Source organism: Thalia democratica, chromosome 2 (genome assembly GCF_965202585.1).
Source record: "Thalia democratica chromosome 2, ktThaDemo2.hap1.1, whole genome shotgun sequence".
Classification (NCBI taxonomy): Eukaryota; Metazoa; Chordata; class Thaliacea; order Salpida; family Salpidae; genus Thalia; species Thalia democratica.
The window spans coordinates 51,694,078-51,766,166 of NC_139166.1; the positions used below are offsets into that span (position 1 = coordinate 51,694,078).

The window sequence follows — 72,089 nt, forward strand, 5'->3', positions numbered from 1 at the left end:
TAGACTGTATTAGAAACTTTGTTGCTTTAAATTTCAAAGGGAAGTACCAAATTATTAAGTTATTTTTTTAGCTTCATTAAATTTTTATGCAATTTTACTTATTTTAATACGTCTTTTTAACTAAAATTTTTTATTGAATATTGTATTTTAAACTTTTTAGTTGTAAGTTATAACCAGTGTATTTTCTAATTATCATTTGAAACTATTATTTAAATTGTTATCTAAACATATTCTCCACTATACTTCGTAAAAATGATTAAGTCGCCGAAGAAGAACTTAAGACTAGAAATTATGCGTCTCCTAAGCTAGAGTTAACGGGTCTTGCCGACAATGAGCCATCAGTGTCTGCTGATTTCAGTGTACACTGCTTACTCACTTATCCGGACGCTCACTTATCCGGACAGTTTCAGTCAGAAGAATACTTAAAAAATGTTCAATATTAAGCTCTAACATTTTGTATGATACAAATATTTAAGCTCTTATGCTGTAAGAAATTTTAAAGAGATTTTATAAATTCTCTACAATTTTGATATTATTATAATGTAGTTGTACTATAAAGATTACAATTTATCTTTGTTCAAAACTAGCTTAGTTATCATTAATCTGTAAGTATGTAAAGTAAGTTAGTTTAGAAATTTTTAATTTAATCAATTTTTTATTTTACTTTATATTATCTCTAAAACAAAAATTAATCTTTTTTCAAAATTGTTAGTTAGGGCAGTTGGAATTACAAATGATAAATTTTACTTGCTTGACCCTCAAAATACATATATCGTTGCAGAGGGTTAGTAAGTGTGATGATTTTCTACTTAAAAAAATGATTTAATTAATCTAAAATTTAGCTTTTATTATTTATCATTTTATTATATATTGCTCACAATTACTATGGATTTATTTTTATTATAACACTTTTATTATGCATTGCATTATATGTAGCAGTTATATTATTAAATGAAAAAATTGATTTTTTGTACTTATCCGGATTTTTGGTTATCCGGACATGTTTACAAAAAAATCTTGCCCAACGTGTCCGGATAAGTGAATAAGCACTGTACTAATATTATAAGGTTGTAATCTAGTCCGCTAATTGTGGTGATTTTAACCCACCAAAGTTTTAGAAATTAAAAAGCATACAGTTTTACAGATTATTTTTACTTAACTTCTCAGTACAATTTGTGTACTAAATGACCAACCAATCTGCGTCAGAAAAAAAACTTTTTGGGATAAATTTTAGCTAAAATAGTTTTTTTAAAGCATATTTAAGGTTATTTTTAAAACGTTGCCACCCCTAATTCAACACAGAGACTGAAAACCAACTTAAAACTGCGATGTCATTACAAGCACAAATGTTTTACCTGATAACAGTAGCAAAAGTGGTGATAAGACAGCGATGAATTTGTTCACTTTGTCACTAAGAGATGCCAGTTTATAACGAATAGTTAATTGATGAACAACCATAACAACTATGCCAACTCCAGCTAGAACTCCACTGACTATAGCGAAGTTTTGAAAGCGGCTGATTACCGGACCATTACCTTTACATAATTGAGTTATAATAAATAATCACAAGTCTATAATCACAATCAGAAGACTGGTTAAGTTAAACATTTCATTTTTTAAACTTTTACCAATTTAAAGCTTTTATAACTGACCGACTAATGTCTTTCAAAAACTTATATTTTTAACTTATAGTTGTTAAGTTGCTTTATATTGTAATATTTTTGTTTCATTTGTAATTTTAGTTCGAGCTATATTTTACAAACATTAAAAGTTTTGTGTTACAAATAATTATTTTGCACGTAAATTACTTGAAAGCGTATTCTTAATAAAAAAATCGTGTAAATTGTTTTTTTTCTTTTTTTAATTTAACTTTGTATAGAAAAGGAAACATTAGTCGAGATCAATAGTTTTTAACTTGTTTTAGAACTTCTTTTGAATACTATATAACTACAACATATTACTGCTAGAAATTATTATAAGGGTACAAATATTGAAACCGTTAACGCTTGTGTCACTATCTTATGCACTTTATTAAGTTTTTAGTTTTTCTTTAACATAAAAACGTTATATAAAATACGAGAACAATATTTTTCAAAAATCAAATATAAATAAAACAGTTTTTTAGTAAAAGTATTTTGTGTGTCTAATTGTTTATAACTAATTTATTAACATCTGAAATTGTAAAACTTTTTTTTTATTTGGGTTTTATAATTTGAACATAAAACTATATATTGGGGAAGCTGAACTTTTGCAGATATCTAAAATCAGATATTCGAACTTTTGGACTTTTACTTGCTATAAACACGTTTTCGTAAAAACATAATGGAGCTTACAATTCTTATTTAATTTAGACAAAAAAACATCTTAAACAATTCCTCTTGCTTTGTAGATAAGACATTTTTTGTTTAAAATACATGAAAACATCAATAAGTTATTATTTTTTCACTTAAAATTTCAACTATTTTTTTCTTGTTTCTTCTATTTAAAATAACAAAGTTTCATAAAAACATAATGGATCTTACAATTTTTATTTAATTTAGACAAAAACATCTTAAACGATTCGTATTGCTTTGTAGATATGATAATTTTGGTTTAGAATAGATAAAAACCTGAAAAAAAAATCCTTAATTTTATACGAAACTTAATTGTTTTAATTACGATGAACAAGAAAAAAATAGTTAACTTTGAGGTCAAAAAAAATTCCGATATTTTCAATTAATTTAATTCAAAATTGTCATATCTACAAAGCAAGACAAATCGTTTGAGGTTTTTTTGTTTAAATTGAATAAGAATTGCAAGCTCAATTATTTTTTAACGAAACTTAGTTAGTTTATATAGAACAAACAAGAAAAATAAGTTGAACTTTCAGGTGAAAAATAATAACTGTTTGATGTTTTTATTTAATCTATACCAATAATGTCATATCTAAAAAGCAAGACGAATCGTTTAAGATGTTTTTTTGTCTAAATTAAATAAGAATTGTAAGGTCAATTATTTTTTACGAAAACTTGTTTAAAGCGAACAAGTGTTCATAATGCGAATATCTGGTTTTGAATATCTGCGAAACTTTAGCTTAGTTATAGATTAATAAATACTAGTTTTATAAATACAATTACTCACCGTTCCAATTTTCTGGAACTCCAACACAGCTTGAAACATCAACAACATTAAGGTCTACTTTACCACAGAATGAGAAAATTCCAAAGCCAACCTTTAAATCACCTTTAAAAGCTCTTTGTATGTCATACGAAAATAGATAATTAGCATTTATTGTGACCATATACAAAACAAAAGCTACCAAATAGAAAAACAAAGAAGCAGCTGGTAGCTTTGGATTAGTGTTTGAAACCTTTTTAGAAAACATTTTAAGCTTTAACTTCAGTTCAGATAAGCTTCTCCAAAAACTATATTATCACAACTATCTTTGATAATCTTTATTTTTAGAAATGCCTTGTACGGTTTTCGTATGTAAGCTAATGTATTTCAAACTAAAGTGACGTAACTATAAAAAGTTTGCTACATTTAAATTTGGCTGATTCTAATATTGAGACAAAATTCCTAAAAATTTAAAATTAATAAAAGCTGTATTTTATAACTTCATTGTGTCTTTTGTTAGATAAAATATAATCAAAAGTAAATTCTAAAATATTATAAGTTCTGACTAAAAAACTCTGCGAAGTCTAACTTTTTCATATTTTCCAACACGTATTTAAACTTTACCTATTTTGTGACTGCATACCTTACTTTTGAATCAAAAGTAATAATTTTGAACTATTGTGTACAAGCAAAATAAAAACATAATCACTAGTAAATACAAATATTAGAAATAGCAAAATATCTTATAAAAAAGTAGTTAGAAATAAAATCTAACTCTAACTGTTTTCTTCATCATCATCCTTTGATTTTTTACTTACTTTGCAGCAGAGTTGCCAACATCTTATTAAAATATATGTCATAAGTTAATTGCTTTTTACCTTACGGCAATAAAACAAATTTAAACTTTTACAGTTGTGTTTTATTTTCAAATTGTCATGCTAAATTTATTACATTCAAAACATAAAAACTACACTTGTTAGAACCGATGTATTTGAAAAACCAAAACAAGTATTACTGAAGTTATTTTACTTACATTATACAGAAATAACTTCTTAAAATGTTACACCTAAAAAAAAAACAAAGTTTAAAAAAAAATCAAATATGATAAGATCATTTGTAAACGGAAAAATTTAGTTACTTGGAAAAAATAAAAAGGGTAAAGCAGTGTTTCTATATGTATGCTTTTCTTCACAGTAGCTGCAAATAAACTGTGCGAAACAAACATATTGGTAATAGCTTTATTTTACAACTACTTATATATTTCATGTTTATCTGTTTTTAAAGCTATATATAGTAGTTATTAGCAAGTTTCAGTACTATATACAACAACAAAAACAATGTGAATACTCAAAAATAGTTTTGTTTCTTGTAAAATATATACTAAATAGTTTAATGCTATTTTAAGTAGGGAGACTTTAGTTACCTTAACTTTTTACGGATCATGATTTAAAACTTTGCTTAAAACAGAAATAAGCTTATAGTTGTTCTTTAGAGTTATGATAAACACAATAAGAAAATTATTATTTTTTGTATAAAATTTATTTATCAAAACTAACTCATTGGTACACAAAAGCCGTTGGATGTTTAGATGTTGGTAAGGTATAGAGTTGCTAATAATAAAAAATCTATAGATTTAAACAGGTTATTTAATTATTCTTTTGTACTGTGACTTTTACTATTTTATAGTTATTGTACAGATCATAAAATAACAAATCTTCTCAATTTTATTTGAAAAAGTATAACATGTTTGTTTGACTAAAAGCAAAACTTACGAAATAATACGAATGAATCAGTAAAAGCATTCAACTAAACTTTCAAGATCTAACTTAACTATTTTTTCTTTGCTTTTATCACAAAAACTAAGTAATTGATACTTAAACAGCTTTTAATTTGCTATGTTTAAAATATGTGATTACTCTATTCTACTTTCAATCTACGGTATCTTTTACCTTTGAGTACGTTTACAAAAAGTATGAGGTAGAAAACTTGAAGGAAACAGGAATCTTAAGAATAAATAAAACATTCAGCAGATTTAGTTGTTACTAAATATGTATTGTTTATTGAACAACAAAAAAAGTGTTCAAAATGTTTGGTTATAGGACCTGGTGTACGAAAAAACCATTCAGTTATCGAGTTGCTCACCACTTGGATACCTTTTAACGTCTTGTCCAGGACTGCTAATGTAAATGATACAATTTTAATTTTGATATCAAAGAAAATAGAACTCTAATGTTAATCATATAAAGATTTTATATTGCGAGCGTTAACTTAGCTCGATTAGCATTTTTTTGCAATTTTAAAAAAATTCCAAACTTACATCCAATTATTTTCCTTATCTTTAAAGCCAACTTAGATCTTTTTTTATTCTAGAGAACGCTCCTATGCCTTTAACTTAAAAAAAATATTGGATTAGGGTTTGAATTGTTGAGTGGGACCCCTTAGAAAAAAATATTTTGGAATTTATACTTTAACCGATTTTTTAGCCAGATTTTTTTTTAATATTCTTACTTTGCTGTGTTCTCAAAGGTCGTTGTTTTTTTCCCGAACTTCTAATATTTTAAATAATATATACAAATATGCCCAGTTGTAAATTTCAAAGACCTTCAATTTTCTAACGGTCACTGTACCTAAAAAAAATAAAGTTTTTAAACTTATTTTAATACACTTAATTATGACTATTTTAAATAATCCACACTTTTTATGTAAGACATGACCCATGCACGTTTTACTAAAACTATCATTATTTGAACATGAAATCCCTCATATTTCTTTTATGAATCAAATTTGATTTACTCAATAAGTAAAAAAGTCATTTTCAATTAACTGATTAATTTTTATAAGTGAACTGCAGCTCAAATTTAAATATTATCTAGTTGTTAAAACTCAACAAATATAAATAAACAAGCAACATTTTTTATTTAAACAAACTTGAATGTTAAGCTAAGTTATTGACAAGACGAATAAACGAAAATGATGAAACTTGCTTTCTAGTTCGACTTTAAAAAGTTTTCTAAAATGAAGTAAGATATTCTAGAAACTTTACCTGAAATTTTTTGTCTACGAATTTTAAATCAATACTTAAAATATCTTATATTTTTGTAATGTTGAAAACTACAAATAACTATTTCGAAACTCGAATTATGTGTTTAGTAGACAGCTCAACAGATTATCGTGCTTAAATTACCATAAAGTTATTTTTTCTTTAAAAATAGCAAACATTAGAGAAAACTTTAAGCATACGAAAAAAATCAACTGAATGAAGTTTTTATTATTTCATAGTTCTTTTTACTGATATTGAAAATATTATGCACAAAAAAGTTATATTAATTAAACAGTTTTAGAACTAGTAACTATCAATTAAGTTTACAATTCATCTAAAAACATCAAAGCATTAAAAAGGTGTCTTTTTATTACTTCAAATCGTACTACGAAACTTTAAATTAACTATTAATAATCAGTTTTGAAAACATCAATTGACAAAACTTAAAATAGTTAATGTCGAAAATAATGATGATGTTGAAAAGATCTACATCTTGATCAAAATTCGTAGCTGTAAAATATTACTTATCAAAAATACTTTAAATAATAGCCGTAGAAATTGTTTTTTAAACTAAGATATCATGGTTCATAATATTGAACTTTAATAAAAATTTATATTCTAAGTAACATATTGTAAACAACTGAGTACAATAGATAAACGTTAGTTAACAAACTGTTTGTTAAAATCAAACAAAAGTGATAAACTTTTTTAAGATATTTTGATAAAATATATTGCTATTTTTTGTTTAAATTAAAAAAAAAATAATTATAAAGTAATGAACAAGACTTAATTTCTTTTTGTTAGCGTATATTAAAAATTGTTTTGTAACTCAGTCAAAATTTCTAAGAAGTTGTTAAACTTTAAATTCAATACAGAAGAAGAAAATAATGAATTAATCATTATTTGTAGTTTCAGGCTCCTCCTTGTTTTTCATTACGGTCTTAATTGACTCGGTAGTATTGTTAACAATTTTACTTCTTTTTTGGGCAGAACATTCATATTCAGTTTTAAAAGTTTTATTTCTTTTTTGAGTAGAATTTATGTACGCCGGTCTGTAGGTTTTAGGTAAAACTTGATGAGGAATTTTATCTTCAGATTTTTACTTCTTCTTTTTTGGGCAGAACATTTACCTCCAGGTTTATGAGTTTCGTTTGATTTTTTAGAGCAAGGATAATTTCCATTGCTTTACATTTGTCACTCATTGTTTCAAGTCGCTTCAAATTAAAATAACAGAACCTTTGTAAGTTAAAAATAATTTTTAGAGTTAAATGAAACAAGTTTTTACTGATTTGCTACAACATGAACTTTCCATAATAATATGATAATTCAAAAATTACTTTTGTTTGTAGAAAAATAATTTGCCAGCTTGAAAATAAAAATTTTCTTAGGTCTTTGTGACTGTAACTATTGTTTACATAGTTTAAGATAAGGTTATTATTACAGTAACCATTTTATGAAAAAATTTTAAAGGTTCAACCTGTTATGATTACTACAGTTTTTGTAAACTTTTATTTAAAACTTTTTTGTTTTATCTAAACATGTGAATAGAAGTTAACTAATGTCATTTTATACGATTACTATTAAATCTACTAATACTAGTTATAAAGAATCTCTGCACTTAAAAGTATGAAGCAAGTTTTATAAGCGATGGTAAATAGTTCTTTGCTTTAACATTAAAGTAATATGCAAAAAAATATATTTTGATATAAAACTGTAAACAACTTTTATTATTACTTTATGATTATACCATAAATTAAAACTTTAGAAAGTCCTAAAAACTTCTATTTTTATTAAATCGTACTTTTGACGTTACAGATTTTTTTTTTAATTGTTATTATCATATACTTTATTAGGTTATGGTCGGTTTTAAGGGCGCGTATTTTACTTAATAAATTCATCTTTTTAGAGGTACTTTTTGACATTAAATTCAAATAATATTTTATCTTAGCAGGGCGTAGCCCTGCTAATATTTACATTTATTATCAAAATTGCTACAGTACTAAACTATATCTACTTTGAGGACAGGTCAAAATTGCACGAAGACAAATTTGCACGAGATGACAAAATTTCACAATCAAAATTTTTCACAAAGGGTCAATTTTGAACGAAGATACTTTTGCTCACAGACAAAATTGCACGAGGGGACTAAATTTCACGATGACTAATTTGCACGAAAGGACAATTTTGCACAAAGACAATTTTGCATTAAGGGTCAACTTTGCACGAAGACAAATTTTCACCAAGGGACTAAATTGTACGAGGGGTTAATTTTGCATCAAGATTCAAATTTGCACGAAGACAAATTTGCACGATTGGACAAAATTTCAAAAAGACATTTTTGCACAAAGGGGCAATTTTGCTCGACAGTTAAAAAAAAACAGAAAAATGGTATAAATTAAAACAAAATAATAAATAAGTAACTAACTAAACAAAAAAAAGTAACTGACCGAGGGTAAGAGTTAAAGGTAACAGTTATAGTAAAATAAATAAATAATAATTTATAAGTACTTTTATAAAAAAAAAAGTAAATTAAAAAATTAAAATTAATTAATAAGAAAAAAAAGCTACCGACTGAGGGTAAGGGTTAGGGGTAGAAGTAAAAAAAAATTATAAAAAAAATTATTATAATCAACGAGATAAAAAAATAAGATAACTTACCGACCGAGGGTAAGGATTAGGGGTAAAAGTGATAGTAAAATAAACAAAAAAGTTAATAAATAAAAACAATTACACAAAAAAAAAATACAAGTTTTTAGTTTAAATGATAAGATTTTATTTCTAACATTTTCAGTAAGGCAAAATATTAGAGAATCAATTGTTTGTTTTAGTTTATATCTAACACAGTACCTATAACAATAACTTCTGTATTCTTAAAAAAAAATAGATGCTTGCTCATTGGAACAATTGAAAGTTTATTACTGTTTTCTAGTCTAATAAAGAGTTTAATTAAATATTTTAAAACGTTTTTTTTATATTTGCTAAAACGTTAACTTTTTTTAACAATGTAATGTTATAATCGTTGATAATCTAAAAATTATTTTTTTCTAAAACTGTAAACTTAAAAAAAAAGTATTATAAAGTAAACATTGTCAACAAGTCAAAAATAATAAAACTTTAAATACGATAATAAAAGTATGAAAGAAACTTAGATAAGTATAATTACAACTTTCATAATAATTGTAAACTTAACTGTCATGTAAAATAATTAAATAAAGCTTTTCGTATTAGCTTATATCTTAAAATTTGACATTTTTTAGTTTAAAAATATTCTTACTTCAAGTTATTTAACATGATGCAAGTAAAACACTATAAAATCTTTTTATCTCTTTATAAAGTACGACAAAAAAAGAACATTCGTTTCTATCAAGATAGCATAAAGTAGTGTTCATTGTATGACGAATATTAAAAAATGAAAAATTGACCCATGCCGTAGGTTTTGTACATCCTGTCAACTTATGGGTTTATACCCAAACGGTTGAAAGGATGTGGGGTGATTTGAAAGATTTTGTTAAAAAGATAGTTTTTTTTTTGTAAAAAATATGGAATCCCACGTGTACCGCTACAACTTTCTGCACCGCTTTAAAGAGATGACTCTTCATCATCTCTTGCTGCAGGCGGGAACTTTCCTCTTCACTTGCTGTATAAATGAGCCTTAATTGAATAAGTCATTTCGTTATAAATCATTCTTTATTACTATTGTTTTGATTAAATCAAAGATATTTTTGTTACATAAGTATCGATTAAATCGTGTCAATTAACAGCTTAGCAAGTTGTTTTAGAGTACATTAATTTACGTAAAATTTTAACAATGTGATTTAATCTTTTAATTCTATAAATGTTCTTTTTTTAGTTTTTACGATAAGATTTTATTATAATAATAAATTAGCAGTAAAAATTTAATTTTTTCACTTATTTTGTATTGTAAAAATAAAAAAAAAACAGATTTATCTTTAAAAAATAACTTTGTTTGAAGTTTAAATAGATTTTAGTGTAATTGTTTTTATTATAGTTGTCTTTTTATTGTGTAAAGGATCTTTTAGAGAAAATCACATAATTTTAATTATTAATCATTGTTAAAATAATAATTACAGTAACCTCTCGGATCTTTACGCACTCGTGACGTTACGCACTCTCGTTTAGTTACGCATTTCAGAATTCTATAAAGTTAAGAAAATAAAAATTTTATTTTTTTTAATATTGCACAAATTAGGTTTAATGTATATTTTTAAATTAAAATATGTTTTTGAATGCTAACACACCTCTCTATATCTTTAGACTTTGTAAATTTATGTTCCTTGACAAATTGATAAACATTTAGTTATACCTCAGTATATCAGAAATTTTGTTAACAATAAGAGATTAAATCAAAATTCTGAAATAAACATGACTGTGTTTAATAATGAAAGTATAATGAAATAATGAGAGTTTAAAACACAAATAAATAATACAGCAGTCTTGCCCTATATATTAATAAACACCATCTTATAATTGTAAAGAAATTCTTAATTACAAATTGAACTTGCTAAGTAGAATAGAATATAAATGTCACATATAAATAAAGATAAAGATAATTTCTACTTATTAACAAAATAGTAAAATTATTTCTACTCGTATTATTATTATTTTTTAGAAATTCAAATCCTTTTTTTAATATATGTATATTTTTATCTGTTGTTTTCATATTTATAAATGAAGTAAACAAATAGTTAAAAGTGGGAAAGCGCCCAGTCTGCTTTTAACTTAAAGCAATATTAAAAAACAGCGATTATAGTGAGTATATTTGGTACCTCTCGTTTCTTTACGATCTCTCATATCTTTACGCACTTTTTCTGTGGACACAATGTGCGTAAATAAGCGAGAGTTAACTGTAATAGATTTTTTTTTTCGAAATTAGAAACTAGCTTCGTGGTTAGATTTTTTATTTTGCTCTTTTTGTTTAAAGATAAGTTTTTGTTTAAGTTACTAATGCTTGCTAGTAAAATAAAGGCTAAAATATTAGTAATACTAGAAAGATTTTTTACAATTTTAATAATGTGTTTTTTGTTTCATTTACATTTCATTTCTTATAAAGTAAAACTTATCTCTGTAGTACAAATGTTTTTCTTTTGAAAGAACTTCGTTAATTTATTTCATTTTTTTTGAATATTAAAAAGAGAAGTGGATCTTTTGATCTAATAATGATGAAAAATTGTTTTTTTTTAATAAAAATATAACATTTTAAAAAACTAGCATAGTTAACGCAATTGCATTATGCAAGTTATTTGAAATAAAGTACTTTAAACTGTTTAAAAAAACTTTTTTTATTATTAGACTATATCTTTACTATAAAACATTGTAAGTTCTTTTGTTGTTTTTATTTTTAAAAGTATACACCAATGTAGTTGCTAGAAATATAAAATGAGTATTTTATATAAACTTACTTGTTTTATTTTTTTCTTGTTAATTTTTTTATAACTTTTTTTTACTATTACCCTTAACTCTTACCCTCGGTCGGTAGCTTTTTTTCTTTTTAATTAGTTTATGTTTATTTATTCATTTTCTTGTTTTTTTTGAACAATACTTATAAACAATTTTTGTTTTTACTATCACTTTTACCTCTTACCCTTACCATCGTCAGTATTTTTTTTTTGTTTTTATCAAGTTATCTTTTAGTTTTTGTTTTAACTCTCGTGCAAAATTGAATTTTGAAGTAAAATTGTCTTAGTGCAATCGTATCCCTTCGTGCAAATTTGTCTAGGTGCAAAAGTATCTTCGTTTTTTCGTTTAAATTGACCCTTTGTGCAAATTTGTCTTCGTGCAAAGTTGACCCTTAATGCAAAATTGTCTTTGTGCAAAATTGTCCTTTCGTGCAAATTTGTCTTCGTGAAATTTTGTCCTCTCGTGCAAATTTGTCTGTGAGCAAAAGTATCTTCGTTCAAAGTTGACCCTTTGTGAAAAATTTTGATTGTGAAATTTTGTCATCTCGTGCAAATTTGTCTTCGTGCTATTTTGTCGTAATGCAATTTTGACCTGTCCTCAAAGTAAATATAGTTTAGTACTGTAGCAACTTTATATAATAAATGTAAATATTAGCAGGGCTACGCCCTGCTAAGATCAAAAATTGAATATAATGTCAAAAACTACCTCTAAAAGAGATGAGTTTATTAAGTAAAATACGCGCCCTTAAAACCGACCATAAACCTTTATTAACTTATAGCACGAGACGAACAAACAAATAAACTTCTTAAAAAAAAGTATTTGTATTTAAAATTAAATATTCTATTTAGACTCATTTATGCTTTTTATTTTAAATAGAAGTAAAACTATTAAGTTTCTTCATTTAATACATAATTAAAGTTCCCGAGCAGTTTTTTGATTAGTTACAGTTGTTGATAAATTCAAAAAAAGTGCAATTAATCATTTTTAATTTAGCAAGAGTCAATTTATAAATTTTAGAGGCTAAAAAAAATAAATGCCATATTAAGAACTTTTCCTATAGTTCATTTTTAATTTGTAAATTACTTTTAATAAAACAATAACAGTCTCAACTTATGCATATATAATGAGATATATTAGATATTTTCTTAAACAAATAAACATATATATATATATATATATATATACTTAAAGGGTTTTTAAATAACTTATTGGAAAATTACAATTTTAAAAATACTAGTGCATATGTTTCATTAAGCTTTAGTCTTTCATAAGCTTTAATCATCAGCCAGTCCAGTTTAAAATAAAAAGCACTCTACTAAACATAGATGAAAAATTTAAACAAAAAAAAAAACAGTATGACGTTATATTGTGCATTACAAAAATCGATCTTTCATCTAACTAATCAAACAACTTAAATTCACAAAGACAACAGTTAAGTGACTATAAAACACTTCAAAATATATTGTATTTTAGGAGGATGTTTTTCATATGTCGACAAGACGATATGAACTCACTCCTCTTATTTAAACAATCTTCCTTTTTTAACGCATACATAACGGCTGTTGATTATTTTAAGCACAGTCTACAAACAGGGTTATTACCATCTGCTAAAGGCTGCGCTCTGTAGTACGAATAGAAGCTTTTATATTAGACCATGGTTGGAATTTTAGAACAATCTTATAGTAAAATATAGTGTAATATAAAATTGTTCGAAAACAGAATTTGTGGTGTATGACTCGATGATCAAAATGTGTTTTTGTACAATAGGCCTTATGACCTTTCTTTTTGGATCATACTAGTTTTGATGTTTATTAAACTTACTGTTAGTAAAGTAAAAGTCGTTATAAAAGGGACTTTAAGTTTTGAAACTTTTATTTTTTTACAGTGTTTACAGTGTAGACTCTATACTAACTCTACCTGGGTTCGTGTTTTGAATAGTTTCCTGTTTTCTTTGCGATCCCTGAAAAAAAACTAAAATAGTATCGAAAGTGTTTCATTCTAAAATACTTTACTAAAAATTCATATTCATTTGTTGAATATTTGATATCAAGTGAAGTTTAGTTCATAATGTTTAAAGAACTACGTATAAATTGAAGTTTTTTTTGAAGATTTTTGGAAAAATAAAGTATAAACTAAATAAAAATTTCATAATTACTAAAGTTGCACAACTTGAAAATAGAAACTTTTCATTCAAATTAAATAATCAAAATTGTTTAAAAAAAATGTTGTTGAATGACTTTAAAACTCAAAAACTTTCATTTTTAACTTTGGAAAGTTTTGACCGAATAACATAATGTTTTTATTTTTATAATATTAGAAAATCCTTAGTTTTACTTTTTTTTTTTCATTAAGTGTAAAATAACTGTTCATGTCTACTATTAGTATATTTTAAAATAGATTTACATAAATTAAACTTGTAATAATAATCAGTTAGAGTATAAGCTGTTTTTGTCTACAAAAAAAGAGCAATTGTTATACTGTCTAGTGTTTACTCAAGTTGTTATAATATAAGAACTTAATTAAGTTTATCATATTTTTTTGAATATTCATAAACTGTTATTTATTTTGCGAGTTAGATCATAAATTCGAAAAGAACTCTTAAAAAACGTTTTATATGCACTCAGTATAAATGTTTTAAAGTATAAATTTACTCAGTATATATTTACTCAGTATAAAAGTTTAGGTACAAGTTTCTTAAAACAAGTGCTAACGAAACTAGTTCTTTATAATATTCAGTAACAAAACAAATTGAACAGTACTTTTATATATTTATTTTAATTTAATTAAAGAAACGTATATCAGTTTAATAAAAAAACGTACAATAAAAATCGTTCTTATAGTTGTACAATGTACACATAGTGCAATTAATATTTCTAAAGACTTACTTTTAAAAATGTACAAGTTGTTATAAAGTTACAAAATCAAGCACCTAGGTATATAACATTGTAATAAAATAATAAAACCTTGAGAGACAACTTAAAAAAAAATGTACAAACTTAAAAAAATTTAAATTAACAGTTCTTACTACTAAAGGTCTTATTTGTTTTTTAAAGTTGCAAACTGAAAACAGGTTACTTTACTAACGTTATTTTATCACCAATTTCTTTATCGTTCTAATATTATTGATTTATTTGATTTAAAGTATTTACATATACTAGTTAAATGTTTAGTACTAAAAGAAAAATAATTCACTACTTTTTTAGATCAATAAAATAAAGAGCATACTTTATTTAACGTTACTCGTTGTCAAATAACTGGACCTGATTTTAATTTAATAAGTTTTGTAGTAAATACAGGTGTGTTATTTCTAGCTGTAAACAATCAACATTAATTTAATGTGTTAAAAACTGCAACTTTGCAAGTCCACTTTTAAGTTTATTTTTCAAGGATTAATCATATTTACATCATTTTATAAACATTTTTAAAGTTTATTTTATAAATGAAGTATGTACGTATACATGGTTGCTATTTGACTTGGAATCATTAAAAAACCTGGAATTTGAGAGATTTTGAAAAACACCTGGAAATCAATACAAAATCACTTATAAAACCTGAAAAAACATCAAATTATTAACTATCTTCACATGTAATATAATAAAATTTAGATTAAGTGCGAGTAATCTACCAAAAAAAAAATTGTACCATTAATTATTTTTTGTTTAAAAACATATTTTAAATAATTTTACAATGTTTTATGGTACTTCAAGTTTAATTTATACAATATATTAAACCAAAAAAAATGTTTTTTTAAATCTTGGAAGACATTCAAAAAACCTAGAAGAAATTTATGAAAGTCAGTTGGCAATCATGATATAAAATAGAGAAAAATTTCATATGACCAATTATTTTGTTAGTAATGTTTTGTATTATTTAGTTAGTTTTTGCTGTTGAGTCAAGTTTACTTTTAGTTTTTGATATTACATAAAAATATTAGTACGTATTTTTGATATCTAAATCTAAAAATTTTTGAAAAATTATTTATTGAATTTCTTATTTCCTGTGAATATTACTGTGTTGTGTTTTTTATCTTTTTTTTTTTGCTGAATTTAATGTCAGTTTTTCTTTTAAGTTAGAGTTTTTTTTCTTTTGAATTTAAAGAAAACAAATTATTGGTCAAAAAAGTTGAAGTAAGTTGTAGTGTGTAGCTTGATAATTGAATTTATTTATCCAGGCCTCATTTATCTAAAAAAATTGTGAGCATAGTTTTTGATAATATTGTGATTACAGATTGATTAGTAAACTGAACTATCCAAGTGTTTAAAAAAGATATTTCTCAAAAATTTCGACGTATTACTTTAAAATGCTCCTAATAAAATATTTCTAAAAATAATGTTTAGTAGTTTATGAATCTCTTTACTAGCTGTTTGGGTTTCATGTTTTTTAGAATCTGGCTCTTACAAAATAGTTACAAGTATAAAGTATAAGTAATGTTTCATAAAGTGCAAAAGTTTATATGAAGTTTTTATGCTTCAATTTATATAGAAATTTCTAATACAAACCACAGCTATTGTTATAATATTTAATTAATTCATGGATTATCTACTTTTTGTCTTTTGAGCTATATCCAACTTTTAAAACTGTGATTTTGTTTGGTGGCCACTAGGGTGCATCTGTTGCCCCTCAGAAGTTAACGATTGGTAGTAGAGCTGAGTTTAACTTTTGTGCGTGGCAAATCACATGAATAAACAACACAAAAAAAATTAGCTTTTTAGCATTTACCACCATCACGATATTTACATTTTTCTGAAAACAACCCCTATGTAAGTTCTATGGGACCTTTAAATTTAGACCTTTGAGATTTTGGCTGAAGTTTTTTTTACATGTAGCAATCACCACAAAAACATATCTACACGTTTTCAGACAATTCGAAGAAAGTTTCATTGAGGAGTTCCTTGGTTTCTTTTAGTAAACTTAAAAATAACAAAAAATTATAAAAAAAGATACAGAAAATCTAAAAATACCCTAATGAAACTTTCTTTAAATGGTCTGAAAATGCGTAACATGTGTTATTGTGATGATTGTTACATGAAAAAAAATTCAGCTAAAAACTTGTAGGTCAAACGTTTAAGGTCCCATACATAGGGGTTGTTTTCAGAAAAATGTAAATAGCATGACGGTGATAAAAGCTAGGAAGCTTTTTTTTTTGTGCTGTCTATGTAATTTCCCACCTACAAAAAAATGGACTAAGCAAAATTTCAATGTTGGGGCAACAGATGCATGTTAGTGGCCACTTAACCTGAAATCTTGGAAATACCTAATTTGACAATATAGGCTAAAATAACCTGGAATTTGAAAAATTTTGTAAAAAACCTGGAATTTTGGACAAAAGTTGCTGTAATATCTGGAAAATCCTGGAATTTTTTAGGGTATAAGGGGGGGGGGGGTGGTCCAACAAGTTTTTTTACTAAAAATAACATTGGATCTTATAAGAAAGCTTGAAGTACAAACTACAAGTCAGTTTACATAGAATTAAAAAATCTTATCTAACTTTTGAGATATTGTAATATTCATAAAAAGTTTCCAATACAAACGTATAGACCGCAAATTTTTCAAGGTCAATTTTTCCTGAAATTTAAAAAGTCACTAAAAACCTTTCTTCTCCTTTTTTTGTGAGCTAGAGACCTCAAACTTTCAGGAAATGTTCCTTTTATAGTTTGAAAGACTTTGAATGTTGGAATCTTGAAAATATTGAAAAATAAAAATTTTAGATTAAAAAAAAAGGTAGTTTTTCTTTAATAAAAAAATTATTTTTCAAAATACAAAAAATCCTTCATTCAATCTTTTTAAAGTTTAATGATACACTTTCTGTGAAAATTTGAAGAAGATTGCTTAGAAAATGAAGGAGGAAATAGATTTCTAGTGAAATGGTTGTTTTTTGCGTTTTTAGTTTAGGCCTTTCATTAGAAACCTATTGAGGTCACTGACTTTGATTGCTCATATCTCAAAAAATACTTTGAATTTTTTCAAGCAGTTAAAAATGTCTGATAGCTCAGATAAAACTCTATAAAATAAGATCAACTTGTAAAAATCAAATGACCCCCCTATGCCCTTTACACTTTTTACATGTTGAGTAGTAAAATTTTGATTTGACACAAAAAATCTAGCATAAAAAAAACATTTCTGTCATCATTCAACATTTTTTAATTCAAAACACATATTTAACTTTACAGTATGTTTTCAATGTTGTTATACTATTTAACACAGTATTTTATCTTAAACTTAACTTTAAACTAAAAATTGCCCCAAAAACCTTGATGAAATTCAGAAAACCTGAAAGAAATTTCTCAAATACCAGTGTCCACCCTGTTATTAGTTTAAAATAAAAGTTGGCAGAATACAATATGCAGGACGCTCAAAAATTTTTATTTCAATTAGTTTAATATAATTTTGTTTCAAAATTTTACTTTACTTTTAAGTTTCATATTTAAAAAAAAAAAACTTACATACTTTTTTTTTAATTTAAAGTAGGGTTTTTTCAGCATACAAAATTGGTTCGTTTTTAGACCTGTCAGCAACTGGTCTAAAAGAAATAAAATGTTGCAGGGTTTGAATTTAACCAAGAATTCTACAAAGCCCTGAAATTGGATACTTTTTGAATAAATCTAAAATTTTGATATAGAATAGTTAATAAACAGGGAATTAGAACAATTTTAATACAAAGTATAAAACCTTAGATCAATTAAGATATTCACAAAAAAAACGTTTTTTAACAAAAATTTATTATTATAATACATTACATTTAACGAATATTGCAGTATCTTACCACTAATTTAAATACATTTTTTAATCTTAGTTTTAACTTTTTACTAAAAAGATACAAGGAAACTTTTACTTTTGAAAATCTGAAAGAAGTTTTAAAAAAACCAACATGGCTACTCTGCACATTGAAGTTGAAAAATATAAAGTTTTAGGTCAATTCTTTTTGGGTTTAGGAATTCCATTAGGATTCTTTTGAAGTGACCACTTTAATCGCTTAATCTTAAAAGTTACTCTTTGAATTTTATTGCCTGATATTTAAGATAAAACTTGAATAGCTTGTAACAAACTAGTTAGACTCCATATTCCCTTAAATGTCTATTTTTACTTGTACTTATTATTAATATAAATAAAAAAATAGTATTTAATTTTTTTAAGGTCATACACTATTTTATGATTTAGGCATAACTTTAATGATTTATCTACATATATAGTTACCAAATATCTTGCTAACATACTTATTAAAAACTAACTAATACATTATTGGTGTTTATAAGCGCTAATAAATAGATATAACACTTATCTTTTATGACTAAAAAAAGGAATTTTGTATGGCTGCTAAATTGTGATTCTAGTTACATAGTTTATTTAAAACAATTTCTTTATTTAATCAGAGAAAGTTATTAAAATATTATCAAGTTTGAAAGCGTATATAACCTATTTAAATCAATCACTTACTAGTTTGTTAAATTTTGTTAAGCAAATTTTTGTTTAAAATTAAACAAAGTTTTGAACAACATTTTTTTTTTCAAGTTAACAAACTTAAACTTTTTCTATATTCATTATTTATTACTTAACATAGAAATAAAACTGCAACACACTAGGTAATCTGTACGTACCTGTTGTGGCTCATATATCTAAAGTTATATACTTTATTTATTCCAATTATATACACGAAATAAGACTTTTAAAATGTACTATGTTCAAACTTAATTATGCAGTTAACTTTTATGTTTTAGGTAGTTAATTTTACAAAATTATGTCTAACTGGTCTGCTATTTAAATATATTATGCCTGCAAATATGGCTATTAACCAAAAAAGACCTTCCTCTCCGTACCAACCAAAAAGCATTAAAAATGGAGAAAAGACAAGAGTAAGTTTAATTAAATAAAGTATTGCTTGTTACAAAATAAAAAAATGTAAGTTTAATTAACATTACATTTGCATATGCTGTTTTATTTGAAAAGTTAAAAGAGTATTCCAACTTAATTAGCTCAGTAGAAAATTTATTATTTGTTTTTCAAAGGTATGGAGATCATTAAATGGTACAGGATTTGCACATGCAAGGCACCAAGACTTGGAATCTAGAAAAGCTGCTTGGCTTCAGTCTTTACGACTTGGAACAGGTAAAAATTACAGTTTTTTTTTAGTTTTGGTAAGTATTAATTTCGAGTACAAAGAGGCCTTTTGTATAATTATTATTTGTTTATAGCTTAAAAAACAATATACATTATTTGCAAACTTACATATTATTTTAAAAGTTATAAAAAATATTTTTGTTTAAAAGGTATAAAAACATATTAAACGTATAGTATAACATGATTTTGCAGGCGTGTCACACCCCAGTCCATACCAACAAACACACGGCTCCCTCAAAACAAGAGAGCAAGTTAATGCAGCATTGGCTAGCTCATCTGACTACTTGAAACAACAGTTGGGACTGAGAATTAATGGCAATGATGCTGTTGCGGCTTCACCAAGGCCCGGAACTCCGCAATACAAACCAAAAGAAGACATGTATGATGAAATAATTGAGCTTAAAAAAGTAGGTGATTCTAAAAAATTCTTACTGTGATCTTTTTTTAGTTTTTTATAATAAGATTGAAGTTAGTTAGTATTACTATTTTGAAGTAAAATTTTTTCATTTGAACTTTTTAATGTGCTTTGCAATCTTAGCTGCATTTGTATGTTAATTTTAAGTTAAAAGTTTAAAATTTAGTCTGCTTATAAGTTTTATTTTTGATCAACTTATGTTAAGGCTTACCACATACATATGTTTTATTTCACTTTTCTTTAGCTAAATAAAAAATGTTTAGTATTGTATTTGTTGTCTTAACAATTTTACAAAGGCTTTCTTATATCTGAAAGTAACCATTAAGTTTGTTGATTTTTTTTGACATAATTCATATAGTTAATTTTTATATTACTTTTAAATTATTAGAGCAGTTTTATTAGATAATAACATATAATTGTGTATAATGTTAGATTTAAGTAAGTTTGAGTTTTGTACTGATAAAAGTTTGCAATAAAATGTTATAAAGCAGTGTGTAGGTAAATTTATTTAATTTATCAAGAAGGGTGAGTTATTTAGAGGCAATCAATTGTTTTATCGTATAAACTTCTTTTATAAAACTAGTAATTTATAAAGTTACTCATTATAGTTTTGCTTAACAAAGTTTAATTGTTAATTTTTTAAGTAGTTGTGTATAAAAAACTACAAAATTTTAGTTTTTTTCAAAAAGTATATTTTTTCTTAGAATAAACTTGCTTTAGTTATCTGTTTAAAAAAAACTTAACAAAATTTATTTTAATGAAAAAAGCTGATTTGGATTGCAATAAAAAATTATTTTATTCAAAAATAAATTCATAGCTAAAATTGAAAAAAAACATCAATATTTCAGACCATTCAACTACAAAAGCATGACAATGACAGGCTCAAAACAAAGCTCAGATGGAACGAAGAAGAAAATGTCAAAAAAGATAAAATTATATCTCAACTTGTTGAAGAAGCGCTGGTTAGTGTTGTTTCTGATGACTTGAGTTATCAATAGATATAAAAAGTTAACAATTTTTGTTTTAATGAAATTAAAACTGTTTGTGACTTTTGTTTATAATTAGGTAATGCATAACGGAAAATTCACAACTAAAGGGGATCAGGTTCTCATAAAAACAATGAAAAGTCAACAAATGAGGTCTAACAGCCAAATTGAGAGCTTACAAAATGACATTAAAGATTTCAAGTTAAAGTTGAAGCAGCTGAAAGCGAGATGCAAAGCTGCAAAGTCTAAATATGTAGATCAAGTAAGATTTTTGTATCTGTGTGTTCGTATTTAATTTTTGTTTGGTTACTATTGAATTATTGTTTTTGCATTTGCATTTTTTAGTAAAAAGTGTTTACTTAGAAAATAACACTGCAAATATTTAAACAATAAAACTTTGCTTGAGCTTAAAACCTGTCTCAATTGAACTAGCTAAAATTTTTAGTTATTTATTGATACCATGCAGAAAATTAAAATTTACATACACTTTAGATATAAATTTAAATACCTTGACAGAATTTGCCTTCTAAAAAATTGCATACCCTAAGCTTATTTGTGTAGTATTATATGTGGTTAGTGTGAAATAACTATTTTCATGTAATGTTTATATAATCTATACCAAATAACTTTATTAGGTTAAATTAATAATTTTTCACACCATATTAGCTTTATACTTGGTATTACACAGCTTAAATTATATACTTTTGGATGCTGTGCAAATGTTTCAAAACTAAAATTTATTAGTTCAACCTAAGTTTCACATGCCAATAAATGTGATTTCAGTTAAATAGTAGCTTTTTATTTAAATTTGAACATATTGTTTAAGTACAAGTATTTATTTTTTACAGCTTTGTTGCTTATTCTTAGAAATAACAAAAATATTTATTTCCTTTGTTATACTAAAGGTTAACCAAGTATAATTGCTATTCCACATTTATAGAGTTTTTTTTTGGAAGTAAGTGGTTTATCAATGTTAACAAATTATTTTTGATGATTTTAATTTCATATGTTTCTGTAATGTTTAGGTCGAGCAATTACAAGGTGCAATAAAAAGGCAAGATCATGAAATAAAACTGTTAGTTTATTAACTTGATTAAATTTTAACAAAATTTGTTATAAAGTAAGTAACTATTTTATAAACCTAAGATATAGTTAAAGATTTAAGTATGTTATTTTTTATTTAATAAAGTATTTATAAAGAAAAAAGAACAGTGTCCTATATAAAGTACAAACGTTCAAAAGCATAGTCTCCAATCAAAGAATATTAAAAAAATAATTAAAAATAAAACTATTTTTGGTGTATATTCTAATTTAGCTACCTAAATTAGTGTTTTTCAAAAGGCACATCATAGTAGACTGAGCATAAATTATTTTACCATACATAGAAATTTTCATAAAAATGTAAAATATTTTAAGTAGTTGAATATTTTATCTTACTCCATTTTCAAAATTTGTTTTTTGATACCCATAACTATTTCTTATATATTTAGCAGTGAAAAGCACAATAAAACTTAACAAAATTGTTTTTGTAACAAAAAAGCACAACTCTTTAGAACTTGAATACCCTTTGATCTAGGTAAATACAAAAAAAAATAATTATGCTTCAAAATAATCAACGAAGTTTTTATTTTAAACTCATTGTTTTTACTTAAAGTAATTTTAATAACTTCGTCAGAATTTAAAAAATGCATTCAGTAGACGATAAAGCCAAAAATCACGAAGTACGAGTGACATACCACGTCGGTTTGAGAAAATTATTAATAATAACATTACTGATCTAAACACATGCAGATTGAGTGGCGAAGAAGTAGATGACAACCTAGTGGACGATCATGACATGAAGAAATCCAAGCTGGCCACCGACATATCCACGCTGCGGCAGTCCGTCGTCAAACTGACCTGCGAAAACACGAAGTTGAAGGAAGACTGCCTGCTGGTGAGAAAGGACCTGCAGACCGCCATGCTCGCGAAAGACGAGAGCGCTGCGGATAGCGAAAGTATGAACATTTCAGCATGTTGAAATTAATCAAATTATTAGAAAAACTGTAAGCTTCACAATAGCGTAATAAGTTGCTTAGGTTTTGATAGAGGTGCTAACTTTTATAACAATTTAATTATTTTAAAACTTAGCGTTATATTCTGTTAAAGTTTGAAAGTAATTTGAAAGTAAAACTTTAAATATTTAAATTAAAAATTGAAGTATTTTACTTCTGCATAAGAATACTTAAGCTGATAAATTCATAGAAAAAAACAATTTTCGTAGGAGAGCTTAAAGTATGTGAGGACAAAATCACGCGTATGAAAGCTGCCATTGACAGAATAAAGAATGAAAAGTCTCAAGTTTTCAGCGAGAACAATGAGAAGTCGTAAGTGTTGTTGTTATGACCGCACCTTTTAATTTTAGTGAACAATAATTTTCTTATATCGCGGCACAAAACAAACAAATTTGAATTATTAACCGGTTTATTGGCTTCTAACGGTCTTGTAAACTATTAGGCATATAACACAAAAACTTTTATTTATTTTCTTATACTACTGTTATTGAATATTTTTAGTAACACAAGAATATTCACTTTAGTACAAATTTCTTACCAAATTTATAGTTAAAATAGTTGTATTTAAGTTAGCAAGTTAGTTTTAAATTGTTGATTTCGCTTTTTTGGCTGTGTTCAAATTGCTAACTTAACGGACAGACTGCTTAAGCAGTTTACTTAGTCTTCAAAAAGTTGTGTCATTTAGTTTAAAACAATAAACAATATTAAAAAAAATTAAGTATGTATATAAATAAATACTTTTAATTATTTTAGTGAAAATTAAATTTTAATTACTGTTTTAATATTTTAAGTTTAATTAAAAAATAACTATTTAGTTTATTAATATCAGGTTTTCCACACTTTCAGGGAAACTCAGGAAATTATCAAATTTTAGAAATTCTTAGGGAATCTCAGGAAAACTCAGGGCAGTTTTGGTTTTTCTAAAAATTTCAGGGAAGTTTTAAGATAAAAAAAATTCTCAGGGAATTTTTTTTTTCTAGATCTAGAATGAGATTTAGTTAATCCAGTTTTAATATTTTGTTCAAAAAAAATTAGTTTTATTTGTTTTTAAGTGCTTATTTACTTTAGAAATTTTTAGCCTTGCGGCTAGTTCTTCAGTATTCTTAAAATTAACATTGTACTTTTTTTTAAGGTATGAATTTATATTTATCATGACTAAAGTTAAACAAAAACAAACAGTTTAGAGGTATAAAAGTTGTGGTTAACTATGCATTCTAAAGTTCTAATAATTTTTTTTATTTTTAGTTACTTATGTAGTTTAATAAAACTATATTGTACAATAAGTCCTTATTTTTTAAATAAAGTTTTTTGTTATTTGTTAACAACTACTTGTTTTCAGTAAAAAAAGGTAATTAAAAATGTCAAAAAAAAGTATTTTCTATTATGTATAAAGTTTATTAACAAATTTACACAAATTTATGCATAAATTTTGTTTTTTAATCTCAACTAATTTATCCTTTTAACATTGAATTTTTGAAAACAGTTTTTATTTTTATTTTTAGGAAGCATCTAACACAGAAGCATACACATAAAACCTTCCTTTTATTACTAAAGAAGAAAAATGAGCATGAAATACTTGTAATGTGCGCCAGAAGCAAAAAAAAATTAAGGATTTGAAAAAAAATCAGGGAAACTCAGGGAAGTTTAAGGTTACTCAGGGAAGTTTCTAGTCACCCAGGGAAGATTTTTCGACTTAAAGAGTGGCAACCTTGTAATAGTGTTAGGTATATGTTATATGAATAGCTGTCAAATTCGCACGAGGGCAAAAATTTGTACTTAGATACTTTTGCACGAGGGAATAAAATTGCGCGAAGATAAAATTGCGCGAAGACACTTTTGCACGAAGGGTCACCTTTGCACGAAGACAATTTTGCACAGAGACATTTTTGCACAGGTTTTATTTTTTCATTAATTTAAGTTTTTTATTTTTTTATTTTTACTATCATTGTTACCCCTATTTCTTACCCTCGGTCGGTAAGTTATTTATTAATTTTTTTTTTTTACTATATTTGTTACCCCTAATCCTTACCCTCGGTCGGTAGCTTCTTCTTTTTTAAATTAATATTTTTTTTTTATAATTATTTTTATTAGTTATTTTTTTTTTTTACTTTCACTGTTACCCCTAACCCTCACCCTCGGTCAGTTTCTTTTTTTTAAAATTTATCTTTTAATTTTATTTTTTATTGTTTTATATATATTTTTTTTCTGTTTTTTTACTCTTGTTCAAAATTGACCCTTGGTGCAAAATTGTCTTCGTGCAATTTTGTCCCTTTGTGCAATGTTGTGGTCGTGCATTTTAGTAACCTTGTGAAATTTTGACCCGTTCCCATGTTATATATTTTCCATGTTATTGCACAAATAATTTTTTGAGTAGTCTTTTATTTCTAAGATAAATATAACTTATATTATTTTCAACAAGGTACAACTTATAAGCAAAATCTTTATTTAGTTTAAAAGTTAAACTTTTTTTATAGAAAAATAAATATAGAAAGAATATTTTATAAATTTTATACCATTTGTCATTGTTTATTACACTATCTGTTGTTATTCATTTAATTTAATTCAAAACTGTTCCAGGGAAGAAATTAAAAGATTAGTCAGAAATCTAGACGAAAGTAAAGACGAAGTAAAAGTTTTGAGAGAAGAAATTGCTATGCTTGAATCCAAAGTTGAGTCACAAAAAGATCTAATTTCAAACAGAAGGTTAACGAGATTTTATATAGGAATTATAAATAAAGGTCAAATATTTTACCAGCTATGGAATTTTGAATGTTCTGTTTTACATTTTTGAAGAATTTGATTCTTACCGTTATTATTATTCGCGATTTAATAGGAATAGTCTAATCTGAACTAAGCCTGGGCATCTTTTCTCGTCAGATTCAGATTTACCAGAAAAACTTTCGCGGGCCGGCCTTGTTAAAAATTCAAAGCAGGCCGTGTAATTTTTAAAAGTTGTACAATAAAAAAGTCTAAAATAATAAAACTGATGAAATACTAATTTAATAAGCACAAATCTATACCAAAATAACAAATTTAGAGCATATTTTAAAGTATCTGTTATTAAAAATAGCATACTTTACTTGAAAAATTTATACTTTGCATAAATTTAAAATTTTGTATTATTTTATTAGTCGACCTACAACACCCATAAAAAGCAGATCTAACAGCAGAAATGAGAAAGTTGAACAATTTCGCAGGAACAACAGCAGAATTGAGAAAGTTGAGCAGTTTCGCAGGAACAAAGCCGCTAGAACGATCCAGCACAAATGGAAAGATTACAAACATGTAAGTTGCATTAAATATCAATTTAAATCAAAAAAATGTTAATTCCATGAAATTTAATTATTTAAATTAAAGTATATGTTATTAATTATATTGTTATTATAAAGTTTATACTTAAGGAGCGAAATTTACAAACAGAACGAAGAATACGAAGCTAGTATAAATGTGATACAATCAAGCTTCAGGGGGCATCTGGCTCGAGAAGAGTACATCAATGGTTCATCACAGACATTAAAGCAACAAGGTTTAATTTAATCAACCAATTTGTTCTTTTTACACACAAGCTAAAAAAACTATCATTTTTAAAATTTATGTGAATATTAATGTAATTTGTAATGTAATTTTATACTTCAACTTTCGAAGCACTGAGTAATTTTTTCTGAAAATGGTTGTTACTTATATTTTAAAAGTTTACTTAACGAATCTATGATCATAAGTTATACTTTCTTTATTTAAATTTTGTATTCTTTTAGACTATTATTAGATGTTTGCAAAATTGGCTATACAAAAACAATAAACATAATTATAAATAAAAAGTCTTTTAAAGGCTACTTCAAATAAATTATAGCTTACGGACCTTTTACCCATTTTTTTTTCAATATATATTTTTTTTATAAATAATACCATTCACATTTGTACAAACTTAATGTATATTAAACACATTTAGTTCATTTTTACATTTCAATTTAAACACTTTGACAATTCCATCTTGTTACTAACAACATTGTGCTTATCAAATGATTATTTCATTATAGTTTCATTATTTAAGACTTTTTCTAATTTACAAACTTATTGTAAATAGCCGAATATGCGGATGATGACGTGACAATACTGCAAAGTTCAATGAGAGGTCATCAGGCCAGATCTGAAATGTTGAATAACTACTAGTGATGACATGCAAATGCGAACAAACAATAAAAACTTACTGTGATTCGGATAATCAAGCCATGAGTTTCACATTCCTTTTTCGAATAATGCAAGTTTTAATCAACGTGCAAAGTGTTTGTTTTAAACTTTACTACCATGCATTTGTGCTTTATTTTTTTACGTACTAATTTTAAAGCTCACCAAGGTTAAAAAGTAATTAAACTTTAATATATTTTTTTTAGTCAATTTAGCTTTTCTTTCGACAATGTGTAATTTTGGCAATCAGATGTTTCACTAATAATTGCTTTGATGTAACTAAATCACAAAATATTTTTTTGATTTATCAAATAATTTTGAATAATTTATACAATAATCAACTAGTTTTTATAATTTAGTCAGTTTTTGTATATTTTTAAATGCATATAAAGTTTTGTATACGCTATAAGTAAAGACATTTTTAAATTATTCGAATTAAAGTAGTTTTAGTATGTGTATCAGAGAGACTTGTGTTTTCTAAAAATACTTAATAATTAAATATTTTGGGCGTTTGCATTTTAACTATCTAAAAATAAGTATTAAAAACATTTTTTTTAATTGTGATGCTTTATGTTTAAATTTAAATCAAATTCCTTTTTCTTTTTTTAAAAACAGTAAAACTTAGAATATTTATTATGGAAAACAATATATAATTTTATGTTAAATGCTAGACGTTTTCTTAAATAATTTTTTGTCGATGTTCTTAAAATTAATCTAACTTTTGAAGAAATCACTTATCAAATAAATAAACGTAAATTTATATTTGTAATATCTTATTATTTTCTTTTTATACTTAGTCACATAAATAGACTTTATTTGCAATGAAAATATAAACTTCCGTTGGCATACAAAAAAGTTGGTCTTTATTCGTTTGATTTAAATTAAAAACGTTGTATTTTTAGTCGATCCTGTGTACATTTTAGTAGTAAGTATTTTCCCCTATGTTTTTAATTTTTAAACCAGCTTTTATTTAAAAAAACTACTTTAAAAAAATATACTTTTATCTAGAAATTCTGAAAATATCCGTTGTAAATAAACTTAAATATCTTATGTTATATGGCGTTTAGTATTGAACAGCGGTTCTTAACTTTATTTTTTATTTTTTACCCTTTTTGGAAAGGTTATTACCAAATTTACCCCTTTTTGGAAGTTTATTATCAAATTTACCCCTCATTGGAAGTTTATTATCAAATTTACCCCCAATATATAAAAAGGTGTTTAATTTTGAGGAAAAAAAAGATTTTTTGAACCTTAAGCTTATTAAAAATATAAATTGTTAAATTAAAGGATTTTATTTAACTTAGAAAATTACAGTTAAATATTGATTTATAAGATAAAATAAAAGTTATTAAAAATTTATTTACATAGCTTGTAAAATAAAAAAAAAACCTCTTAAACAAGGGAATTTACCCTAGGTTAAGAATCGCTGGTATAGAATGTTAAATCTTTCTATGTTAATTAAATAAAATATTAAGTTATAAAAGTTCTGTCTAAATTAGGAAGTTATATTATAATTTAAGTACAGTCCAAAAACAACTTTGGAAAAAATTCAACTTTGGTGTACTGTAATCTATCCTATACGCTACAACTTAGTAAAGAATTTTGAAACTTATTACTAAACACTTTTAATAGTTAGTAATTACCTATTTTATTGATTAATACTGTTTTTAATTTTATTTTAAATTGTATAAAAAACTATTAAGAAAAGGTATAAAACTTAAAAAGGCAAGATTCAGATTATACATTTTTCACTATCATAATAAGTTTCTGTTATATTGTTTATTGAAGGACAGTAGAAAAGCGTTCAAAAAGTTTAGTCTAAGGACCTGGTGTACTAAAAAACTTATATATTATTGAGTCATACTCCACGCCGTGGTTATAGTATAAAAACTTTTATAAATGGTAAAATATAATTAAATGGATACTGTACTGCTACATGTTTTTTAAATAAAAAATCTAAACTTAATAACTTTACATGGAAAATTGTTTTAAATTCCAGGTTTTCAATGATTTTGTTCAAGGTTTTTCACAGTTTTTTTTTCAAATTTCCAAGTTTTTTGACAACCCTGCTTATTGTTTAAAATTTTTTATTTTATTGTGTAGCAGACAATACACAAAAATAGTTAATAGATAAAAAATTTTATTAAGAAAACTTCTTATAACAAAAATTAAGTAATTTCAGAAATAAAGATGGAACTTATCAGTTTTTTCTAAAATATATATTCTAATAAAATACTGAAGTTAATATTTTGACAAAGATAAAAGTATATTTTTTAAGTAGAAATATAACAAAGTTTATACTTTGTCATAGTGTTACCAAAGTATAAATACATAATTTAAACAGCTGAAGGTTATAGCATTAAGCTATATGAAACATATGTATTATTTATTTTGAACCTTATATTATGCAATAATATATATATATATATATATATATACTTGTTTCGGATAAAAAAATTAAGAAGACTATCCAAGTAGTAAAGTTTCTAACAGGAAGACTAAAAGTGCTCTAATCCTATATGCCAAACACGAGACAATTAATAATAACACACAATTGTATTAGACATGCTAGAGAAGTAGAAGAAAATGTGTGACTGCAAAAAACAATAATGTCCGGTCAATGTCAAACAAAAATATAATTATAAAGCAACTGTAAAACTAAAAATCACACCACGTTTTATGTTGGCTCTGCAGAATTATCTCTCAAAGGTCGCTTACATAAAACATTAGTACAGTTTTAAACATGAAAAACATGGCACACTACAATTTTATAGTAGTACATCTGGAAACTTAAGAAGCTAAAAAATCACTTTATAACATATTAGAAAATTATTTCGGAAACAAAAAACAAACACAGATTGAAAAAATAGTATGCAACGCAAAAAAAAAGTTGTTTTAAATATTAAAAAGTTTGGATCTATAAGCAAAAGGAACGAATTACAAAGTGGTTGTCTGTAAACCAAAAATATGTGTTCAAAAAATGTGTTGATTTGTTGTGGAATGTTGTTTAAAATGTACTACTTATGCTACTATAAGTAAAATATAATTTTGTGATTGTACTTATAGGTTTTCTTTTCGTTGAATAAAATACTTGGCTAAAAAAGCGTTTAGACGCTAAAATATTCACACGCATAAACATTTAATATTTGCAACATAAGTTTTCTAGGAATTTTGACTTTTTCCAACAACATTTAACCATTTGCTTGAAAGGATTCCCACTAAAGTTTCAGAAAAAAAAAACTCTGGAAAATTTATTGAAAATTAATTAATTTTGTTAATAGAAAGTCGTTAACTACATTAAAGTTAACATGATTGTGTCTTAAGTTGATGAGTTTTGCAGCTTTAATTCAAAAGTATACACGCTATTTTTTAAATAAGTTCTTTTAAAACTAAAGTTTGATCAAGAATAAAATTTTGTAATTAAATGAGGTATATTACAAACCTAAACGAATTTTTACATAAGTTAAAAGTTAAATACTTTGAAAAAGTTATTGAACTGAATGCTTGATTAGAGTGTTATTTTACTGGTTGGTAACAGAACAACCATTTAGAAAAGTTTAGTTTAAAGTTAAAAAAACGATTTTTTTAGTAAACAGATAAATACTTTCCTATAGAAAGCAATTTTTTTGTGAAATATGAGTCTTTGGAGATAGTTTTAATTAGAAAAAAGTTCATTTTTTGACTCTACTAATTGTCACAATAATGGTCACGTGTTTTGGTACCAGTAAGTTCAGACAGTAATGCTTTAAAATTAGCAACAGTACTAAACACAAAAAAAACACAACTATTTCATTAAATAGAATTTTTCTATATTTTTTAATACATGTTTCTTTTTTAAAATCAAGTTGTAACAAAATATTAGTTAAATAAAGATGAAAAAATGTAAATGCTTTTTATTCTGTTAAGGAAGGTTTAAAGTTGACTGTGTAGAAATTAAAATTTCAATATACAAAAGTTATGTTAAATGTTTACAGCTTGAAATAACACAACTGTATTTACTACAAAACTTGTCAAAGTAAAACCAGGTTCAGTTATTTGATAGAGAGTAAGGTAAAATAAAGTAAACTTTTTATTTTCGAGTTATAAAATAGCAGTGAAATGTTTTCCTATAGAAAGAAACATTTAATTGGTAAATTAAAAAAATTCTTTCAAAAAATATTAAAATTAGCAAAAATCTAAATGTAGGAAGCTATTTTTAGCTGCAACTTAGAAAAAAAATCTAAACATTATCAATTAATTTTTCAATGAGTTTTTACAATTTTTCTATTGAAGTTATCTTTAAAGATTTTTATTTATTATTTTAAGAAAACTTTCCTTTTAAGAATTTGTACTTTAAGATAATAAATTTTTTAAGAAATAGCTAGCAAACTTTGTAAGTACAAGTAAAGTTGTTTTGAATACTGTTTGTATGTTTATTGATCTCAATTCTATAATTAATGATAATTTTTATAGAAAAAAATCAAGGTGGTCTTAATTGTATTTAGTATATTAGCATAAAATAAAAATTTGCAAAATAGAAAAAAAAAAAAATTTCGAAAGCAGTAGTTTTAATTTTTAAAACATAAGTAAAATTAAGTCTATAAAGTTTCATAAACTCTCACCTTACTAACACGTTTTAATTTTAGCTTAAATTTGAGCTAGATTAAAGTTTTACAAATAGTTTACAGCCGAGCTCTTTGTAAAAGATTTAAAATATTAACTGTTTAATAAATTATAAAGAGAAGTAAAAAATGCCTAATCTAACTTCTGTAAAGATACCTATAAATACTTAATATAAAGGTGAAAAGCCTATCAGTCTTTATGTTTATTAGTTATATAGAGTTATTAGGCTTAGTACTAAGGTTGTTGTATTTTAAAGATTTTATAACTGCTCCATTTGAAATGTCTTTCACAGAGGATGATAAAATACTGAATCCTGAGAAAAATACCCTAAAGTCTCTACTCTCTGAAAATAGCAGTAAATCGGTTAGCGATGTTGTCAGTGACGTATCTGAAAATCCCGGTGTTAAGGAGTTGGCAGCAGCGATTACAAGGCTGAAAAGGAACATGAAATTAGTCATGAAATCCGAAAGTTTCACATCGATGGTAAGCTTGCGATAAGTCCACAAGCTTCCAAAGAAGAAGCCGCATCTCGCACCACAGCAACAGTAGTAAAAAATCTGATAGAGAAAACGAGCACATGCTTTAGCTAATATTGTGATTGTTTTGTTAGCTCTTGAAAATAAAAAATTACAAAAACAACCCAAAGTTGTTAGACCAGCTAAAAACTCAAATGAGCAAGAAGGCGGAACAGAGTCGAAAAGTTCTGAAAGATTAGGAAATCAAAACGCAGAAACAGATCTTGATCATAATAATTTAAGTTCGACGTGAGTGTCATTAAGAATTTTTATAAGACATTTAATCTTGCTCGATACTGCCGGGCACTAGGCACAAAATTTCTTCGTTTCAAAAAAACTTTCGACTCTTTGCCTTCAGACTTTGACGAGGATAAGTACGGGGTTGGATGCGGCAAGTACTTGATGCCTGTACAACCGAAATACCCACTTTTCCCGCTTACTTCAAGCTCAAAAAAGCGCCAGGAGACTCAGGAAAAATTGAAGTCTTTTTGAAAAGCACTAATGATTTGTTTTGCACAAAACTTCGTATTGGTCTCAATCTTTCGATTATGGGTAAAAATAATTAAGATTTTAGACCGGTCACAACTTTCGCGAGTATTTCTGAAGCTGCGGGAACTCGGCTGCAGCACTTGTACAGCAGTTTATCTGAACTCGCACTTCAAACTGACGTCGGAGGAAAGGATCTGGCAAATTGCAAAGGTTTCATCAATGACAGGCTGCAGAATATATTCAATTCAGTGCGCTACTTCGAAAGCCTTCTTCAAGAGGACCTGAAATATGATGATCTCATCAGATGAGCTTATGATCCGCGCGACTGCGCTCTTGAGGCTTGCTGTTGTAAGCCTTACTCTGTTGGTTTTCAACTTTAGTTGCGTTTTTTCAAAGACTAATTGAGTTTGCTATGTTTAATTTAGGTTGCTTGTTTTCATCAATGTTAAGTTCAGATATCCTAAGTATATTTGTTTCGTATGTTTCAGTTTTATCGTTAATAAATAGTGATAGAAAACAACTATTGTCTAATTTATATATATTTTAGTAAATTTATTATTTTATATACATACAAACATACACAACATGTTTTGTTATGCATTTTAGTTTATTTTACTTAATTTAGATTTAATAGTTACAAATATTATATAGTTTTATAGCAGTCGGATTAAATACTAAGTATTTTACCTGTTATTAACTATTAACCTGTAAAAATCTGTAGAAATTATTTATTTTTAATTTTAATGAAAACATGTATACACCTACTTTATTCAATGCTTCTATTCTTACATTACAGTAACTATTTTTTTACAGAACCCAGTTGAAGTGTGTTGATTCGTTAACCCACAGAAACATATGTTGGTACAATAAAGAAAGATTACTGTATAACTAATTTTTGTTTATATTCCAGTGAACTTGTTTCACTAGGATTTTTTGTTAGCAAAAGTTTAAATCTATATTATGAACAGTTATATTTTAGTATATTTATAATAAAATACTAAAGATGTTCATTTTTCTAAATACTTTATAATTAAAAATATTAACATCTTTAGTATGGCTGATCACCACATTAACTTCAACTTTCTAAATACTTCATAATTAAAAATATTAAGTTAATGTGGTGATCAGCCATAGGTTTAAACTAATAAAATCGTAAATTTAAACGATATTAAGTAATGTTTTTTTACTGGTAAATAAAGGTAAATGTATACACAGTATATGTATGTAATATGTTTAAAAAAAATTACAAATAACATTTTTTGATAAAATCAAATCTAATAAGTATCATTTGAATACAAAACAATAAAACATTTTAACTTATTATTACCACAATTTCTAAAAATGCAAAACTAGCTCATTTAAAAGATTACCTAAAGTATATTTTTTTACAAAAAAACAATCTTTTTTAGAAGTTCCAAAGATTTATTTAATACTTTTATCAGGTTTTTTTTTGCATGCCAGTTAAGTTTCTAAAAAAATCACATCTTAAGTTTTTCAAAAAACTTTAATTTATTCAACTTAATGTTAAAAATAGTAAAATGAAATAAATAAAAAAGATGCGAATGCATCTGAAATCTTCTCTAATGATGCTGCACTACAAAGATCTTCAGATATGATGCTTAGTTTAAAGATGATTTGAAAAAATGAATAATAGATCCGGCCCGCGGACAAAATTGATCCGGCCCGCGAGTGAACGATCCGGCCCCCGAAGCACTTTAAAATTTATATGAAATCCTACCAGCTAATTTAACAACAAATTACAAAAATTACAATAGTTGTACAAAACATTTTTTCATAACTTTCACAAGACAAAACTGTAAGACTTTGACCATGAAAACGTTTCAAAAATGGCTTTTTATTTTTGTGTAGTGATAAAAACACTCTTTTGTATAGTATCTTGTTCTGTTTCAAGTGAGTTGAAATAACGAGTGTTAACTTAGCTCAATTAGCATGTTTTGCAAATTAAAAAAAAAATTCCAAAGTTTAGAACCAATTGTTTTTCTTATCTTTAAATCTAACTAAATATATATTTTAATCTAAACAACGCTCCTTTGCCTTTAACTTAAAAAAAAATCCATCGGATCGGGGTTTGAATTTTTGAGTGGAGCCCCTTAGAAAAGAATGTTTTTTTATGGAATTTTTACTCTAACGAATGCTTTAGCCAAAAAATACAGTTAGTATTCTTATTTTGCTGCGTTCTCAAGGGTCGTTTTTTTTTTCAAAATTTCTAACATTTTAATATTATAAACAAATATACCCGATTGTAAATTTTAAAAATCTTCAATTTTCTAACAGTCACTATAGCAAAAAAAAAGAATTTAATTTATTTTAATACACTTAATTATGACTGTTTATAATGGTCCACGCTTTTTTAATCTAAACTGTTTTTATGTAAGACATGACCCATGTAGATTTTACTAATATTATTATTATTTGAACATTTAATCCCTCATAATAGAAGTTTGTTACTTACCATAATGAATTTCTTATAAAATAGACGTTTCAAAAATTGCTGTCTTTTTTAGATGTGTAATAAGTTGTTTTTATAAATGTTAGGATTTTTTTTTAACATTGACAATTATTTTAATTCAAACTACTTAACTTAAACATTTTAGTTAAATATTCCAAGTTGAGACTACAGTTTGCACTCATTTCTGCTATTGATTTTTTAATTAAAGACTTTTTGATTAATTAAGTTGTTAAGTTTCTAAATGACCATGTGATGACTAAACTGCTGGGGAAAAATACTTTTGCCGATGAACTGTACTTTGTAGTAAAGGCATTTAAACTAAAAATAATTCTTTTTTCACCATCTCAATGAGAATAACTTTACTCATTTGGCAAAACTTAAGACTACAGAACCATCAGTGATGACAATAAAAAAGTATTAAAATATCATAGTTTCTTTTGATAATGAGTTTGGTCGTCGATTTGCAGACTTTCAACAATTTAGTGAATAAATTGACATTGTTTCATCACCGTTGACGTTTAAAACTGAAAATGCACGGGTAATATACACTAAAAGAAAAATTCAAAACTTAACGATTTGACAGATTTATGCCTTAATTAACAAGTCAAAGTTTGTTAATTAAAAAAAGACGGCAATGAAGTTACTTATTTGTTTAGGTCTACATATATTTGTGAACGAAAAACTCTCAAGCATGAAAAAAAAAAAAAAAAGTAAGTTGCGTTCATATCTTACTGATTCCAATCTGCAGTCTTTACTTAGAATACCTACTCCCATTACACTTCAAGATTTTAAACAATTTGTTAAAAACTTTGATGAGCCACAAATGTCTCATTGACTTCTTTTTAGTGTAATTATTTTTTCTAAACTCTTTAAACTTTACATTTATTTTTTTTTTGACAGTTTTATTTGTTAGTTTTTCGTTTAGTTATATTTCCAATAGTGAAATTGATCTCAATCTAAAAGTCTATTAAATTAGTATGTTTATCATGTTAAACACACTTATTAATCTCTTTTTTTACTATTATTTCGTTATCTCAATTAGTACTTTTGTAAAAGTATTTTAGATGCATTGTATGATGACATTATTTTTAAAGTAAAAAAATTAGTTAAGCCACATAAGTTGTCCATAACTGTTTGATATTTTGAAACTAAAAGTATAAAAAATTTTAAGCTAAAGTAATTTGTTATGTAGGTTTATCTGTTTTGTAAACAAGTTGATATAAACATTTAAATTAAACATATTATTTTCGTTGGTTTTAGTAGATTTTAGATAGATTTTATGTATTATTGAACAAGCCAAAGTTTGTCAACTTCAAAGATAACCATGAAACTAGTTTACTTTTTGAGTCTTCAAACATATGCAAACAAAAACTTCCGACCATTAACATTAACAAGGATAAGCTAATTTCAAACCTAATCAGTATTCTAGTGCACTTGCAGATTTTTCCAAACCGTCATGCTACTTTTAAACAACTCTATTATATTATCAACCTTAAGTGCTTCATCGGCATCTTTTACTTTATTTTTCCCTTTTTATGGTAAAACTGTTTATTATATCAGAACTATTTTTGCTTTTGTTTCTTTTATACGTGCAGAAGTATGTGATAAATCTTTATAAGTTTATTTAAATTAAAAGGTATTAATTTCAAATTGTAATGTTAGTTAACTTCTGAATAATATTATTAATGTAAACTCCAGAAAAAATTGCCAAAGTTAGATAATTTCGAATAATAAACAATATTTTAATGTTTCAGCTTGAAATGTTAGGCTCGAGTTACTTTTAGTAAGTAGATTATTGTTTTTATAAAACTAACTAGTATTAATTAGGTCCATAGTTATAAGAAATATAGAAATATGAATACTTAATAAAAACTATCATTAAATTTTTAACTTAAGAACCTTGGTAAGTAATAAATTGATTTTAAACTCTGAAATACCCGATCAGTTAGCATCCAGTCGAATCCAAATCTTTTGAAATAAGTTTTCATTTGGATCCGGATCTTTGTCTAAAACTAGTGTTTCGCCGGATCTGAATAATATTTTAAATTAGGATCCGGATCTAAAAAAGGATCCACCTGAATCCAGTAGATAACTAACTCGAAATGCTCCCGCACGCTAAGGACTTGTTTTTTTTTTGGATCCGGCCCGTCAATTATTTACGTTGCCCACCCCTAATCTAAGGTTTAATACCCATTTTCTATATTATATTAATTTATAACTTAAGTTATTGAGCTTAATGTTACAACTTTGTCTTGACTGAATATATTAAATAGAATCAATGATCAAATTATTTTTATGAACACGTCAAGTCTAAAGCCTAAAATATTAAGTATGTGTTTAAATTATAGACTAGTATTTCTTTTAATGATATATCCAATTTAATTTTTTTATTACTATGTTTTTTTCCTTATTATACCTTTTCTTTTTGTGAATGATCCGAAAAATGTATTTAAATTTTCATAAATGAAAGTAAACTTTTTAAAAGCCTATATTAATCTTAATTTTACAAATAATTCCTTACGCAGAAAACTACCCAAATCATTATTGTACTTTTCATGCGTATTTTCAATACTTATAAAAAAGTAATGTAAAGTTCTGTTTAAGTAAATCTGTACCTTTAAGATGAATTATGTTAACAACTAATTATTACACTTTAAAAAATGTTATATAACATGATCATTATATTTTTTATATGGATTAAAAACTTTACTTTGATAAAAAACATGTTTTTGAGCTCTTCGAAGATTGTCTGTGCTCTACGAAAAATTTTCAAAATCCATTTTTATTAGAACCTACTAAAGTTGCTACTTTTCTCTATTTTTGTATAAATAAAACGTAATTATAAATTTTATTTTCTAGCTCACTTAGAATTTCAAGATCGTTACGTCAACTTTTAACTTTTAGTTTTATTTTATATTTTTTTGAACTCATTCATTTAGGTTATATTAATTTACACTGGTCACACAATTTAGCATAAAAGAATTAAAATAAAAACGTTTAACAAGCTTTTTTTCAACCATTTGTTTTAATCGTCTTCTTTTTTATGCAGTCTTAAAATCTTTGTAAAAAAGTTTACCTAAAACTTTCAATTTAGTTTTTATTTTCTGTACTAATAAAACCTATGTGTTTTATTTTTGATAAAAATAATTTACTGTTATTGCCTTATCTAAAACTTTAAAATACTGACTTGATTAACCTTAATAAAAAAGAATTAAACAACTGGTGTAAACATTTGATAAAATACTTAAAAGTAAAAGTTAAACGTTTGTAAACATATGTATTGCAAAAAACAACATATTTTTACAAATTAAAGTATTAACTAAATTTAAGAGCTATAAAAGAATATTTTTAACTACTATAATAGTTTCACAAATAGTAGTTACTATTAGTTAATTCTAAAGCTCTTATCTATAATATATTTCTAGAGGTTTTATCTAAAATACACTTTAAAAACTGTTAAGGGATCAAACTTGTAAATGAAATATACATTTTGTAGTAGAGTTTATTTTTATTAATTATTTTTTTATTTATAATTATAAAACACCTAATAACTTAATTAATATATAATAATTTAATTAGTACTTTTCAGCTCGTGTGTCCCAAAAGAATTATATCGACAAAAGCATTTTGAACTAACAAAATGTGAGGGTAAAACTTTTAAAGGGTAAAACTTATTGTTTTGTTTGATAAGTTTACTATTTTCTATTACCAGAAAGTTTAAACAGTTAAACTGACACTTTATAAAAATAATTATTAAATATACATTCTCTTTAAGATTAAGAACTTCTTTATTGAGCCTAAAAAATGGCTCGATGATCAAAAGATAGTTTTATACGTAAGGTCCATTTTTGTAAACGTCGACTTACTGTTGTATTTAACGAAAAAAATGCATTTACCAAATCGAAGACACTCTTAGTATAATGCTGAGCTAGCTACTTATATATTTTTGTACAATCGTGACTATATAATGAATTATAGTAACGGCATCTTGATGTCTATTTACTGCTAATGCCTAATATAATCCGAAGTTTATTTAAGTTCATAAACATTCAACTTTTATGCTCACGCTCTATTTAAGAAGTATTCGAACTACTTAGTTTAAAAGATGAACTTGAATGCTTTATAGATGTTAGCAAAAGTAAATAGACATGTAAGTAAGTATTACAGTACTACTTAAGTATTTAAGATTTTTAATCTAAAGAAATCAGTATAACATAAATGTGTTAATAATATGTTTACCTGTTAATTTAACAGTGGATATTAATTTCCAAGGAAGTCAGTTTTCATTAATCGGTTTTTAACTATAGTAATTTATAATTAAATTCATTTGTTCTTTAACTTTGTATGTTAGCTTTAGTAATAGTTATTAACAATTATATAAATATTTCATTTTAAATATACTACAATCTTAATGAATAATAAATATATATTTACCTTTTTTTAATTAGTTAATATACCCACTTGCGTTAATTAACACAAATATCGAAGGTTTACGAAAAAAGAAAACATTAACACCTTGCTCTTGTCATAGTTTGGTACGATATCACAAACAACTTTCTACTTTAAATGATCTATTTGAATGATTTATTGTAGGTTAAAAAATTAGTTTAAATAAAAAATAAAGAAGTTTTTGCTTTGTTTCTATAGTCAAACATAAGTTTAGTTGAGATTAATTATATTATTTGTAAACTAATGATTCAAATTTATTATTCAATCAACGTTGAATATTTTAATGATTTAGTTTATTACTAAAGGTACTATTAGTTCACTGTAAAATATAATTTTCAGGAATAAAATTTAACTCTAGAGCTTTTTTTTAATTGTTTTGAATCTAAAATTAAATTACATTTTATATACGTCTGCTGAACTTTAAAGTTTTCACTTTATTTTCACAAGTTTCATTGTATTACAATTTCTTAAACTTACTCTGAAAGTTGAATTCTTTATATTTAACTCTAAACAACAGCAAAGTTATTTGTTTACAAAAAGTTATTAAACCGATAAAAATATTTTAACTTACTTAACTTGAAAGCCATGAATTAAAACGTTTAGTATATAAAAACTTAGCAAAACTGCCTTTTCAAAAACAACAAAGTTACATTATAATATTTTTTACAGTGTTTTAGATAATTTAAAAACAAATATATATATATTGCAGAAAATTAAACTATTTAACAAACAATAACAAAAAAATACGACGGTAATTTCGGTAATGACACGATTCTTCTTATTAAGAAAAAAAATCCTGATTTATCTATATACGTCTTATTCAGCCTAAAATAATATCAATATATAAAAGTATTAAAAACAACAGTACTAGTCAAAAAGAAGTTAATTAAATTTAAGTTGAACCTAACAACTTAAATGGCTTTCGTGGTAGAGTTAAACTTAACAAATGATAACTTTATATATACTAAACTTTGATTTGTAGTTTTGTTTTTAACGGTAATTAAATTTTATTAACACAAAAAGTTATATTGAAATTTTAATAGCAAAGGCAGAAGTTTTATCAAAATAAAAATGTCTTTATTAATCAAGTAAAATTATAAACTATTTTCTACAATATTTTTTATTACTTAAAATTTGTGTTGCTATACACTAACATTTGGAATTCTTATAACTTCTTTTTAGCTTTTTCCGAAAAATAGTCTTCGTCTTGAATAATCGTTCTTGTTTTTAAGGTAAGTTAAAAATGTTTAATAAATTTTACTACAAAAAACAATTGTTGATTTTTACAGTTTATTACACAAAAAAATTATGAACACAACATAAAACTTGTATTTCACATTACTATAGACATCTAAAAACTTTCAAAAGAATAATTACAATGTCTCGGTTTAGTTGTTTGGCGCGAAACATCTCAACTCTGTTGATGATGGCCGTAATAACTACTGGTTGTTCTAAACAATTTTTTTTCAGATACGTTATTTAATTTTAAACTACGAGGGTCAAAAACTTAAGTGGTAATATGTTTTGTAACTACGACAAATTTATTTTTTTAATATTTTGTTTCAAAAGTTTTTAAATATTTGAAACTTTTTGTCGTTTTTAGTTTGATCATTTTAGACGTTTTAACACTTAGAGTTTGTTATAACTTTATGTTTATTATTGTTTTATCGTTATCTCTAACCAATCCTATCCAAAAACTAGTTAATTTTCCATTATTGTATTTCTAATCTATTTTATTCAAAAGTTTTACTTAGTGCTTTAAAGATTAATATTTTAGAAACAAAAACTCATATACTTTTTTATAATCCAAAATATAAGATCTTGAGTTAGGAACTATATGTAAAGCATCTAGTGAAAATAATTAGGGTTAACATAACTTAAATTTGTATATTAAGTAGTTTTGTTTAAAAAAAGTTTTGGATAAATTTAAGTTAATTAATAAAATTTGTGTACTAAAACTTTAAGTTTAAATGTTATCTATAAATGTTATCTTAAATGTAATCTATAAATGTTAATAAGCAATTGGTTTGTATTGTATTTTTAAGATAGTTTAGGAACAATACATAAGTAGTTTGAAAAACAATTTATTCAAATAATTTAGTTAAACTTAAATAATTATATATAAATATATATAAAAGAAACAATCTGTGACTTTATATTTAAATGTTAGATGCAACCAACAACATTCATGACAAAATTAAAAATTACATTTGACTGCAAAAATTTGTAAGTCGAAGTACTAGACTTAGTAAAACTTAACTTATAACAATTCTACTTTTAGATTAAAGTTATAATTTGAATTCGAATATGTTAGAAGTTCCTATTTGTAGGACTAAATGTTATCTAAACAGTAACATATCTGTTTTATTTTAACTGTCTTCTACCTACTATCGAGTTTTGTTTTAATTTCTGTATAGCTGTAACATTTAAAGTTAAGTTTTACCTTCTGGTGTGTTATTTTTATTTTTCACAAAATATACTTTAAAAACGTATATAATTTTAAGCAAAAACTAATTTTAAAATAAAAAAAAATATGTGAAAAACTGAAAGTTTAAGTTTAAGCTTCAGTTTTTTTTGTCATAGATTTGTATAGCCATATCCTTTTTTTTTCTTCTTCATAATCAAAAGATTATGATTAGGGAAAAGCTAAGCCAAAGAGTATATTTGTAAAAAGAGTAAGTCTATGCAAATAGTATTAATATCTCCTTAGTTTTTATATTAAGTTTGCATCGTAAATTATTACTAAACAAAATAAAAAATGTTGCTTTAGATTTTAATTACTTTCACAAATTCGACCACAATAATGTTGTCATTTTAGCGCAAAAACAAATTTTTTTTAGATGATTATCAATGAGAATTTATCAAATATAAAATAATTATTTTATTTATCTATTATTTTGTAGTTATGTTTGTTATGATTACAAAAATATTAAGTTAAACTTTTTTACACAAGCTGATATTCATAACTCACTTTGTAACAACAGTACACAAAAGTTTTCAATCAGTAGAATTGAAATATTTTTTAATTTTTTTTAAGTTAGAAGAGAAAAGTTTACAATATAAATTGAATCAGTAGATTTTACAAAAATTTTTTTAGATAGTACTTAAAAAGTTTATTGGTTTTGATTATTTTTAAGCAAAAGAAAAATCAGAAACTATTTCATATTTCAGACACTTATAAGCAATAAAAAAAACAAATTTTATATTTTTTATATTTACTTATAACATACATCTAAAAAACAAAATTATAAGTATCTGAGTGTTTTAGTTTCAACACATAATACGTTTTTAGGTACTTCTCCATTACATACATCTATTTTTTTAATTGCATACAAGTTAATAGTTTGACTCGCAAAAAAAAAAATTCAACTAAAAAAAAGTAATTACATAAATAGTTTTGAAGTTCTAAAAACACCACGTGTAATTTTAAGTGATTGTAGCATGATTCTGTCTAGCGTTTAGCTTGCTTTGTTTGGTGAAATAGTTTTCAAACACATGATACCTTATCGTAGTAACACTTACTAAGCGAAGTTTTTCCATCAGTAATAAAAAATAACTTCCTGTAAACATATTGGATATTTTAAGACTGAATACTACATTGAGTTATTGCTTTTCACCTAAAATAACAGATACTAACAAATAAACTAAATTTTAAAACGATACAGCTTGTTTATTTCATACAATTTAAATGATTTTGTAATTTTTAAAATTACAAATGAAATAATTTTGACTGAATTTGGTTTTACTAACGATTAATAACCCAACATTACTTTGTAAACTTTAAAACATATTATTAATATGTGACTATTTTATTCCAAAAAAAAAAACTTAAAAGTTTGTATACTATTTTACTTTTAAATCTAATTATGAATTTTATTTAAACTAACTCGCTGTTTCAAAATCTCAAACGGAAAGAAAAGTATAAAGACGTTTTCAACTCGATAAAAACGCTTGCTCAGAACTTAAAAACTGTGATACTGTTTGTTAAAGCATTTGGGTATCTATAAAGCACAGTTTAAATATAAACTGTTTAGTTAACATAAGTATTCCTAGCATATATTAAAAAGTATTAAAATATTTTTTTTTATTGAACTTATTTTCAGAAGAAAATTCAATTATATCTTTTTAACAACATCAGAAAATTTTGACAAGAAATTTATAAATATATTTTTTATAAATCACTAAATTAAACTAATCTATATATATAAACTTTTTAGAAACAGCCTTTACTTGTTTTTTTTTTAATCAAATGCAAAGTTAGTTTTTAATTTTTTTTAACTAACTGTTGTACTTCGGACTAATCACTTATGTTAACAACTTTTCATATATTTGGATATTGTGCTACGAAAATAATATACTGAAAAAAAATCGAAGTGTTTTAGGCTTTGATAAGAGAACGCTTAAAATATAAAATTTCGGTATGTATTTAGAAATAAATGGAAAAGTATGCGCTTTAATTAAAAACACTCTTTTGATTGCTTAACGTCAAAGTTTTGATTAATTAACAATTAAAAAAATACTGTTTAGTTAAGTAGTGTACATTATAGAACGTGCTAACAGTGATAATAAACACTTGTACAAACAGTTTAGAAATAATAAAAAACAGTTAGATAATTTTATATCAAAAATAATGACAAACACTTTCTTGCATTTTTATTAAATCTAAGTAGGAAATTTTTCGGTACAAAATTATAAACTACTACTGTATACAATGACCTAAAATATGATATTAACAATTATATATTATATATATAGTAACATGTATGTATACAATTTTATATTTTTATAAAACCTTTAGATAATTGTTTTTGGTGCTTAATTATACTTTTATTTTTCTCGGTAGCTTGTGGGTTTTTTGCGTGTGTGAAATCTTCATGGCAAAACCTCGCGCTAATTTGTTTTAGTATCGTAAAAATTTCCGCTTATCGAAATCAACTCCTTCGTACCTAAGCTGACAAACTGTTGACAGTGACTAAAATAAAAGTTATGTAAATGTGACCATAAAAATGTTGACACCGTGAGCCCGCTTTGAAGGTGACTTTGGTTTGAGTGTTGTTTTTTAAGTCTGTAAAGATAAAATCGTGCAGATGTTAGCAAAGCTAATTATTTAGGACGTGATGCATTTGAGATTTGGCCATTCAAATTTAATAGACTAAAACTGCATTTAAAAAAAGTGGTGCTTTTTGACTAATGTACTTTTTAAGAAACGAATACAAGTATTAAAGTTTGTTAATATATTTTTAGAAAAAAAATTGATATCAAAAAAAGTTTGTTTATAACTAAGAAAACAATAAAATCAAATAAATTAATTAGTATATTTTTTGTTTTTTTGATAAAGTTAAATCAGAGAATAAGATGATGAACACTTAACCTTATTTTGTTTTAAAATTATACAAAGGACTTTTTTTTGCTGAATAAGATCATAACTATACACATAAAACATTGTTTTTAATGTCTTCTTATTACTAAATCTTAAGAAAAGATTTATTAAATGATAATAAGAGTAGACACTAAAACACTGAAAATAAGTTTTTAATAGAAGTAAGCTTTTTTAACATTTTCAATTATTTTTAAACAAATAGTTTAGTAGGTAAAGTTGAATTAGAATTAAAAAGTAATAAACAAAACAGTTGCTAATAATCAATTACGGTGTTTCTAAATAAAAAGACAGTATTACAAAAAAATACTATTGAAAAGTGAATTTTTTCACTTGAACTACAAATTCCAAGAATATAATATTAACTAAGCTTTAATCAATTTTTATCAAAAAATGCCAGTTACTAAAATTATATCAAAATTCATAACTTAACGTATTTTTAGTAGTTTTTAACTAGTTTAAATACTTTCGAGGTTTATTTATATAACAACTAAAAAACGACCAAATGAATTTAACTTTAATAGTAGACTAGTAGGTATTTATTGTTTCATATAGTAGATAAAGTTTTATTGCTTAAAAATAAATGTTATTTTTTAATCAAGCGTTAATAAAGAAGTAAATTTTATGTTTAATATGAACAAATTTAAAAAAAATAAGTTATGCAAAAAAATTACTTACACCATTTTGTTTGTATATTTTTAAAATTTATAATTTTTTTTTTTTTTTTGCCTAAAACTATATCAACCTTTTTAACATATTTGTCATAAATTAGAACATTAAACTGAGCTTTATTTATACAATTAGAAAACGATGGTCTATAGATAATAAAGTTGTTCTTTCATACTATTGCTATTATAAAGAGTTTTTAAAAGCAGTCACAAACAAAGTTAAAAAATCAAGTTTTTATAAAGTCAGAATAAAAAATACAAAACGTTACTTATACCACCAAAGTTTGATATATTACTGCTTAAACCAAGCTACAGATTTGATGACGTAGTCAAAAAATAAATAACGAGCTTCTTAGATAGTTAACAATTAAGGTGACGCTGTGTATGAAGCGTCTTGCTGTAGAGGGAAGCGAATAGCTCAATCCAGCAATATTGAGATAAGAAACAGACCTCGATGTTACTTACAAGCAACAGACACTTGCAACAAATAGCAGCCTTTTTTCATTGCGCATTCAATTTCCGGGCATTTCTGTATGAGCGTGCGTCGCAATTTGCTCATTGGAAAAGAGAGCTGAAAACATTTCAAATGTACATACAGTAAGCAAAGAAGCAAATCAATAACTGAGTGACGTGCACGAAGCTGACAAGTGCCAAAGGAGAGGCGAAAGTCAGGAACGAGATTGAAACCAGACCTCTGGCTTGTAACTGAAGCGCCTCAAATACACTTCTGCCTTTTTGCCATGGAACGGAGCTTTCTCACGCTTCCCTTTCACCCTTCCGTCTTTGCCACCCCGCCCTTCTATAAACAGGAAGAACATTGTTAAAGGGAAGGGAATATTTAAGCTTCATTGTTGCGTCACAAGAGGCCGTCAAACATAACGTCACAGTTCAAACAGATACCTGGAAAGTACAATCTTGACAATTTTAGTTGATTCGAGTGTTTGACATTTTACCAAAAATTGCATTTAATGTAAAACTAAAGTGAATGCTGCATTAAACCTTTAAGTCTACAAACTATTTTATTTAACAAAGTTTGTATAAAGTAGTGAAGTAGCAAAATTTCAATCATTTACTGTCAAAATTATCAGTTAGCTTTCGCTTTTAATAGGGCAAATATTAGCTTTAATAATGCTTGTAAAAACACTGTTATCAGAAACACATTTGTAATAAACAGAAATGTGTTAAGTGTCACTTAATTTTCAAACGATCAAAGTGTAATGATCAAATATTGTTAATTAATAAACAAAAATGGTTTATTTCAAAGTAACAGAGGTTTTTTTAGACTACACCTTTACGTTTGATAAGCAGTCAAAAAATAGTTAAGTTTACATCTTAAAACTTAAGAAGATAAAAAAAGTTTTCAAGTGTACAAATACTTTAAATAGTTAAAACAAAAAAAGTTTCATTTACTCATTTATTGACTAGGAGTAAAACTTGCTTCATTTTCTGCGTTAATGAGTTCAACACAGCAGGAACTTTTGTTTGCAAGTTTTTCTTCGTTTTGTTAGTAAAATATAGATACTTTTTTAAACAAAATGCACAGTTTTTTATATTCATTTTGTGTCAAACTTTAAATGTTTTAAAGTAAAAGTTTTTAAAAAACTCGCGGTCCAGTAGTTTCTATTGAGCCTATTTATTGATAATCGAAAGATTACAGAAAAAAAGTAAATGTCTTATCCTTTTTTATTCTAAAAGTCTGTCTTGCTGATACTTTACAGATAATTTTAATTAGTAAAAATTTAATTGAATTCGTTGTATGCAAATGGTGTAGAGTAGTTTTTCTTAAAAAAAAACAGTAGCAGGTATCAGGTGACGATATTGTGCACAGCAAAATTTATTTCATAGATTAATACTTTGGTTTTTATTTTATTTTGTGTTTAAAATACTATTATTTGATAATCAAGAAAATCGACCACAACTTATATTGACTAAAACAATTTTACCACAGTAACATAGTATATTTAAACATTAATATCATACTTAGTTATCTAATGTCCATTAAGTTTTGCATTAAAAAATGTTCAAAGTTTTCTTAAACTTTTAGAACCACTTGTATTGTATACAAACATCTTTATTTTCGAATCTTACCAATGTACATTTGTTCTATATGTAACATTTTGAGTATTTTTGCTTTAATTTTTTTAGTTATACTCCCAACCAATATTTCAGAAAAATGAAAAAAATGAATCTTTAATCCAATAATATTTATTAATCAAAATACTTTTATCTAACTTATATAGCTTATTGATCAAACTTAAAGGGGAACAAATATCGTTTTTGTGAAAAAAAATGTTTAATAATCATAAAACTAATTATTGAAATATTTCTACATACTTAGTCTTAATACGAAAAATTACAAATCTTAAAAAATTGTTAGTAACCTACAGTTTAAATAAAGTAAGCTACAGCTTTCAATAAAAATAACAAAAAAGTTGTACAATATTTATATTTAAAAATTACCTCGCGAGCCAAAAATTTGCAAACAAAGAGATTTTTACAATTTAAAACTTTACAAATAGGGTATTTAGTAGTATTATTGTTGTCGTTATTGTCGTATTTTTTAATGTGCTTTTTATTTAAATTAGTTTCAGGTAAAATTTCTACTATTTTAAATGTTTTTGTTTTAGCAATTTTGTCTTATAAATTACTTCTAGTTAGTTCAGTAAAACTCTATTCTATTTTTAAAACTTTTTCTAAACAGACGTTTTTACTTTATGACGTAACTATTTTTTGTTAGACTTTTTCAAAATCATTATATATAACTAAAATTACTCTATAATATTCATAGTTTTTAGCAATTTTATTCCGAAGAGAGCTAAACGAAATTAATCAATAAACTTCTTTCGAAAATGAGTCAGTTATCTTTAAACTTTTTAATTAAAAATTACCGAAATAAGACTTTATCACCATGTAAACTAATTTGGAAAATTCAACTACTGTTAATACTTATAAAAATGTTTAATTTTCAAGTTTATACTTTTTTTAAAGGTTGAAAAAATGATTATAAAAAGCATTAGAGTATAACGACTTATGTTTGAAACAGTACATAAGTAAGAACGTACGTAAATAAAAGTGTAAGTAGAAAAGTTATTATATAAATAATGATTAAAACTTGAGTTCAAGTATTTAAATTAGTTTTTAAAATTGTAGCTTAAGTTAATTTTTAAACAAAAATAGACTCTTTAAAGAAACAAAGATATTTTATGACTTCCACTAGTTTTAGATAATGTTATCTTTAAGTTTAAATTAAAAACAGATCTTGTTTTGCTCTGTAAAAAAAATTACTAATAATAATTATGAGTTAAACAAGTCAGTTTTAGTAAACTTTTTGTTAAAAAACACTTTAACACGCAAGGAAACATGTTATGTAAACAGTTTTTATACGAAGTAGTAAACTTATTAAAAAAGTAAGTACAGACTAAATATTTATTGGCTTTGATTTCATAAAGTCTTAAAGTTACTTAATACTTTAGTTTTTTGATATTTCAAATAAAAAATGAATAGATATATCTTTGAGTAATTAGTTTTAGAAGTCCTTAAATAGTTAAATAATAATGTCTTACATATTTTTTTATTTAAATAGAAGTTTTTTAAACAAAATATATGTTTTATTGATAAGAACTCAATTATAAATAAAACAACTCGAAAATAATGTTACAAAAGAGATGCTTTATTGCTAGTAAGTTGTTTATAAAAATTTAAAGTTTTAAATTAAAACTATAATCACATATTAATTTTCAAAAAGACAAACTCTAAAATAGTTAGGTAGTTCTTTAAATAACTTAAATTTGTTAAAAGAAAATTAGCTATATTTAGCTGCCGCAAAGTTTTATTTAAATCTACAGTAATCAGTTTTTATAAATCAGTACAAAATTTAAACCAAATCTACAGAAAAGTCTTAATTAAATATTTAGTTAAATAGGTTGTTATGCAAGACATTAAGATAATTATCACATCTTTAGTGATTATTTGAAGTACTTAAGCAACTTTAGATAATTGAATAAAAATTATATGATTCAAGTTTTAAACAAGTTATCTGTTTAAAAACTTTACTACAAAATTAGTTTTTGTTTAATTTACTGATTACTTTAGCTTGTTAGCATTATTAACGCTTAAAAAAACGAATTCTAAAATACTTAATACAATAAAAAAAAACAATTAACACTTTAGTTATCAACTTAAATCTGCCTAATGTCGTAGCAAAAAGCCGCGAAGTGAAACGAAATTAACACAAACGTTAAATTAAATAGCAACATAACGCCACGAGTAATGATAAAACAAAGAACTTGTCAACTAATGTGTGCCCGCAGCTTAGCGCCTCATATTAATTGGCCCGTTGTTTCCGCTCATATATCACAAGTTTTGCTCTCCTTTTGTACAAACATCCACTGTAGCCTAGCATAGCCACACTGCAGCCAGTTTCATTTTTCGTATACCTGTCAATGATTAATTCTGGCCCCTGCCTCTCAGCAAATGTGCAAGCGCCCGGCTATTTTCGGCGCTTCACACCGCGCGTGATTGACAATTCTAATGTTTGCACAAATCATCACCAGAAACTAACGCGGTGTTTGCGGAGAAAAGGCACCGAAATATGTGTGAAGAAGTGACAAAATAAGTCGTGATCGAGGCGCTTGTTTATTTTGTCGTTTCGCTTTGCCTGTTTGTTGGCCGCTTGTCAGCTTACTTTTCGGTTTTGACTTTCGGCTAAACATAAATGTTGCTCTCACAGCACTTAGTGTTTATGATTTAGAAGTGTTTATAAGTTGAAGTGGAAGTCAAATAAAAGTCATGATTTGAGCGATGGTCACGCAACAACTGAGTTTGGACAACGCTCATCGCTTTTAAATTAAATACACATGAGTTTATTTGCGATGATTTTATCTTGAGTTTTCTTGGCTGGAAGGGCCGCTGCCAGCAAGTGTTTTGAATAAACTAATTATTATAAATTAGGTCGTGTTAGTTAGTTTTCTTGTATGAGGACAAAGTACGTTGAAGTTTTAAATTCGAAGTAATTTGAAAACGCTTGACTAAAACATGTTACGAACAGTTTTTGATTTTTATAATGCTTAGCTTTTTTTTTCATTGTTCAAAAATTGTGAATAACTAATAAAGTCATTAGTAACCAAAAAACTTAGAATTACTGTTTTTACTTGAATCAAAAAAAAAAAGTTATGAGGCTAATTTAAGTACATAAAATTAAAAACCTATTGTCTAATCTTACTTTAAGTCCCAAAGTTTCTGTTTTTGTACTAAAATTGTGTACATTAAAAATGTCAAATCTAATTATTTTGGGTTCATTTAATAATAGATAAAATACACAATCAAAATGCTTATAATGATAATAACAACTAAGCTATGATTTTTCACGTGTATTTCAATTCAATGATAGATTTGTTTTTACATTAATTACTCATACAAGTTTAAGCGAAATACGTTAACGTCTTTATACACTAAATAAAAACTACTTTACAGGTAAATAATAGTTTAGTAGTTTTATTAAACAATTGTTTTTCTTTTAATTAAATCGATGAATTTCAATGTTAAAAAACTGAAGTACTTATCTAAAAGATTTGGCTAGTACAAGCATTACATTTAAATAGCTATTACTTTTGTATAAAACAATATTTTTTTTAATTGATAAGTTCTTAAACCAACAATGTGTTTTAAAGGGTGAGTTTTTATCTAAACACTTTAGTTTTAAGTAATAATCAAAAAATGCATTGATAAACGTGATATTTTAGGTGAGATGATTTAATAACGAGTTTATCAAAGTTTTGTTTTTAAAATAGTCTTAAAGTTTATTAAGTGTAAGTTTTATCTTTTTACTTTTACATTGTAGTAGTTTTTAATATTCAGTTTAGGCACAGCAAAACAATAAAGAAGATCATATAAACAGTCAAAGGTAAAGTAAAGTTTTTGTAGAATTTGTTCAGAAAAAGTTACTTTATAGAACTTAGTCGTTTTAGTCTGTATTGATATTTTACCAATCTAACGTTTATTTAAATTCACTTCGTTTTTGTAATTAAAAGCTTGTTAAAATTTTTGTACTTTCAAAATATTCACTCTAATAAAAAGCTTTAAATTTAATGAAAACTTAAGATAATTTATATTTACTATTTAAAAATAAAACAAATTTAAGCGTTCAGAAAATAAGCTAAACCGTCGAAACTTTATACTCTTAAAACAATTAATTTTGTTTGCAAAAAGACAAAATAGACCTTTTTAACATTTTTATCACTCAGGTATTGAAATTTTATATAGATTTTGTTCAAACAATTTTATTTATTCCACACTATAACCAGTTGAAGCAAAATCTCACCATAAATACCTTAAAAATACTTTAGAAAAATTCATCTTACTAAATTTTAGTTTTTTATTCTAAAAATATTTATTTTACAAATTATAGAACTCATAAAACTATATAAACATTTTTTTTTGCATCAATTGTTTTAAATAAAGCATTTTTAAGTATGCACGTGTAAACTAAATGTACAGAATACTTTACGTATGCACAAAAATGGTATACTATCAAGTTTTTTTTATCGATCAGCATACAATGTTTCAAATACATAAACTTTATTAAGTTAGTTTAAAATCATAATTAACAGATTTGTTTACTCACAGTTCTTTTGATAATATAAACAATTTTAATGTAGGAGGGTTTTGCTTGGTTACTAAGTCGTAGCACCTTTTCCTAAATTGAACTTACTAATTTAACTTGACTTTTGTTCACTTTTTATTATTCTGTACAAAATGCACAACTATAAACTTTAAAGTTTGTGTTTAAAAATAGCAGGTTTTAAAGTTTTTCTATTATTTATTAACAACTCTATATAGCTTGTAAAAAACTAATGTGGCTAATTTTAACATTATTTAAATGACTATCAAATACAAAAAACTTTATTGAAACCTTGTTATTTGAATGAGATTATTCATTAAGTTTTTTGTCTGACTTACTGTGTTTAAAAACCTTTAGGCATAAAATACGGTAACTTAAAGCATTTACAATAACCCTAAAAACATGTTAACTATTTCTCCTAAACTCTTTCCGATCGACTACAAATCTTATAAATTTTCTTAAAAACTTTTAAAATCTTAAAAACAGCGTGTATGTGTGTGTTTGCGATGTGCAACGGAAATTCAAATGTGACAGCATTGCAAACACGAAAAATTGGGCGAACAATTTGCGTATTTGCACAGAGGACACCTTACACGAAAACCCACTTGGATCGAGCTCAAAGGGCGAACTGTGCGCAGTGAGGTAGGCAAACAGTTCGGACGGAAGCGAAGTGACGCGCAGTCAGCAGCATCATGGGAACATGACCTCGTTGCAGTGACGTTGAGCAGGCCACTTCCGAGGTTTCAACTCCTCGCTTATCCGCTGTCACTTAAAACTTCCTACTCTCAAATATAGCCGCTCGACCACCGAAGCAATCAGCTCGCGTGTGCGAGTTAATTCAAACACATTTCGGGTTTTTGCTCTCTGGCAAATATTGACCTTTCCACAAACTGGTAGCTGACGGCCCTTGCCCCCTCCCCCCCCTTTGGCTGGCGCGAGAGTGTCTCGTCTGCCCTTCCTTTTTTCAGATTCGAGCGCTTTCGTTTTTGAGCACACTGAAGCTCATTAGGTGTTCTGTTGGCATTCCACTGTTAAGTCTTAGTCGCGAGGGTACTGACTCTAGTTGTGAGTATTACTTGAAGTTCGAAAATTATCAAGCTAACTGTTTAAGATATAGGCATTAATAAAAAAGTTTAACGTATATTTAACTGAAAGTTGCATTAAATTTGGTTTTAAAATTTTGTACAGAACAAGTTAATAGATCATTTGAGCATTTCGAAGTAAATAAAAGCTTTGTGAACAAGAATATACTGTGTTTTATGAAAAACAGAGGCATTTGCATCAAATGAAGCTTATGACACAATGAGCGATTATTGCATTATGACTTTAAAGATACAACTTTCGCTCGCTGTTTCTTTTTTTTGAATTCGAGCTAAGTTTTACATTGCTTTTAAGTTTAATACAAGGACACACATTTTTAAGTCTTTTATAAACATTATGTATTTTTGTTCTGCGCGCAAAATTTTTGTTATTTTTTATTACGTTAGTTTGTTTTAGGATTTTGTTTGTTATTGTTTCAAAATAAATAAAGTCGCTTAATTCAATGAAAACAGTGATAGTAGCTGTTTTTTTAGTTGAAAAGTCAAATAAGCCATCGTGCACAAAATACACATTAGCTATAGGCAAATTCAAACACAAATGAAAGAAAGCAAGCGTCAGCCATTTTTGTCAGTTTATTAGTAGAACGATTAGTACGTGATTAACTTGTCAAAAGATTTGTGAAGATAAAAGAAAAACAAAAAAACACTTTTTCTACAGTTTCGACGATAAAAAACTATCAAGACGCTATACACTTTTTTTTCTTTTTCTTTTACGCTAGCATATAAGGCTAAACCGTAACTTCTATTTTATCATTAAATTAAAAGTGAATTAGTGTACACACTTATACTATAAAGATGAATCTTTAATATATAAATCGTGTACAGGTTTGTATAAACTTAGATTGTTTTTAAATTAATGCAAAGTCTTGTTGAGCAATGTCGTCAGAAAGTGCAACAAACAGTCCCGACGAAAGAATGACGTCAAGTAATCTGGACATTCAGCAACCATCGTCATTACAAACCTTCAATTCTGAAAATAATAACAAGTTAGTATATTATTTTGTTATACTTATAGGTTGTTTGCCAAAATGTTTTTTTTCAAAACTTTACCTACTACAAAAATATAAAAAATAAAACTAAGACACTTTTCAAACAAAGAGGATAAAAAACGGGTTTAAAAGATTTAATTTTTAAAACTTGAGCGAAATTGGTAATAACTATTAGCATAAAACTTTAATTTAAACTCTTAAGAGTAGTTTTAAAAAAAAGTTATATAAGATAAATTTATTTTTAAGATTTGTAGACATACTTTAAAAATGCTACATCTATTAAAATCAAGGCTTAATATAAAAACTTTATACTTTTATTGTATATTATCTAGCTTAGTTTTTTTTCTTCATAATAATGTTGTACTGTTGAAGTTACTACTTCAAACTTTCAACAACTTCTTTAATCTACAAGAAATATTTTTTACAATAAATAAAACTTAAAAGTTAGTTATAAACGAGTAAGTAGCTATTTAAAAAGTATTAATTGAAACTACTTTTAAGATCGATCACCATATATACTATCAATTTTATATACACATAAAATGATTTTGTAGTTTTTATGGAAATAAAGACAGCTTAGTCATAACTTATTTCGTAGAAAACGATAAAATAGTCCAAAACACAATATTAATTCTTTTGACAATGAACAGCTGTTATAAACTTATGAATTTTAGCTTTAAAACGAAAAAAAAAAATTATAAGTTAGTTAGAGTTTTGCTTTTTCCTAGTAACAACATAAGAAAAGATGATATATTTTTTTGTAAAGTACGTGTTAAAACATAAAAACACAAAGTAGTACTAGTTCACTTTTTTGTTTATTAATTGTAGCTTCGTTTTTACTACTGAGTCTTATAAAAGCAAATGTTACTAAATTTCTTTATTTGTACTGATAAAATACTTTTAAACCCTTTTACGCTTCACAGCCAGATAAAATATTTAATATATACAACTAGAGTTACAGCTTAAGAGATATTAACGCATTTGATAAAAAAAATTAACACGCAAAATAATATTTTTGTATTTTGAAAAACTGTATCTTAGTACATTAGCATTTTGTCACAGATAATTATTTTTTTCAACGTTTTTATATTTTTATATTTTATATTTTTAATTTTTTACATAAGTTCAGACACATACAAATAAATTGAAGTTAAATTTGGATATAAATCTAAGTTTTTGAGAATTACAAATTTGTAATAGTTTTGTTTTTAGTAAAACTAATTTAGCTACAAATAACAGGTATAATTTAGTTTTTACAGATTTTGATTCTAAAACTACACACCTTTAGTTTGAATGCCTGCATTTTGAAGCTTTTAAAAAAAAAATTCCTGCGTATTTAACTTTAAATTTCAATTAATTTTTTGAAACTTACAAACAGAGAACAATGGAATCATTACTTTTTTAGTTTTACCATATATAAAGTTTTTGTACTTACTGGTAGATTGCAGCTGGCTAGCTCTTAAAACTTATACATTTGTTTGCTTAAACTACTGTTTTATTTATAGCTTAAAGCCGAATTAACAACTATTTTGGAACCTAGGGGAGGATTTTGATTAGTAGGCAAATTTTACTGCCGCAGTTTCGTTTTGTTCTGACTAAAAAGGGCTTTACGAGCTTTTCGAACAAATTCTTCCAGATTACTCCCGTTTAAAATCGTCGCTTTTAACTAACACATGAGCGTTTAAATGCTTTCAAATTTTGTTCAAATAATGAAAGTCGTGCACTTAAACGATCATCATTTCGTGTTGTAAAAAGGTGCATGTAATAGGAAGGTGAACAAAAACTCCTGTGCTTTTCGCTTGTCAACGCTGCATCTTGGCACGCACACTTCAAAGATGGCATCCGCTTTGAAAAAGTTTTAGAGCCAATAAAATTGTGACGAGCTTGTTTTTTGTACAGGTGTGAGAATTTAAAAAAAAGTATGTATTTTCAAAAAGTTTACGGTTTAAATCGGTTTACTGACTTCAGCAAACACTTATAACTTAGCTAGTTAGTTTAGTTAAGTAAGTTGAAATACACATAAAATAATTGTTTGTACAGGATAAAGTTGTCAAAATCAAATCGCGTTTAATACTTACAGATGCCAGTTTAATTTGAAAGATAACACTATACTTCTTTTGCTTTGAAAAGATCAGTAGACCTAGTTAGTACACCGCTTAGAGGAACATGTTGTTGGTAAATACAAATATTGATAAAAAGATAACGATTTTACTTACTACCCCTTCTTTAAAAGTAGTTTCACTGCAATCTTTTAATCTTGGTGCAGTTAATTTTAAGTGTTTGAACAACAATTTTCACTTGAGAGCCAAACAAACTAAGTCAAAGTAATTTATTTTGTTTTTTTTTAGAGACTACGTATTTTCTAAAAATGGTCATTTTTTTACTTCTTTGATTAAGAATCTTAATTAAAAAAGATACTTAATCACTTTTCAAGATAATTTTCTTTTAATTTATTTTTGTTGAAAAACTAGTGTTTCTTGGTTTTCTTTTTCTTTATTTATATATTTTCAATTTTACTGTAAATTGAAAATTATAAAGAGTTATAGAATAAAAGGACTTTTTTTCTAACTGTTTATACAACACTTGTAACTTAAAAAGTTGTTATTTTCAATTGCTGGAACTTCATTAAAAAACAATACAAAATAACACAACTTAGCTATCAATTTACTGTTGAAAATCATAAGGGTATTCTCAAATAAAACTGTACTAACCACAAATTTTAAGTAAAAAAAGCCTATATAAAAAACCTTAAAACTCGTTTTGTAATCAGGCTGGTAATATGACAATTAAAATTCCAACAATTCAAGTTCTTAAAAAATGTTTATATATATTTGAGTAAGATAAAAACAGCTCATGTAAGATTTTAAAAAAAACATGATAGTAGTTAATAAATCTTAAAAATTATATATAAAAACAGAAATTTACTAATTACTAAACAACACTTTATTAAATTAAGTTTATTAGCGCCATATCTAAAAAATTGTTTTAATTTTTTTTAAATAAAACATACTCCTGTAGAAGTATTAATAAGATTTAAAAGGTAAAATCTTTAAGATTTTTAAGTCAAGAAAACGTGTAATTAACCATAACTCATAATTATTAAAGTTTTTTTTTTTTCGGAATTTTAACTGCCAAGTTCGGAATTCGAATAGTCGTGCACCCAATCAATCTTATTAGTATCTAAAATTTTATATTTTTTGTAAAAAAAAATGTAGAGTTTTATTCTAAAACATTTTATAAAACAGCACCTATCAAAACATGGACCCCCAGAAATACTACCCGCAGCACGCCGAAGTGTCCCCTCAGATCTACAAAAGCGGCAGCAACGCCATTATGACGTCACCGAACAACTTTTCAAGAGTGGACGGCGCCAACATGCAGCTCTCGTCCTCGTACAACTACTCACCCGGAACAACGCCACCTCGCGACAGGACCCAGTACTCCAACTCGGCCGACGTGACCAGTTACGAGACGGGGGACCACTTCCAGTACGGTTACCCACAGCAAAGCAACGAGTACTACGACCAGCAGGGGGACCAGCAGCTCAACAGAACGGCCTACCAAGCTTCGTATTTCGACAAGCAACCAGTAGCAAAGCAACAAAATGGTGAGGACGCCAAGTCTTCCGATGAGAAGCTGCTGCAAATGCGCAGTGCGGCGGCCAGCCACCAAACCACTCCTGATTACTGCGTCAACCAGTACCATGCTCAGAACTTCAACGACGCCACCTACAGCTACAACAGCGACCACGCACCCCCTTACACCGATCCTTCTCCCCCCATTCTCGTCAATTGCCAAGGAAACCAGTCCCCGGTCGTCTACTTCAACCCCGATTATCCGAACCACCTGCTGCAGAAAGCGTACGGGAGCTCGATGTCCACGTTTCCCTTTCAACCTGCGACAAACTCGGCAGCGGACGCTCCGGGATGCCAATCCAAACCAGATTTTCAGGTGTCGGGAGCTTCTAGCTTGTACAACAACAGCTACATGAACCACGGCCACTTGGTGGGGTACCACGAAAACCAGCAAGGTTCAACACCTGCGTACCCCAACTACGACCTGTGGAACCACAACGGGACGCACGGAAGCGGCATGGTGCTCCCCATGACAATGAATCCCATGTACTTCAGCCCCTACTCGAGCCACCTAGGTTAGTATGCCTTCTTTGCTATAAATAACTATATAATTTTTTTATTTTTCTACAAAAGGTTTAAATTATTTAGTTAAAGTGTTTGCGCTAGTGTAAAAAAAAACGTTTCATATGATGCATGTCAGTCGATAAAATAAAGTAAACACAACATATGTAAACTTAATCCATTTGTTTACATGAAAATTCGTATATGCTTAAGAGCAGTAAACCGTAAATACTAAATAAGCTTATTTTGGTGTATTTTACAACCTTTTAGGGTTTTTACCAATTCTAAACTAAATATGGATTTTAAAGCACTAATATTGGTTAACTTTTTTTTTTGTGGAAACTTTTAACTCAAGATTTTATACAAATTAAGTTGAAAACATTGTTCGTAAATTAAAAAAAAAAATTATAAAACTATTTAAATAAATATTTAAAATTTATAAAACTATTTCAAAATTTTTAAATTTGTTTCTACTTATCATATAAGACCGCATAGTACATAGATAAAATATTTAATAATGCTTAAAGTCATATGCTTGAAAAATATTTTTTTATCTAATCTTAAAACCAATGAGAAAAACATTAAATTAAAACTTGTTAGGTAAAACGTTTAATTAACTCCTCTATCATTAAAAAAAATTACAGATAAATGTAATTAAAAACTTAGATGACCTTTTTACAACAATTATAAAAATAAAATAAAAATTTCTAATATATTTAAGTTAATTTAATCTTATTAATAAACTAGAATAAGCTATATGAGTATACGTTAAGTCTTTATTACCTTAGCAAAAATATTTTCGCTTAAAAACAAAGGCATAAAAGAATACAAAGTCAAACGTGTTTTTTTTATAAATTAGCAGTTAAAAGCTACAACGGTTAAAAATAAACATCACCAAACAAAAGTGTAAAAAAACAACTAAGGTTAATTTACATACGGCTTAAATGTTGAAGTCTGCATATTCTCTATGCAAAGCGCACGACGTTGAGACGCGCGACGCTTCCAGTTCTATTTTTAACTGGCGTTTTGAGTCATGTGCAACCGATGAAAAGCAGAAACTGTTTAAAGGATTGCCAAGCGAGCGGGATCGCTTGGCCGGACGTGACAGCTTTGTAGCAATATAAAACAAAAGAGAAACAATTTAGGGCAGAGTGAGTCATGCAAGTTTTGAAAAGTATTTTGCTTGAAGTTGTTTTTTTTGGACCCGGCTGCAACTTTTATGTTTTCGCTAACAATTACCGTGGTGGTCCGCTTGTTTACACATGCAATTTGAAAATTTCTCGAAATAGACGTCAAGTTATAATTAGTTTTTAAATAAACATTCATGCTGGTTATGGGCTAAACTTTACCCTAAACAACTCAGTTGATTTTTTGCAAACTCTGTTCTATATTTACATAACAGTATAAAAACTCTAAACACTATCTCCTGAAATAAGTTTTAATACTTGTACTTGAATTTATTAGTTTTAAATTATAGTTCATTTTCGACAAAAGATTAACTGTTAAAATTTTTATACAAACACCCGACTAAAAACATGTTAGAGTTTGTAAGTTTATGAAAAGGCTTCTGTAGTTTGTTGAAAAAGAGTTTAAAATTGAATAAAAATCTTAGTTTTAAGTAAAATAACTTTTTAAAGTCATGTTTTAATTGAAAATTAATACACTATTTACGTAAAAAGTTGAAATAGTCGCTCAGTAGATTGTTAAAATTTTTACTTAGAAAAAACTTTTTTTAATTAGACTTCATGAGTCAAGTAGTCAAGCTTTGTTTTATAGAAGTCAATGCAATAACAAAACGACAATTGTTACATTGTAATAAACAATGTAATAATGTTTTAGTTATGCTGTTTGAAAATATAGATGTTTAAGCAATAATTTTATAAATTAAACTATAAAAGGTAATTCTTACTTATAAAAACCCAAATTTGTTTTTTTACTAATTTATTTAAACATTACAATGTCACTATACTCACAAATTAAAGTTTAGTTTTTGTAAAACCTATAAGTTAAACCATATTTTTTAAAGGTTTATTTGATATACTTAAAAACGTCAATTGTTTAGTATAAACCAGTGGAACGATATACTTGAAAACACTAGCTTTGTTGTGGTAACTAAAAAATTTTTGATAAACCCGTTATAAAAAACGTACTATTGAAAAATATTCGTAAACTCTATAAATCAATAATATTTCGATATCAAAAAATGTAGCTTAGTTTTCAGTTTTAGAATAGGCTAAAGTTCTTTTATTTTATTCAGTTCGCTTAAACATGCAAAATATTTCAGCTTGATTTTAAACTCATGTATTCAGATCCCAACCAATGTCCTGGGTGTGGTGTGATCAGAACTTACTCAAACTCCGTTTCTGGTTCTAAATTTTGCAGCACCTGCTTCAACACTTGGAGGCAGTCTGTACCTGGCATCAGGTCGCTCACAAAACCAAAAGGAAAACTAGTAAGTTGCTATTGAAAAGTTTTTTATTTCTTTTATTCATCTTTTTCAATAATTCGACATTTAGCTTGTTTAAAACAAGCAAAAACATAATTTTACGCCTTCGGTATCTGAAAAAATACAATAAGGGTATAATTTGGCTTTTTAAGTGTAAACTTACTTAATTACAGGCAGGAAGTAGAGAGCAGACTTGTTCTAATTGTGGGACCACAGTCACCACCTTGTGGAGGAGAAATCCAGACGGAAATCCTGTGTGCAATGCTTGCGGGTTGTACCAAAAACTACATCAGGTTTGTTTATTGTTACAAAGATAAAAAACTAACAATGACAAACGTTTAATTACAATTTTTACAATAAGAACTATATAAAACGTTAAATTACTACTTTTTTTGTAAAGATTTTATTAAAAATTAAGCTATATATTTAGAAACCACGACCACCAACAATGAAAAAGGACAGCATTCAGACAAGAAAGAGAAAACAAAAAGGTTCTGGTAGCTCCAAAAAAGGAGTCAGCAGTTCAAAGATTTCCAATCTCAAGTCTTCATCAGTAACTTCGGTTAAAACTCGTCACATAGCTTCTTTACCTGCTTCTAAAGCCATGCCTGCGTCTAACAGCAGGTCGGCTGACAGTGCGTCTTTCTCTTCCAGGTACAGCAATTCAACTTCTGTGTACGAGAGCATGCAAAAAGAAGCCACCAAGGAGACAAACTCAACCAGCTCTGCGTGCCTGGCTACAAGCTCGAAAGCTCTGCTAAGCTCCACTCTTTCAGACATGAGCTCGTCTGAAGCGTTCACTTCCTCAGTGCTATCGCCAGACTCCGGGATCGGCAACAACCCTTTCGTGACGGCCGCTTGCGCTAGCGTGAGCAAGAAGCACCAAAGTCACTTGAAATCAAACACCATTTGCTACAAAAACGATTCGGAGCAAGACCCGAAACCGTACTCGCTCGACCAGTTCCAAGCAAGCAGTGGTAGTGCTGAGAGCGACGTCCAGCAGAGCAGCCTGCTACAAACCAACAAAGACTTTAACTCTTACTACCGCTCCATGAACACGGAGCAGCTCAAGCAGTGCTTGTACAACTCGAAGAACGACATCGCCGCTTACAACGGGTACAACGGGCTGGCTGCCCTCTACCACGCCACCAACGACCCCGGGATCGCGGTGCAGGCCGCCCCTTCCACCCACCAGAGCAGCATCTACAACCAGCTCCCGTTGCCCACGTCACCGATGACCGCCTACACGTCATCGCTGCACGCGCAGCCCCATTTTTCTTCGATCAAGCAGGAACCCAAAGTGAAGTAAAACTGACAGTTTTAACTTTGTTAAGTGTTTAAGAGAGGTTAAGATAATTGCATGACTTTTTATATTTATTTGTGTTTGTCGATACCAAACAACTGCTCTCTCTTTTCTTAGAAAATTTCGACGCAGTTTGCAAAGTTTACGCTTTAAAAGACTATATACAATATGGCGTCGCAGTTAGATTGTCTATTTTTACTCGGCTTGATTAATGAGCAAAAGCAAACATTTACCAGCGTAGCAGTACTCAATGCCTATTAATTTAACTGTGACAACTTGTCTTAGACTACACGATTATCTAAAGCAGTATGATTTAAAGTATGATAGCTTAATTTTCTTTCGTGTTTCAGTTAAGATGCTAATGGTTTAGTGTTTCAAAGTAAACTCACTAATATTGCACAGTTTTCGTAAAACCGTTTGTTTTATTGCTTTTTTATACATACATGTTACAGTTTAAGTTTTACACATCTCTTAAAAAAAGCATTTCTTTTAATTGAAAGTTTTAACTAAATAAATACTTTTGTCTAAAAACCTCAATTAAATTAGGTACAAATAAAAAATATTATTATAAGATACTCATAGTTTTTTTATGATATTGTAAATGGACATGTTTTTAATTGTAGATTAAAAAAAAAAGTTTATGGTTGTTTAATCACAAAGTTGAACTTATGTTATTAAGTTTTTCTCACTCTAAGATAAACGAGACTACTTATAAAAGTATAAATTATAGGTACATCTTTATCTAAAAATTGTGTTTAGTACATCGAATTTGTTTATTTTACACAAGTACAAATAAAGATTTTATTTACAATCTTTAGCCATCCATATGTTATTACAACCTTTAAAGTATTACTATATAACCGTTTTATGCTTCTTATTCGATTTATCAATTGTTTTTTTTTGTTTTATAAAATCCATTCGTTAAGTTATTTTTTATAAATAAACTATCTTGTTTATGTGTTTTGTATTAATTTTTTTTTTAGTTTTCTAAAAACGTTGTACATTTTATAACTTAGGACCTTATGCTTTTATTTATTACTTTTAGTTATTACCAATTAAAAGTGAGACAAATAAGTTAATAATCATTCTTGAGTTTAACACAATATCTATTTTATTACAAAAATCCTAAAAAAAAGGTATATATTACTTTAAATATACATACATCCTAAATTAATCAAAAAGCTTAATTTAAAAAGTTAGTTTTTATAAAGTAAAGCACTCATCGAAAGCTAAATAAAGTTTATAAGAAGTTCAAATTAAACAGTAGAGTGAATTTCTATTCAACAATAATGATTTATTCAAACTCTTTTTCGAATGTTTATTCAGTTAGCTGCAAACTCGTCTACGCTGAAATTGCAAACAGCTCATGAAAACACGATCAAAGTCTGATGCTGTTCAAACTTGTTTAATTTTTTGTGGAAGAAGCACAACACAAGAAGACTTCATGGCATATTTGCTCGCAGGCCAGTGTTAGCTTAATGACAATTAACATTGGAATGTTTACACTTGTCTTTTTCACACTTTGCATCACTGTTGAGCACTTTAATTTGTCACCGAATGGAAACATGCAATTAAGCAACGCACAATAAATCGTGACAATCAAGCTGTCTCCATTTTGTTGTTCGACTTGGCTTTTTCCAGCGCGACTCACCAACTTTCATTTGTAATGTTAGGTAAATTGAAGTAATGTTACAAACATAGTTTTTACCGTATTGACAGTTGGTATTTATTTTAAGAAATAATTCGTTTAAGTAGTTTACAAAAAAGTGATGGTTTGTTAACTGATCAAATTTTTTGCACATCACATCAAAATTTATAAGATATTATGATAACCGATTTCTAAAATAGTATAAAAAAATTACTAAGCAATTTTAATCAAGTGACCGCCTTGCCTAACGACAATGGCGACTGTATTTCTGTGGTAAAGTTAAAATTTAAATGTATTTATATTAAGTTTAATATATTTATTTAGTATTCTACCTTTAAAACATAATTTATTTTATAATACACTTATAATTTCTCTTGTTTTTCATATTGAAAAATATTTCAATATACTTAAAACATACATAAACTAAATTATAAAGCGAATGAATTTATATTTAATGTGCCAAAAAAGTTTATTAAAAAAGTTAAATATCGATTTAAGATTTTAAAAAACTTCGGTAATATAGCATACTCGTATACTTCCACGATATTTTTTTAATAAATGTATAATTCATATCACGTTTATTTTACTTATATACAATTCTTTTTAAACTTAGAGTGTACGAAATCGATAATTATAATGAAGATAAGTTTTGTTGTTACTCTCAGTAAGTGTTATAGTTTTAATATTGGACTCGTTCAAAATTAGTTAGCTGCAAAATTAGTTTTAGAAAAAGAAGATTCTTAGAAGAAATACAGTTTATTCAAGACAAACTTGTCTAATAACATTAATACACAACGAAAATTTTAAATTTTTGACCAACTATAAAGCAAATAATGAAAGTAAAAAAAAGACTTATCAAACACTAATGTTTAAAGTTCATAACTTGCGTTTAACAAAGCTAAGCGAGAAAAAACTTAAATGTCGAGTAGGTAATAATTACTTAAGTCAGATAGAACGTCAAACTTTAAACTTTACTTTGTGCCATCATTCATATGACATTTGAACCTGCTAACTTGATTCGGACATTTGAAGTCATGTTGAAGAAAAGCGAAACATTTGTACAACTTATCCGTGTTGTGTTTCTTCTTTTTAAATATAATCCCTTGTTCTTCCGGTGTTTTTTAGTATGGTTTTTAGATTTTTAGTTTAGATTTAATTAGTCAATAAAGCAATCATAAAGTCATCGATGTGGTAGCTTAAATAAATCTTAAAATGGGCTAAAGATTTTTTATTGGTGTAGAATGTAGAAAATATTTTCCACGGCGACCATTATTGCTCCTTTAGGTGGATTAATTAGTAAGGCAGCCAAAAGTTTGATAAGCAACTAAGTAGTACAATACCTTTCTAAAACATGAATAAGAAAATTCTTTGTGGTACAAGCTTACAACTAGACTACTAGTTTAGTATACTAGACCTCTACTGTGCTTAACTACTCATTACTAATGGTTTACTATTGCTTATTTTATTATTTTATCACATTTTTGGAATTGTATTTCTAGGTTGATTACTATAACTTTTTATACAGTGCAGCCTGAGAGCAAGTAAGGAAAGTTGGTCAATGGCTTATAACAAGCTGGCGTCCCGTGTAGTAGCTTGTTATAAGCATATAGAACATTTGATGATAGATTAATAATTTGCAACGTTATATAATCTTTTTTTTTTACAAAACTTAAGTTTAAATGTAACAACAAACACAGTTTGATGAAGATTAGAAGTTCAATGCTTTAAGTAGGAAACATGTGTAATCTGTTAGTTAATTTCATCATGGAATTTTGTTGCTAAATCTTTTTTATAAGTTTTAGAGCACTTTAAACCCAAATTTTAATAGAACAGCAACATATTTAAAACTTTCTATTGATCATTTTCACTATTTTTTTAATCTTTTCAAAACAAAAACATAAAACGTTTAAATAGTTTAAAATGTTAACTTGAACTATTGTAGCATTTTCGGTTAAAAAAAAAGCTATAACCTTTTTTATATAGTTTTACTATTTAACAAGATTCTTATAAACGAGTTTTAAAATATATATACACAAAAAAAGAACTTCTACTATATCTTATAGGGATTACAGTTGATTAAACTTGTAATAGCCGTCGGGTTAGGGTTACCAAAATTATTCCTTCGAAGTTGCTTGGTCTGACTTATAGAAATGTAGTATAAACGAAACGCTAGATTTTGAAAAATTATAGCATAATTTTTTTTAAACAAAACTAAAGAAATTAATCTATTAATGATTGATAGTGCTACTGAAATAAAAGTAAAAAGACATATAAATAAAATAATAATGACACAGTTCTAAATAATTGTTTTGTTTTTATTTTATTTTCAAAGTCGTTTTAACTTTAGGCAAACCACGGGTCGTAAGCTAATTAAGCTTACCCTTTTACATCATTAGAGTTAAATTGTAAATTATTTTTACAATAGTTATTAGATAGCACTGTTTAGAAAATACGAACACTAAATAGTTAAAACTCACTTTTCCAAAGTCGCAGCATCCCTCACTTCCATTTTAATATCCTCGACATCGCAAAGTTTTTCAAGCATGGGGATTTTCCCTTTTATAAGGGCCTTTTTTACAGATTTTTTTTCAACTATCCCTTTCTGTTGCATCAAGTCCATGAAGCTGGTGTAAATCATGCAGTCTGTCAAGAAGTCAACTTTTAAAGCTGTTATCACTACTCTGTTTACTTTGTAAAAACTATTATTGTTATTTATTATGTATAGTGATGTTAAAGTAACTTTAGTTTGTTATAAATGTTCTAGTGAGTGTATATTTACAAAAAGTTAAACATGATAAAAATTTATTATAAACCGAGCCTTTTTAACAAAAGAAAACATTTTAATCTCAAACAATTAAACAGGAAGTATTGCTTGTCAATTAGACTTTAAATAGTCACGTTTTTGTCTTGAGTTAGCAATTTTACCAATATTGTGAAAACTATAATAAAATTGTCAGCCTCATATCCATGGCGCTTCTGAATGGCTAATGTTTTACTTTTTTTTTTAAATTGTTTTAATTTTAAAAACATTATTTTTCGATTTCGTTTTATATTTTAGGTAACATAGGTCAGGGATAAGGACATATAATTTAAAAAATTGTTAATAATGGTTAGTGATAGAGTTGTAGACTTTGACAATTTTTTACTGTAACATTACTTTACGTCATTTGAATAACGTTATGAATGAAGTAACTCCAAAACCTTACAATTACGGCTGACCCATTACAGGATAATAAAGATCTTTGACTAGAAATCTTAAAGATTAATTTTTATTATCAAAATACAAAATAACTAACTTATGTACGTATTGTGTACTAATAAGCATATTATGCAAAGCAAAAAACTAAAACAGTATTTTAATCAATGACTTTAAATTTTAAGAATGTTTTCGAAATGAATGTTTATTCAGGTTTCAATTCTTTGTTATTAATATAAAGTGTTTATACCATCTGCATCATCTGTATCGTCACTTTCGGGATTGAAATCGTCGTTATCGGGAACAAAATCGTCATTTTCGGGGACAAAACCATCATTTTCGGGAGTTAAACCACCACCGTTATTTCCATCAATTTTCAACTTAGCTTCTAAAACATTTTTTATATAAGCTTGTGTAGCAGCTATGCTTTTCATAATATTTCAAAACTAAAAATTTTTATTAAAATATTTAAACAAGAAAACATGCTTAAATACTTGTGATAAAACATACTTAGATATGTTTTATAAATCACAATTAACTATAACCTATTGAAATGTTATGGTAAAATAAAAGATTTTACATTGTGTAAAAAAAAACGTTTTTCTACTTAAAAAATGTTAGAAAACAGAAGAATCAAACAAAAAAAATGTTATTATGTAAAACGCGTACTTTCTTTAATCCACCCAATTACTTCCATGGTGTTCGCGTACCCAGTGGGCATTGATCTTCTCCCGCAATCATAAGCAGCCCATGAGGCCACACCTACTTGCACGTAGTGATCTCCAACCGGACATACCAAAAACCGCCAGAGTCGCCCTGAAAATTGACAAAAACAAATTTTATTTATTCGAAAACTCAACCATTTAAAAATTAAAAAACTCTCACACTGCAAGGGCTTTTGCCGATTTCCATTCCAACACAAATTTGATTGGTTAATATTTCGTCAGTGTAGCCGTTTTCTTTGAACCACGCTATGCAGTCATCCTTGGCAACTATTGGCACTTCAAGCTTCAGAAGCTCATTAGACGACTCGCTAGTTCTTATATCTAAGTAAACAAAACGTTGGTAATAACAAATTTAAACAGTACTCTTTATTTATTACACTAACACAGGTTTCTGGGTGTTCAGTATTTGACAGAGAAACATGTTTTAGTGTAATAAAGAAAGAGTACTGTTTGAATTTGTTATCATTATTTATTCCAGTGAACTGGTTTCGCTAGGATCTTTATTAGCAAGCACTTAAACTTATATTTTGAATGTTTAAACAAAATTTTATAGATTTTTTAGAGAATATTTGAAACTATTTTTTGGGCTAGCAAGACTATGCTTTTTCTTCGACTTGTTTAAATTAGTTGTAAAGCAATGATAAAGCTAACTTGTTATTCCCCAACCGGCCGTGACACAGTCATTGTCTTTATAATACTTTGATAAATCAAAATCATGTTCCGCAAGACATACATCGTACACTTTTTCGTCGAACAAATTTTTTTCTTTTGTTTTTATCAATGCAACATCGTACCCAAGAAAAATACTAAAAGTTTGTTAAAATCTAGTAAAAAAATGTACACGTGTATATAAATATTTTTGTGAAAATTACTCTTTTTTGTCATATTTCGGGTGAACAATAACTTCTTCTACTTTTAACATCGTCCCTCCGGAATATCTATTGTTTGAGCCGACTCTAATTCTAGCGCGGGGAATATTACTTCTAAAATTTTTGAATTTTGATATAGATCTTAAGTTAGAACAATTTAAATTTATAAGAACATACATTCCAGGTAAAAAAAAAAAAAATTAAACTCAGTCAAACTAATCAAGTTCATACCAAAAACTAAACAACAGCTTGTCTAAGTTTTTATTTTTTTCAAATCTTACTTTGGAATCACATCAGCACAATGTGCTGCAGTCAGAATGTATCTGTCACTGATAATCGAACCTCCACAAAAATGCCAATTACCATCAAAGCCGAGAAGTGCCGCAGCAAATGGAAATTCGTAATTGTCAGCTTTTTCACCTCCAACTATTCTTTGATGAGTCTGATTATTAGTTTAAATAATCAGAGAATTTTCTTTAATTGTAATAGCCAAAAGCTTTGTAAAATGAGTGTAAGTTAGCGTTCCGTTAGTTAAAAAACCTATATAGTACAATTTGATTATATCAAATGTATTATAAGCATAACTCTTAAACCTAATAGTTTTAATCTATAGCGCTAAAAAAGTCAGAACAAGGTATTTTAAGCGTTGTAGCACATAATCAAAGTTATTTTATTAAAATAAGTTTATGGTTTACAACAGCTACTACTAAATATTTTCTTAAAACTTGTGATCAAAATGTCTATTATGATTTTTGTATCATTAATGAATTTTTAATTACTAAATTAGCTAACGTAGTTCACTATTTAGAAGTTATTCATTTGTTTGTACTACTTTTTTTACCAAAACGTTAGGTACTTTAAATAATAAGCAGCCTCAATAACAAACATACGTATAAATAATTTACTTGCGATGTTTATTTATTTAATGTAGTGATATACCAGATCAACTAACTAGGATCCTGATCTGTATGTTCTTTTAAATTAGGATTCAGCCAGATCCAAGTCATAAATATTTTAAGCTTTATGTAGTATTAAAACAGAACAAACTTGGAATAATTAATTATCATATTTACAAATAGTTTAGTAAAACATGTTTAATCTTATATCTTGTCAAAAAAGAAACACAATTTTACTGTTAAACTTTTATTTTGAATTAACAAAAAAAATTTACGTTGTCCAAACCAGAAAATAAATCTATCTATATGAAGTTTTAGTTTAAATTTTAAGATATGATTCAAGCTACTAATACGATTTAACTTAAATGTTGTACCTTAGGTGATGTAAAAGATAAAGGAGTTCTTAAGTTAAATGGTTAAAAGATAAAGCACTTTAATTATTTCTTGTCTTAACCTTAAATAAAACTCTTATATATAAAGATTGAATTAAAAGATGAAGATCAACTTATTTAGCAGACGTTTAGACATATAAAAATAAGTAATATAGTAAATTACATTTACTCATATCCAATGACGTCGTGTGATATTTCTCTTAGGGATTGCAGAGAATGAAGAAGAAACCCTAAACTTAAAGCTTTAATTTTTTACGAATTCAAGACCTGTTATATAACAACTTAACCAAATCGTAAATGTAACAAAATATTTGTTTGCTAATAAAATCAAGATAATCATAAAATATTTTTTTTTTGCAAACAATTAGAACTTTTTAAAAATTATAATTACTTTTGATCAAATAAAAACCAATCTGGTTCTGCTCAAGTTATCCCCGCTCGAGCTTACCCTGATTAGGTTTTCCATACTCGAGTTTCCCCTGCTCATGTTGGTCCTGCTAGAGTTCAAACTGTCCCTATCTGTCTTATTGTTCTCGCGTTTTAATGAATTTCAAAGAACGCAAGGTTATGTTTTTTACTTCAAATGGTGCTGAAAGCTTACGCATCTCCAGCATTTAGCCATTCTACAAATTTTTGCAATGAAAAATTATTTACGTTTAAAATGCAGCTGACACAGATTGAACTTGCAGCTCTAAACAAACTTTACAAAAGTTGCGAGGGTCAAACATAAAAGTTTGAATTTAAAAAAATTAGCAGGGAAATTATCGACGGTAATATAAACATTTGGCTGTGTTTTTTGTAGAACCTTATAACTCATAATTTTCTTGTTTTTTTAGCTATAATTAAAAAACATATATCAATTTAAAGCTAAACTCATTAGCTTTAAGATAGAGTTATTATAATATAATTTTTTGTCGTGCAGTTAAAGCAGGACCCCATTCAAGCAGTCTTTTGAAATACTTGAACTTTAAGACTTAAACTTTTTGATCACGTTGTTTTTATTTTGTTTTTTATTATAAGATGAGCAAAAGTTCCAGCTTTCCACCTGTTTATATCCACGCTATTTAGCTACAACAAAAAATATTGTTATTTTCAAACATTTGTAAAGAAGTGAAAGTTTTTACCGGTATTTCAATTTTGCTTTTGCTCGTACAAAATATCAGCTTCTGAAGATAACCATTCAGAATAAAAATGAGATGGAACTGCCGAAAGATACTTCCTTACAAACCAGACGAGATATGGGTATTTCTTCTTGTTTGAGTTCCGTCAAATAAAACACTTCAGTTTCTTTAATTTGTTATAGTAATTTTTTTCAGCAAAAATAAAACTAAAGTTTTGTCCCAATCTATTGATCAATTAAATCTAGTTGCTCGCTTTCGTGAGTGGCTATATGTGTTACTGCTTCAAACGTTGGTTAGAAGAGTGAAAAATCATTGGGATCATTATTTGTAAATGTTTGAGTGTTAGGATTGTTAGGCAGTACTAAAGGAAAGTGACTACTTTTACCAGTCTTACGACAACTTTTTAACTTTTAATTCGACATCCTATCAACCTCCTGTTCGAGATTAGTCGATATCGTGGATCTACAGCTGTTGCGACTATCAAGAAGCTGTTATCATGGAGTTTTAAGTGTGAGCTGTTATTTGGATTATACAACCTTGTTTTGAAGCTTCTTTCATATGTTATTGTTTTATCTAAGGTTGCTAAGGTTGTATAACCAGTTAGACCTGGTGGACTAATCGCTTTTTTATTAAAGAAAAATCAGTATTCAGCTGAAATACTTTTGACAGCGATGCGTTGTTTCTACTAAACTGCTGTTTTACTATGTAAAAAGATTTAAGTTTTATAATTTAAGCAGCTAAAAACTTGCCATTTGTCAGCTATACCAAAG

At 26.5% G+C, this 72,089-nt stretch overlaps 1 protein-coding gene across 3 annotated transcripts; it reads left to right on the top strand.

Moving 5' to 3' along the window:
• The first annotated feature begins 19,273 nt into the window (after positions 1 to 19,273).
• Positions 19,274 to 27,916, top strand: LOC145829484 (IQ domain-containing protein E-like). 3 transcript variants are annotated; one of them, XM_082937290.1, is made up of 12 exons: positions 19,274 to 19,404; positions 19,558 to 19,657; positions 19,862 to 20,076; positions 20,933 to 21,046; positions 21,150 to 21,332; positions 22,096 to 22,145; positions 22,862 to 23,067; positions 23,334 to 23,436; positions 25,702 to 25,827; positions 26,256 to 26,409; positions 26,545 to 26,650; positions 27,209 to 27,916. In XM_082937290.1, the coding sequence occupies exons 1-12, from the start codon at positions 19,321 to 19,323 to the stop codon at positions 27,292 to 27,294; spliced, it is 1,527 nt and encodes a 508-aa protein (XP_082793416.1). In that variant the 5' UTR covers positions 19,274 to 19,320; the 3' UTR covers positions 27,295 to 27,916. The 3 variants fall into 3 exon arrangements, with proteins under 3 accessions (XP_082793416.1, XP_082793417.1, XP_082793418.1); XM_082937291.1 differs by having other exon boundaries at positions 26,283 to 26,409; XM_082937292.1 differs by having other exon boundaries at positions 26,322 to 26,409.
• Positions 27,917 to 72,089: the final 44,173 nt, after the last annotated feature.

Excerpts from the sequence above, each read along its gene's own strand:
- LOC145829484 (XM_082937290.1), top strand. The coding sequence starts at position 19,321 with ATGCCTGCAAATATGGCTATTAACCAAAAAAGACCTTCCTCTCCGTAC. Across the intron at positions 23,437-25,701 it reads AGCGAGAACAATGAGAAGTC|GGAAGAAATTAAAAGATTAG; the intron begins GTAAGTGTTGTT and ends AAACTGTTCCAG. Across the intron at positions 25,828-26,255 it reads GATCTAATTTCAAACAGAAG|TCGACCTACAACACCCATAA; the intron begins GTTAACGAGATT and ends TTATTTTATTAG.